The following is a 72089-nucleotide window of genomic DNA, read 5'->3' as shown; positions in this document are numbered from 1 at the left end:
ATTTAGCTTATAAATATAAAACTCAAAACATACCTTCTAATGTTGTGTAAATAAAATGCTGCCCTACTGCACTTAAAGCTTCTTGTACTGGAGGGATTTAGATGCTTATAATTATCTTAATAAAAATATAGTGTGGTGGAATTGATGATATCATATTTTTTCACACAAACACACAAATAGGTTGAAATAAATTATCTACAAATGGCTCTAAGCGAGTATCATCGTATAAACATCTAATGTTCCATAATTTCAATATTACCCATCCAATGTATATAATCATAGCAATAAATACACTTAAATAGTATCCAAATCCACAAACTAAAAGTTGATTTAATAATTTGTTTCAATTTTTCAGTGATGCAAGTATTGGAATATCTTCAATTGGATAAGTAACAAGTACACCAAGCAACTGTCAACATTATATTGCAGCTTCAAAAATATATTTCAATCTTTTGTTATAATTAAATTATTAATATGATATACTATCATATATGAACTATCTATAGATATCCCAACATTTTATTTTTCAATTTTAAACATTATATTGCAATTTAATTTATAGTGCAAAATAAAATAATAATAATATAATATGTATCAAATACTTAAATTAGTATGTATAAGAAAGTAAATGTAGATTTAACAATTATAAATTAGTTTTTATTACCAAACTCAAATAATAATATAAGATTTTTATTTTTATACATGATTTTCTGACTTATTATTTTTTATTTGTTTTGTTTATCATACACTAGTAATTTACATTCAATGTAAATGTTTCAGTTAGAATAATAATAATTATTAAAGAACAAAGAACTAAAATTGTACCACAAAATGTAATTTTAAGAAATCATAATATGTATGATTGATTATTATTTTAATATAATAAAAAGAAAATAATTTGTTCATTGGTTGGTTTAGGAAGCAATTTTACCATATTAGGTTGGTTAAATAAGATAATTTGAATAAAGCAAATTGAATTATGATTTTTAAACAACATTTTTATCTTATGACGTATATAAAACTAAACTAGAATATTTCAATATAGAACATTATATTTATATATATCTGTTTATACAAGCGACACTCTTCGCCGGTCTAAAGTTATGACTTAAGAGTCCAAAATTTTGAATATTTTGTAACTTCATACCTTTCTGGTGTGTTTAAATATTGAACATCACGGAAGTGAACGTTTTGGGTGGCCTACAATAATGTGTCTAGGGTGTTGAGTGTTTCAACTTCTTTACTTTTTATACTTTACATATGTACATCCTATGTAGTGTGCTAACATACCATAAAATGGCATTTGATGTGGTCATACCTTGTGATTTCTATTATGATAATATTATTTTAAATCTTAGTTAACATCAACCTGGGCTCACCAAAACACCAAATTATAATCCTAGAATTTATATGATAAAACTGATAACCAATATGATAATGATTAATTACGTTACTTGTGGGTGTAGCAAACTCTTAAAATATAGCACAAACAATACATTTAAAAAGTCTACATTCCTTCAATATATTAGTTGTTTATTTATACTATAGTGGACTCCCTTTAATTAAATCTTCTAGCAGTCAGTTTTATCCAATTTTAGCATTGTTAAAAATTATCAACCATTATAACCGATAATGTTGTATTTCCGATTGGTACTTATATTAACCATGACATATTGTTTAAACAATTGTTTGTAAGATATTATAGTAATTGAAGCTAATAGTTTATACGAAAAAGATATTACTGTATGTGATATAGTAGGTACATTATGTATTAGATAGTTCCTTTACTGTAAAACTAAACCATTTAATACAAACTAACTATCTATTGATAATAATATTATAATTGTAAATTTTAATTTTTGTTTAATATTATATAGATTTATATAACTATTTTAATTGTACATGGATGAACTTGGTTGGTATGTAATTAAATTAATTTGATTAAAAAAAACCTTGGTACCTTTTTGTGTTTTCAAATTCCAAAAATCAAAGTTTGTTTTCATTCCACATTTAAAATCAGAATTTTATTTTTAATGACATGATTACAAAATTGAAAAAGAGTTACCCAAAATATTTAAATTAGTACTTTCAATAAAACAACATAGGTACTACAAAAATGAAAAAAATAACATGATTGACATTGTTAGCTATATATAAATTAAACCTTCATTTAATTTGTTGTACTATATTACATTTTGTCAAGTAACTTATATATACATTTTTCATACCTACATAATAATTAATTTCAGTTTATCAATTATCAGTCTCAATAGAAAATTGATTTTGTGTACCTAGTAATTATTGGTTACTATTTAGCACTACCTATATGTATTTCACAGTTTTTTTGTTTTTTTGAGTGTCCAGAATTTTTATTTATCGGTTACTGATTACTGAAGGCTGTTTTAACAAATTTTTAATTGCAGTAACTTTCATGGACAAGGTATAGAAATAATTTTTTCATTTTCTTAAACTTTCAGGGTTGGGAGGGAAGGTTACAACTCCACCAGCACCACCATGTCTATAACACTGGTATCTTAATTATTATGTTACGTATAACAATTTAGTGATCAATTAACGACCTCAATTTTTTTTTATCGGAATACATTTTATGTAAATTCACATGAATTTATTTCATATACTTAAAATATCTTTTTTTTATTGTTTTAAGGTATTTTTAAAATGTTTTTTTTTTTTATAAAACACCCAAATATCATCTATAATATAAGATGATGTGTATAAATTATCAGATCTATATATAAACTATATATAGACAGACTAAAGGTTCTTAAACTCCATCTCAATAATATAGGTAAAAATAGCTTTGACGGAAACAATAAAATTGACATTCACATGCTAAATCATAAAAATTACATAAAATATATAATTATTTATTTTGCAATATTTTTTTTTTATTCAGGAAAATAAACAAAATCAACAACTGTTATTATTTTTAAAATAACATTCATAATATATTTGATATAGCCCAGGCTATAAAATATAATAATATTATAATACTAAATATATAATGATAATTAATAGTATATTATAATATTATATGAATAATGAATTATATAGTATCATCTTCATCAAATGATGATGATTGTAGTAGTCCTTCGGCTGGCATATTTTCAGTAGATTTTATGTTTCTTTTTTCGTCTCTATATTAAACAAAACAAAAATAAATTCAACATAAATATATTACTATAATTATAATACAATTTTATATTTGGATTAAAATGTATTATTTAGATATTGATGTATAAAGATGATAGTTATTTATTTATACTATGTCTATAAATATGTACACATAAATTATTTGTGTCCTTGGGCCCAGTCTATATATAAAATAAATTCAAAATATAATATATGCTACTTGTGAAAATTCAAGTTTAATAATTTTTAAAAATTATCACTTATTGGTACTATATACTGATAAGTATGTAAGTATTATGTAGTTTCAAAATTAATGGCTATAATTCTCAACACAGAAACCAGTTCTTATAATGATGTGATTAAGAAATATAAAATATACTCAATGCCATATTATTATGTTTATAAGTTATAACTAATAAATTTATCATATTGAAAGAATAAATAATATCACTTATTTATTTTATTATCATTTAAATGAATTAATAATAAATACCAATGTTTAAGCTATAACACCCAACAAAAATTAAAAAGATTATAAGAAACTAGGTAATTTAGTTAAAACTGATACATTCTCAGTATTTATAACATAACAGAACCTATAAAACTTATATATCTTCCATTATAATACAAGAAAACAAATTTCAAAAATCAATATAAATTATTGACGTTGTATCATAAATATTTAATGTTTAGTGTATAGTGCAAAAAACTACTATATATTATTATATGTATAATAAACATACCTAAGAATTCTAGTAGGTGCTTGGGCAAACCAATTCATTACACTTGCAATGACATCCATCTTGTAGTTTTCTGAATTAGGAAATTTTTTACCAACACAGTCTAAAACAATATTTACACAAATTATGTTTACCTCAATAATATGTTATAATAATAAAAAAATAATAATATGACTTACTTATAATAACTTTGAAAATTTTATAATTTTCTAATTTCTTTTTTTCTTTTTGACCTTTCCAGCTAAAGGCAGATGCAAATTTATCAGTAAATATTGTTTTCAATAAACTATTGGTTACTTTGGAAATTGATTTCCCTTCAGAAGCAAACATAAATGTTGACAACTGTTATTCATACATGTATAAAAAAAACAAACATTATTTAACACAATAATTTAATGCTTATAAAATAAGTTATAGATAGGTAGGTACCAATTTATCACTATATCCAAGGTCATAAAATGTGAGCTTTGATTCGAGAGTCAAAAGCTTTTCCTCGTCATTAATTGGGAATGTTGATAAAACATCATCAGTTTTTTCCTGATTGAATGTATTATTTTGAAGTGTTGAAGCCTCTTTATTTTCAATGAATGAAGTTAATTCCAGTTTTAAGTAATTCATGTTTGATTTGAACTTCATAAAGTCAGCTGTAATTGTTAAAATATTTAATTAATATATTTTCATATCTAACATTATAATACATTGTCATTTAGTGTTAATAAACATACAAATTTATGTAGTTTAAGTAATAATAATTTTTTTTTTTTATTACCAGATAGACGACAAAGTTGATGTCCCAACGATACTAATAGTTGATAGTTTTCATCTTTGTTTGTATTGTTATTTTGAGATTCAAACGAACAATGATGATTATTTTTCTTATTTAATTTGCAGTTTACATTACTTAGAGCTGAGTCATCTAAAATTAAATTAAACAATAATTATAAATAATATTAGAAATAGTCATAAACAACTAGTCCAAAATCTAACTTAGTTTCAAAAAAATGTAAAAACTTTAAAAATATATTAAGATAAGTAAATTATTCTATGTAATGCTTGAATTACAATAAATAATTCACTTATAAAAAATGTTCATTTTATTATAATAAAATACTGCCATAATTTATTTACTAATATAACGTTATATAATATTCTTACAGTTATTATGTATTCCAATATGAGGAGTCTCAAAATCAGTATCAATTAATTGATGATTATCTAATGGTGTACTTGTATTTATTGCAGATAATCCTGTTGATTAAGAAAGTTACATTTATTATTAATTTAAAATGTATTAAACAATTACATTACACAACATTTTATTAAATAAGTAATTAGAATATCAGCTGTAGGTATTTCATTTTACATAATTATCTCATTTTTCTTAAGCAAGTTCATTTGAATTATTAAAATATATTCCCATTATCAACAAAAATAGAATTTGACATTTGTGTTATTTTAATTTCTGAATTTTATGATCACAATAATTTTATTTAAGTCTATTAATTATACATACCTAACTTATTGCTTTGGCGGGGAGTGCTTGTTTTTTCTTTTAGTACAGCGCATTCATCAAAATTATGATTTTCTAAGAAAAACAAAAATGTATCATTTAAACATAAACTATACCTAGAAATAATAATAATAACTCACTACTGAACTAATGTAATCATATTAATACCTTTTTTTTCTTTTGGAAAATTCGGATAGTCTAACTGGGTTGTTGATGATGACTTCTGTTTGATACTGATATGGAAAGCTTCATCAGAATTATCAGAGTCAGATGTTAAATTAGAAAATAAATTTTTAGTATTATGATCTTCATATTTTAATTTTTTTCTCATTCCACGTCCTTTCAATTCAGCATCAGAGTGTAAATTTTTTTTGCTTTTGTTTTTCAACAATTTATACATAAGTTTTATACCATAATCATAATTATCTGTAAATTAATAAATAATCAGTTTAAACAATAATGTAATAAATTTACAATAAATAAATATAGTAAATTAGATACCTATGTTACTCTCAACTATTTCAATTTTAAATTTTTCCCAATCATTTGTATTTGGTTTTGCTTTTTCTCTAGCAAGTGATTTTATTTTAGATAATCGAAATGACATAGGGTACCAACATGTAACATTATCGATTATCCATGCATTTGGAATTAAATCCGGGGTTTTTGCATCTGGAGGTTCATATAAATGTATGAGTGTCCACATTCTAAAATAAAAAACTTAATCAATTATATCTAACATAAATCATGGTATGCTGTTTTAATAATCATTAAAATAAATTAATAAGCACCTGAATAAATAATTAAAATTCTTCATATAAATTGTGATATATAATTAAGATAGAAGGAAAATAATGGATAAAATATAGGAAAAAATTATAAATAATGTTATACCATATAGACAGGTGTATTTATATAGTTGAATATGATGCTAATAATGATTTATATACAATAATGTACAAAATTATAATTTGTTTGGAAATTAATAAAATTAAAAATTAGCTTGTTGTATTATTATGCTGTATGCAATAGGGGGAAAACAACATAAATATTATGTTTATGCTTGAAATACACATATTTTTTACAAATAAATGAAATGGGACACAATTCAGGCTCTGATAATTTTTCAACTTCATAAACACCTATTAATGAGCTACTACAAGGAATTTCAAAAAAGTTTCGTTTGATTAAAAATGTTCTACCAATAATTACAGTACAGTTTAAATCAATAGAATGACATATATTTTCTACCATGACTATGTCTCCACATTCTAGACCACAGCAGTTATTTGGGGATTCAATTTTTAAGCTAAAATTAGGAAAATGTATTTCCTTGTACTGGAGACCCACACATTTAAGAGGTAATGCACCATTATTATAATGAATATGAGATAATAAAGGAAACTGTTGATTCAGAGTTCTCAAGGATGGAAATGACGAACTAATATCACAAAACAGTTCTGCCATTCGGTTTCCAATTTGCTCTAGGGGCTTATTTCTACCTCTAACCATCGACTTAATTTTTTGTAAGTAATTCTCAAATGGAAATGCTGAGATCTTATCCAATGTAAATTCATTTATTTTCGATGAAAAATAATCAGCATCATCAACCAAATGGATCAATCCATGAAAGTTATGTGTAATAAAACTTTCATCATATATTTTAATAAATGATTGAACAAAATGCATTAGTAATTGCCTAGCATAGTTTCGCAAATCTAAATCACCACAACTATTTGGGTTAAGTAAAATGGAAATTGCTACATTTAATGTCATGAAATTATTATATTTGTCTCTGTCTAAAACTCCTCTTGTGGCAACTGGTCCAGTATATAATAAAAATGAACGAAATTCAGTAGCTTTCCAACGAAGAAGATACTTTAAAGCTCTTGGTTTTCCTATAAATTCTTCTGGAAGATTTTGGATTTCCATAAAATCTGATATTTTTTTAATTAACTGCTGTGATAATTTATATGGAAGAGTCCCCTGGTACCACGTTGTTAGCATAGTTCGCATAACTCCCAAATATATTAAATGCATTGGATCTAATATAAATGAATTTACAAAATGAATCTCAGGAATTCTAACTAAAGCAGTATCGCGAAGACGATAATTAGAATCAGCCCAGTTAATAAAATCTTCATGTGTTCTGGCTGTACAATTTAATTCTGTAAATACCCTTTTACGGCTGACTGTAGAACCACGAACATGAAAAATATCCTCCGTGCCCCTTTATACCTAGTAAATCTTTTTTAGCTGGTGCATCACAAACAAAACCAACAATTTTTATAGAAAATAATATACCATTACTGTTTGTTATACCATGCTGCGATAATTCTACTATTTCTGAAATAAATTAATCTAAAAAAATATTCATATCACTTGGTTTTTCTAATCCATAATACAATCCAACTGGCAAAACAATTTTTTTTAAATGAGGTATATTGATTATTGTAACTAAAATTGGAATCACTTGACCAGATGAACTTTTGAACAATGGTAAACCATCAACATTAACTAATAAATTTAGTTCATAAATATCATTAAATGAATAATTATCAACAATTCAAATGAATTTCAAACGATTTAGTTCTTCTGAAAAGAAATGTAACTACCAGGGGAATATACTATTGATATCGCCATGAATAAGTGATAGTGAATGTGTCTTCGATATTTAATGGAAGCGCCAAAAAACTACATATGGTTATAAATTCAAAAGTTAATTTTAATAATATATTTTTTTAGTAACAGTATGAAAATTAGGAACGATCTTAAATAGAGTTTACAGTTAATTTCAAAATCATAGCTATCGACAGAGGACTATTTGCGATTTTAAGAATTATAGTACCAGGATTAAATGCGTAATATGAACTCGTTGGGCAATCTAATGTAGGCATAGTCAATGGTGTGCATCGTCAAATTTTCATCCATAATCTCAATGATTAACTGGTATATATCCCACGTTTTTATTTAACAAATGAACATCACCGCTATTACATTAGATATGTTTATAAAAAAGTTTAAATAATACACTATGGCTGGAACGAATAACAAATAATATACTAATAAGATTCGTCTAAGAATTTTTTACCACATTTTCTATGAAAAAACCATTTGTTGAACAGTATATAACATTTAATGAATTGAAATACCAGAAACACTAGACGTGTAACATGTACTGAGTACGTACTCCTGATGAAGGCGTATTCAGTTCTAAATGGTTTGAAAATTAAATATATATAGTAACATTAATCATATCATCTTAGAATCTACTTTTATTCGCACATTTTATTAAAATAAAAACAAAAATATAGATTATATTTTGGCTGCTAGTAGAACACTTGTATATATTTACGAATTAGTATGTCTGGACACACATGTACAACTTAGGTACTGTCTTGATATTCTGTTCCAGGCAAAGTTATAGCATATAATTTTAAATATACATGATTTTAATACCAACCTTCATTGAAACCAAAATTTTGTTTTTAAAATACACCCTCATGGTATTTCATTTATATAGATTAATAAAATAATTTAGATTAAATTCTAACGAAAAAAGCATAATGTCAAACTGTTATAAGACACATATTTATATATTTTTGCAACATTTTCTTGAATTAATATAATTTTTCCCAACAATATACAGTTTTCATACTGGATTGTCTGTATTTAAGCACGTCAATATAAAACTGTAAAATACGTGATGTGATTCAAGTTATGTACAATAACAATTCAAATGAATTTCAAACGATTTAGTTCGTCTGAAAAGAAATGTAACTACCAGGGGAATATACTATTGATATCGCCGTGAATAAGTGATAGTGAATGTGTCTTCGATATTTAATGGAAGCGCCAAAAAACTACATTTGGTTATAAATTCAAAAGTTAATTTTAATAATATATTTTTGTAGTAACAGTATGAAAATTAGGTACGATCTTAAATAGAGTTTACAGTTAATTTCAAAATCATAGCTATCGACGGAGGACTATTTGAGATTTTAAGAATTATAGTACCAGGATTAAATGCGTAATATGAACTCGGTGGGCAATCTAATGTAGGCATAGTCAATGGTGTGCATCGTCCAATTTTCATTCATAATCTCAATGAGTAACTGGTATATATCCCACGTTTTTATTTAACAAATGAACATCACCGCTATTACATTAGATATGTTTATAAAAAAGTTTAAATAATACACTATGGCTGGAACGAATAACAAATAATATACTAATAAGATTCGTCTAAGAATTTTTTACCACATTTTCTATGAAAAAACCATTTGTTGAACAGTATATAACATTTAATGAATTGAAATACCAGAAACACTAGACGTGTAACATGTACTGAGTACGTACTCCTGATGAAGGCGTATTCAGTTCTAAACGGTTTGAAAATTAAATATATATATTAACATTAATCATATCATCTTAGAATCTACTTTTATTCGCACATTTTATTAAAATAAAAACAAAAATATAGATTATATTTTGGCTGCTAGTAGAACACTTGTATATATTTACGAATTAGTATGTCTGGACACACTTGTACGACTTAGGTACTGTCTTGATATTCTGTTCGAGGCAAAGTTATAGCATGTAATTTTAAATATTTATGATTTTAATACCAACCTTCATTGAAACCAAAATTTTGTTTTTAAAATACACCCTCATGGTATTTCATTTATATAGATTAATAAAATAATTTAGATTAAATTCTAATGAAAAAAGCATAATGTCAAACTGTTATAAGACACATAATTATATATTTTTGCAACATTTTCTTGAATTAATATAATTTTTCCCAACAATATACAGTTTTCATAATGGATTGTCTGTATTTAAGCACGTCAATATAAAACTGTAAAATACGTGATGTGATTCAAGTTATGTACAATAACAATTCAAATGAATTTCAAACGATTTAGTTCGTCTGAAAATAAATGTAACTACCAGGGGAATATACTAATGATATCGCCGTGAATAAGTGATAGTGAATGTGTCTTCGATATTTAATGGAAGCGCCAAAAAACTACATATGGTTATAAATTCAAAAGTTAATTTTAATAATATATTTTTGTAGTAACAGTATGAAAATTAGGTACGATCTTAAATAGAGTTTACAGTTAATTTCATAATCATAGCTATCGAACGGAGGACTATTTGAGATTTTAAGAATTATCGTACCAGGATTAAATGCGTAATATGAACTCGGTGGGCAATCTAATGTAGGCATAGTCAATGGTGTGCATCGTCCAATTTTCATTCATAATCTCAATGATTAACCGGTATATATCCCACGTTTTTATTTAACAAATGAACATCACCGCTATTACATTAGATATGTTTATAAAAAAGTTTAAATAATACACTATGGCTGGAATGAATAACAAATAATATACTAATAAGATTCGTCTAAGAATTTTTTACCACATTTTCTATGAAAAAACCATTTGTTGAACAGTATATAACATTTAATGAATTGAAATACCAGAAACACTAGACGTGTAACATGTACTGAGTAGGTACTCCTGATGAAGGCGTATTCAGTTCTAAATGGTTTGAAAATTAAATATATATATAAACATTAATCATATCATATTAGAATCTACTTTTAATCGCACATTTTATTAAAATAACAAAAAAATATTGCTTATATTTTGGCTGCTAGTAGAACACTTGTATATATTTACGAATTAGTATGTCTGGACACACTTGTACGACTTAGGTACTGTCTTGATATTCTGTTTGAGGCAAAGTTATATCATGTAATTATAAATATACATGGTTTTAATACCAACCTTCATTGAAACCAAAATTGAGTTTTTAAAATACACCCTCATGGTATTCATTTATATAGATTAATAAAATAGTTTAGATTAAATTCTAATGAAAAAAGCATAATGTCAAACTGTTATAAGACACATAATTATATATTTTTGCAACATTTTCTTGAATTGATATAATTTTTCCCAACAATATACAGTTTTAATAATGGATTGTCTGTATTTAAGCACGTCAATATAAAACTGTAAAATTCGTGTTGTGATTCAATTTATGTACAATAACAATTCAAATGAATTTCAAACGATTTAGTTCGTCTGAAAAGAAATGTAACTACCAGGGGAATATACTAATGATATCGCCGTGAATAAGTGATAGTGAATGTGTCTTCGATATTTAATGGAAGCGCCAAAAAACTACATATGGTTATAAATTCAAAAGTTAATTTTAATAATATATTTTTGTAGTAACAGTATGAAAATTAGGTACGATCTTAAATAGAGTTTACAGTTAATCTCAAAATCATAGCTATCGAACGGAGGACTATTTGAGATTTTAAGAATTATCGTACCAGGATTAAATGCGTAATATGAACTCGTTGGGCAATCTAATGTAGCATAGTCAATGGTGTGCATCGTCCAATTTTCATTCATAATCTCAATGATTAACTGGTATATTTCCCACGTTTTTATTTAACAAATGAACATCACCGCAATTACATTAGATATGTTTATAAAAAAGTTTAAATAATACACTATGGCTGGAACGAATTACAAATAATATACTAATAAGATTCGTCTAAGAATTTTTTACCACATTTTCTATGAAAAAAACCATTTGTTGAACACTATATAACATTTAATGAATTGAAATACCAGAAACACTAGACGTGTAACATGTACTGAGTAGGTACTCCTGATGAAGGCGTATTCAGTTCTAAATGGTTTAATATTGAATATATATATAAACATTAATCATATCATTTTTGCAACATTTTCTTGAATTAATATAATTTTTCCCAACAATATACAGTTTTCATAATGGATTGTCTGTATTTAAGCACGTCAATATAAAACTGTAAAATACGTGATGTGATTCAAGTTATGTACAATAACAATTCAAATGAATTTCAAACGATTTAGTTCGTCTGAAAAGAAATGTAACTACCAGGGGAATATACTATTGATATCGCCATGAATAAGTGATAGTGAATGTGTCTTCGATAGTTAATGGAAGCGCCAAAAAACTATATATGGTTATAAATTGAAAAGTTAATATTAATAATATATTTTTGTAGTAACAGTATGAACATTAGGTACGATCTTAAATAGAGTTTACAGTTAATTTCAAAATCATAGCTATCGACGGAGGACTATTTGAGATTTTAAGAATTATCGTACTAGGATTAAATGCGTAATATGAACTCGTTGGGCAATCTAATGTAGGCATAGTCAATGGTGTGCATCGTCCAATTTTCATTCATTATCTCAATGATTAACTGGTATATATCCCACGGTTTTAATTAACAAATGAACATCACCGCTCTTACATTAGATATGTTTATAAAAAAGTTTAAATAATACACAATGGCTGGAACGAATAACAAATAATATACTAATAAGATTCGTCTAAGAATTTTTTACCACATTTTCTATGAAAAAACCATTTGTTGAACAGTATATAACATTTAATGAATTGAAATACCAGAAACACTAGACCTGTAACATGTACTGAGTAGGTACTCCTGATGAAGGCGTATTCAGTTCTAAATGGTTTGAAAATTAAATATATATATTAACATTAATCATATCATATTAGAATCTACTTTTAATCGCACATTTTATTAAAATAAAAACGAAAATATTGCTTATATTTTGGCTGCTGGTAGAACACTTGTATATATTTACGAATTAGTATGTCTGGACACACGTGTACAACTTAGGTAAAGTCTTGATATTCTGTTAGAGACAAAGTTATATCAAGTAATTATAAATATACATGATTTTAATACCAACCTTCATTGAAACCAAAGTTTGTTTTTAAAATACACCCTCATGGTATTCATTTATATAGATTAATAAAATAATTAAGATTAAATTCTAATGAAAAACGCATAATGTCAAACTGTTATAAGACACATAATTATATATTTTTGCAACATTTTCTTGAATTAATATAATTTTTCCCAACAATATACAGTTTTCATAAAGTATTGTCTGTATTTAAGCACGTCAATATAAAACTGTAAAATACGTGATGTGATTCAAGTTATGTACAATAACAATTCAAATGAGTTTCAAACGATTTAGTTCGTTTGAAAAGAAATGTAACTACCAGGGGAATATACTATTGATATCGCCATGAATAAGTGATAGTGAATGTGTCTTCGATATTTAATGGAAGCGCCAAAAGACTACATACGGTTATAAATTCAAAAGTTAATTTTAATAATATATTTTTGTAGTAACAGTATGAAAATTAGGTACGATCTTAAATAGAGTTTACAGTTAATTTCAAAATCATAGCTATCGACGGAGGACTATTTGAGATTTTAAGAATTATCGTACCAGGATTAAATGCGTAATATGAACTCGTTGGGCAATCTAATGTAGCATAGTCAATGGTGTGCATCGTCCAATTTTCATTCATAATCTCAATGATTAACTGGTATATTTCCCACGTTATTATTTAACAAATGAACATCACCGCAATTACATTAGATATGTTTATAAAAAAGTTTAAATAATACACTATGGCTGGAACGAATTACAAATAATATACTAATAAGATTCGTCTAAGAATTTTTTACCACATTTTCTATGAAAAAAACCATTTGTTGAACACTATATAACATTTAATGAATTGAAATACCAGAAACACTAGACGTGTAACATGTACTGAGTAGGTACTACCGATGAAGGCGTATTCAGTTCTAAATGGTTTAATATTGAATATATATATAAACATTAATCATATCATCTTAGAATCTACTTTTAATCGCACATTTTATTAAAATAAAAACGAAAATATTGCTTATATTTTGGCTGCTGGTAGAACACTTGTATATATTTACGAATTAGTATGTCTGGACACACGTGTACAACTTAGGTAAAGTCTTGATATTCTGTTAGAGACAAAGTTATATCAAGTAATTATAAATATACATGATTTTAATACCAACCTTCATTGAAACCAAAGTTTGTTTTTAAAATACACCCTCATGGTATTCATTTATATAGATTAATAAAATAATTTAGATTAAATTCTAATGAAAAAAGCATAATGTCAAACTGTTATAAGACACATAATTATATATTTTTGCAACATTTTCTTGAATTAATATAATTTTTCCCAACAATATACAGTTTTCATAATGTATTGTCTGTATTTAAGCACGTCAATATAAAACTGTAAAATACGTGATGTGATTCAAGTTATGTACAATAACAATTCAAATGAATTTCAAACGATTTAGTTCGTTTGAAAAGAAATGTAACTACCAGGGGAATATACTATTGATATCGCCGTGAATAAGTGATAGTGAATGTGTCTTCGATATTTAATGGAAGCGCCAAAAGACTACATATGGTTATAAATTCAAAAGTTAATTTTAATAATATATTTTTGTAGTAACAGTATGAAAATTAGGTACGATCTTAAATAGAGTTTACAGTTAATTTCAAAATCATAGTTATCGACGGAGGACTATTTGAGATTTTAAGAATTATCGTACCAGGATTAAATGCGTAATATGAACTCGTTGGGCAATCTAATGTAGGCATAGTCAATGGTGTGCATCGTCCAATTTTCATTCATAATCTCAATGATTAACTGGTATATATCCCACGTTTTTATTTAACAAATGAACATCGCCGCTATTACATAAGATATGTTTATAAAAAAGTTTAAATAATACACTATGGCTGGAACGAATAACAAATAATATACTAATAAGATTCGTCTAAGAATTTTTTACCATATTTTTTATGAAAAAACAATTTGTTGAACAGTATATAACATTTAATGAATTGAAATACCAGAAGCACTAGACATGTAACATGTACTGAGTAGGTACTCCTGATGAAGGCGTATTCAGTTCTAAATGGTTTGAAAATTAAATATATATATTAACATTAATCATATCATATTAGAATCTACTTTTAATCGCACATTTTATTAAAATAAAAACAAAAATATTGCTTATATTTTGGCTGCTAGTAGAACACTTGTATATATTTACGAATTAGTATGTCTGGACACACGTCTACAACTTAGGTTCTGTCTTGATATTCTGTTCGAGGCAAAGTTATAGCATGTAATTATAAATATACATGATTTTAATACCAACCTTCATTGAAACCAAAATTTTGTTTTTAAAATACACCCTCATGGTATTCATTTATATAGATTAATAAAATAATTTAGATTAAATTCTAATGAAAAAAGCATAATGTCAAACTGTTATAAGACACATAATTATATATTTTTGCAACATTTTCTTGAATTAATATAATTTTTCCCAACAATATACAGTTTTCATAATGGATTGTCTGTATTTAAGCACGTCAATATAAAACTGTAAAATACGTGATGTGATTCAAGTTATGTACAATAACAATTCAAATGAATTTCAAACGATTTAGTTCGTCTGAAAAGAAATGTAACTACCAGGGGAATATACTATTGATATCGCCATGAATAAGTGATAGTGAATGTGTCTTCGATATTTAATGGAAGCGCCAAAAAACTACATATAGTTATAAATTCAAAAGTTAATTTTAATAATATATTTTTGTAGTAACAGTATGAAAATTAGGTACGATCTTAAATAGAGTTTACAGTTAATTTCAAAATCATAGCTATCGACGGAGGACTATTTGAGATTTTAAGAATTACCGTACCAGGATTAAATGCGTAATATGAACTCGTTGGGCAATCTAATGTAGCATAGTCAATGGTGTGCATCGTCCAATTTTCATTCATAATCTCAATGATTAACTGGTATATTTCCCACGTTTTTATTTAACAAATGAACATCACCGCAATTACATTAGATATGTTTATAAAAAAGTTTAAATAATACACTATGGCTGGAACGAATTACAAATAATATACTAATAAGATTCGTCTAAGAATTTTTTACCACATTTTCTATGAAAAAAACCATTTGTTGAACACTATATAACATTTAATGAATTGAAATACCAGAAACACTAGACGTGTAACATGTACTGAGTAGGTACTACTGATGAAGGCGTATTCAGTTCTAAATGGTTTAATATTGAATATATATATAAACATTAATCATATCATATTAGAATCTACTTTTAATCGCACATTTTATTAAAATAAAAACGAAAATATTGCTTATATTTTGGCTGCTGGTAGAACACTTGTATATATTTACGAATTAGTATGTCTGGACACACGTGTACAACTTAGGTAAAGTCTTGATATTCTGTTAGAGACAAAGTTATATCAAGTAATTATAAATATACATGATTTTAATACCAACCTTCATTGAAACCAAAGTTTGTTTTTAAAATACACCCTCACGGTATTCATTTATATAGATTAATAAAATAATTTAGATTAAATTCTAATGAAAAAAGCATAATGTCAAACTGTTATAAGACACATAATTATATATTTTTGCAACATTTTCTTGAATTAATATAATTTTTCCCAACAATATACAGTTTTCATAATGTATTGTCTGTATTTAAGCACGTCAATATAAAACTGTAAAATACGTGATGTGATTCAAGTTATGTACAATAACAATTCAAATGAATTTCAAACGATTTAGTTCGTTTGAAAAGAAATGTAACTACCAGGGGAATATACTATTGATATCGCCATGAATAAGTGATAGTGAATGTGTCTTCGATATTTAATGGAAGCGCCAAAAGACTACATATGGTTATAAATTCAAAAGTTAATTTTAATAATATATTTTTGTAGTAACAGTATGAAAATTAGGTACGATCTTAAATAGAGTTTACAGTTAATTTCAAAATCATAGCTATCGAACGGAGGACTATTTGAGATTTTAAGAATTATCGTACCAGGATTAAATGCGTAATATGAACTCGGTGGGCAATCTAATGTAGGCATAGTCTATGGTGTGCATCGTCCAATTGTCATTCATAATCTCAATGATTAACCGGTTTATATCCCACGTTTTTATTTAACAAATGAACATCACCGCTATTACATTAGATATGTTTATAAAAAAGTTTAAATAATACACTATGGCTGGAACGAATAACAAATAATATACTAATAAGATTCGTCTAAGAATTTTTTACCGCATTTTCTATGAAAAAACCATTTGTTGAACACTATATAACATTTAATGAATTGAAATACCAGAAACACTAGACGTGTAACATGTACTGAGTAGGTACTACTGATGAAGGCGTATTCAGTTCTAAATGGTTTAATATTGAATATATATATAAACATTAATCATATCATATTAGAATCTACTTTTAATCGCACATTTTATTAAAATAAAAACAAAAATATTGCTTATATTTTGGCTGCTAGTAGAACACTTGTATATATTTACGAATTAGTATGTCTGGACACACGTCTACAACATAGGTTCTGTCTTGATATTCTGTTCGAGGCAAAGTTATAGCATGTAATTATAAATATACATGATTTTAATACCAACCTTCATTGAAACCAAAATTTTGTTTTTAAAATACACCCTCATGGTATTCATTTATATAGATTAATAAAATAATTTAGATTAAATTCTAATGAAAAAAGCATAATGTCAAACTGTTATAAGACACATAATTATATATTTTTGCAACATTTTCTTGAATTAATATAATTTTTCCCAACAATATACAGTTTTCATAATGTATTGTCTGTATTTAAGCACGTCAATATAAAACTGTAAAATTCGTGTTGTGATTCAATTTATGTACAATAACAATTCAAATGAATTTCAAACGATTTAGTTCGTCTGAAAAGAAATGTAACTACCAGGGGAATATACTAATGATATCGCCGTGAATAAGTGACAGTGAATGTGTCTTCGATATTTAATGGAAGCGCCAAAAAACTACATATGGTTATAAATTCAAAAGTTAATTTTAATAATATATTTTTGTAGTAACAGTATGAAAATTAGGTACGATCTTAAATAGAGTTTACAGTTAATTTCAAAATCATAGCTATCGAACGGAGGACTATTTGAGATTTTAAGAATTATCGTACCAGGATTAAATGCGTAATATGAACTCGGTGGGCAATCTAATGTAGGCATAGTCTATGGTGTGCATCGTCCAATTGTCATTCATAATCTCAATGATTAACCGGTTTATATCCCACGTTTTTATTTAACAAATGAACATCACCGCTATTACATTAGATATGTTTATAAAAAAGTTTAAATAATACACTATGGCTGGAACGAATAACAAATAATATACTAATAAGATTCGTCTAAGAATTTTTTACCGCATTTTCTATGAAAAAACCATTTGTTGAACAGTATATAACATTTAATGAATTGAAATACCAGAAACACTAGACGTGTAACATGTACTGAGTAGGTACTCCTGATGAAGGCGTATTCAGTTCTAAATGGTTTTAAAATTAAATATATATATAAACATTAATCATATCATATTAGAATCTACTTTTAATCGCACATTTTATTTAAATAAAAACAAAAATATTGCTTATATTTTGGCTGCTAGTAGACCACTTGTATATATTTACGAATTAATATGTCTGGACACACGTGTACAACTTAGGTTCTGTCTTGATATTCTGTTCGAGGCAAAATTATAGCATGTAATTATAAATATACATGATTTTAATACCAACCTTCATTGAAACCAAAATTTTGTTTTTAAAATACACCCTCATGGTATTCATTTATATAGATTAATAAAATAATTTAGATTAAATTCTAATGAAAAAAGCATAATGTCAAACTGTTATAAGACACATAATTATATATTTTTGCAACATTTTCTTGAATTAATATAATTTTTCCCAACAATATACAGTTTTCATAATGGATTGTCTGTATTTAAGCACGTCAATATAAAACTGTAAAATACGTGATGTGATTCAAGTTATGTACAATAACAATTCAAATGAATTTCAAACGATTTAGTTCGTCTGAAAAGAAATGTAACTACCAGGGGAATATACTATTGATATCGCCATGAATAAGTGATAGTGAATGTGTCTTCGATATTTAATGGAAGCGCCAAAAAACTACATATAGTTATAAATTCAAAAGTTAATTTTAATAATATATTTTTGTAGTAACAGTATGAAAATTAGGTACGATCTTAAATAGAGTTTACAGTTAATTTCAAAATCATAGCTATCGACGGAGGACTATTTGAGATTTTAAGAATTACCGTACCAGGATTAAATGCGTAATATGAACTCGTTGGGCAATCTAATGTAGCATAGTCAATGGTGTGCATCGTCCAATTTTCATTCATAATCTCAATGATTAACTGGTATATTTCCCACGTTTTTATTTAACAAATGAACATCACCGCAATTACATTAGATATGTTTATAAAAAAGTTTAAATAATACAATATGGCTGGAACGAATTACAAATAATATACTAATAAGATTCGTCTAAGAATTTTTTACCAAATTTTCTATGAAAAAAACCATTTGTTGAACACTATATAACATTTAATGAATTGAAATACCAGAAACACTAGACGTGTAACATGTACTGAGTAGGTACTACTGATGAAGGCGTATTCAGTTCTAAATGGTTTAATATTGAATATATATATAAACATTAATCATATCATATTAGAATCTACTTTTAATCGCACATTTTATTAAAATAAAAACAAAAATATTGCTTATATTTTGGCTGCTAGTAGAACACTTGTATATATTTACGAATTAGTATGTCTGGACACACGTCTACAACTTAGGTTCTGTCTTGATATTCTGTTCGAGGCAAAGTTATAGCATGTAATTATAAATATACATGATTTTAATACCAACCTTCATTGAAACCAAAATTTTGTTTTTAAAATACACCCTCATGGTATTCATTTATATAGATTAATAAAATAATTTAGATTAAATTCTAATGAAAAAAGCATAATGTCAAACTGTTATAAGACACATAATTATATATTTTTGCAACATTTTCTTGAATTAATATAATTTTTCCCAACAATATACAGTTTTCATAATGTATTGTCTGTATTTAAGCACGTCAATATAAAACTGTAAAATACGTGATGTGATTCAAGTTATGTACAATAACAATTCAAATGAATTTCAAACGATTTAGTTCGTTTGAAAAGAAATGTAACTACCAGGGGAATATACTATTGATATCGCCATGAATAAGTGATAGTGAATGTGTCTTCGATATTTAATGGAAGCGCCAAAAGACTACATATGGTTATAAATTCAAAAGTTAATTTTAATAATATATTTTTGTAGTAACAGTATGAAAATTAGGTACGATCTTAAATAGAGTTTACAGTTAATTTCAAAATCATAGTTATCGACGGAGGACTATTTGAGATTTTAAGAATTATCGTACCAGGATTAAATGCGTAATATGAACTCGTTGGGCAATCTAATGTAGGCATAGTCAATGGTGTGCATCGTCCAATTTTCATTCATAATCTCAATGATTAACTGGTATATATCCCACGTTTTTATTTAACAAATGAACATCGCCGCTATTACATAAGATATGTTTATAAAAAAGTTTAAATAATACACTATGGCTGGAACGAATAACAAATAATATACTAATAAGATTCGTCTAAGAATTTTTTACCATATTTTTTATGAAAAAACAATTTGTTGAACAGTATATAACATTTAATGAATTGAAATACCAGAAGCACTAGACGTGTAACATGTACTGAGTAGGTACTCCTGATGAAGGCGTATTCAGTTCTAAATGGTTTGAAAATTAAATATATATATTAACATTAATCATATCATATTAGAATCTACTTTTAATCGCACATTTTATTAAAATAAAAACAAAAATATTGCTTATATTTTGGCTGCTAGTAGAACACTTGTATATATTTACGAATTAGTATGTCTGGACACACGTCTACAACTTAGGTTCTGTCTTGATATTCTGTTCGAGGCAAAGTTATAGCATGTAATTATAAATATACATGATTTTAATACCAACCTTCATTGAAACCAAAATTTTGTTTTTAAAATACACCCTCATGGTATTCATTTATATAGATTAATAAAATAATTTAGATTAAATTCTAATGAAAAAAGCATAATGTCAAACTGTTATAAGACACATAATTATATATTTTTGCAACATTTTCTTGAATTAATATAATTTTTCCCAACAATATACAGTTTTCATAATGGATTGTCTGTATTTAAGCACGTCAATATAAAACTGTAAAATACGTGATGTGATTCAAGTTATGTACAATAACAATTCAAATGAATTTCAAACGATTTAGTTCGTCTGAAAAGAAATGTAACTACCAGGGGAATATACTATTGATATCGCCATGAATAAGTGATAGTGAATGTGTCTTCGATATTTAATGGAAGCGCCAAAAAACTACATATAGTTATAAATTCAAAAGTTAATTTTAATAATATATTTTTGTAGTAACAGTATGTAAATTAGGTACGATCTTAAATAGAGTTTACAGTTAATTTCAAAATCATAGCTATCGACGGAGGACTATTTGAGATTTTAAGAATTACCGTACCAGGATTAAATGCGTAATATGAACTCGTTGGGCAATCTAATGTAGCATAGTCAATGGTGTGCATCGTCCAATTTTCATTCATTATCTCAATGATTAACCGGTATATATCCCACGGTTTTAATTAACAAATGAACATCACCGCTCTTACATTAGATATGTTTATAAAAAAGTTTAAATAATACACTATGGCTGGAACGAATAACAAATAATATACTAATAAGATTCGTCTAAGAATTTTTTACCACATTTTCTATGAAAAAACCATTTGTTGAACAGTATATAACATTTAATGAATTGAAATACCAGAAACACTAGACCTGTAACATGTACTGAGTAGGTACTCCTGATGAAGGCGTATTCAGTTCTAAATGGTTTGAAAATTAAATATATATATTAACATTAATCATATCATCTTAGAATCTACTTTTAATCGCACATTTTATTTAAATAAAAACAAAAATATTGCATATATTTTGGCTGCTAGTAGAACACTTGTATATATTTACGAATTAGTATGTCTGGACACACGTCTACAACTTAGGTTCTGTCTTGATATTCTGTTCGAGGCAAAGTTATAGCATGTAATTATAAATATACATGATTTTAATACCAACCTTCATTGAAACCAAAATTTTGTTTTTAAAATACACCCTCATGGTATTCATTTATATAGATTAATAAAATAATTTAGATTAAATTCTAATGAAAAAAGCATAATGTCAAACTGTTATAAGACACATAATTATATATTTTTGCAACATTTTCTTGAATTAATAGAATTTTTCCCAACAATATACAGTTTTCATAATGGATTGTCTGTATTTAAGCACGTCAATATAAAACTGTAAAATACGTGATGTGATTCAAGTTATGTACAATAACAATTCAAATGAATTTCAAACGATGTAGTTCGTCTGAAAAGAAATGTAACTACCAGGGGAATATACTATTGATATCGCCATGAATAAGTGATAGTGAATGTGTCTTCGATATTTAATGGAAGCGCCAAAAAACTACATATAGTTATAAATTCAAAAGTTAATTTTAATAATATATTTTTGTAGTAACAGTATGAAAATTAGGTACGATCTTAAATAGAGTTTACAGTTAATTTCAAAATCATAGCTATCGACGGAGGACTATTTGAGATTTTAAGAATTACCGTACCAGGATTAAATGCGTAATATGAACTCGTTGGGCAATCTAATGTAGCATAGTCAATGGTGTGCATCGTCCAATTTTCATTCATAATCTCAATGATTAACTGGTATATTTCCCACGTTTTTATTTAACAAATGAACATCACCGCAATTACATTAGATATGTTTATAAAAAAGTTTAAATAATACACTATGGCTGGAACGAATTACAAATAATATACTAATAAGATTCGTCTAAGAATTTTTTACCACATTTTCTATGAAAAAAACCATTTGTTGAACACTATATAACATTTAATGAATTGAAATACCAGAAACACTAGACGTGTAACATGTACTGAGTAGGTACTACTGATGAAGGCGTATTCAGTTCTAAATGGTTTGAAAATTAAATATATATATTAACATTAATCATATCATATTAGAATCTACTTTTAATCGCACATTTTATTAAAATAAAAACGAAAATATTGCTTATATTTTGGCTGCTAGTAGACCACTTGTATATATTAACGAATTAATATGTCTGGACACACGTGTACAACTTAGGTTCTGTCTTGATATTCTGTTCGAGGCAAAGTTATATCAAGTAATTATAAATATACATGATTTTAATACCAACCTTCATTGAAACCAAAGTTTGTTTTTAAAATACACCCTCATGGTATTCATTTATATAGATTAATAAAATAATTTAGATTAAATTCTAATGAAAAAAGCATAATGTCAAACTGTTATAAGACACATAATTATATATTTTTGCAACATTTTCTTGAATTAATATAATTTTCCCAACAATATACAGTTTTCATAATGTATTGTCTGTATTTAAGCACGTCAATATAAAACTGTAAAATACGTGATGTGATTCAAGTTATGTACAATAACAATTCAAATGAATTTCAAACGATTTAGTTCGTTTGAAAAGAAATGTAACTACCAGGGGAATATACTATTGATATCGCCATGAATAAGTGATAGTGAATGTGTCTTCGATATTTAATGGAAGCGCCAAAAGACTACATATGGTTATAAATTCAAAAGTTAATTTTAATAATATATTTTTGTAGTAACAGTATGAAAATTAGGTACGATCTTAAATAGAGTTTACAGTTAATTTCAAAATCATAGTTATCGACGGAGGACTATTTGAGATTTTAAGAATTATCGTACCAGGATTAAATGCGTAATATGAACTCGTTGGGCAATCTAATGTAGGCATAGTCAATGGTGTGCATCGTCCAATTTTCATTCATAATCTCAATGATTAACTGGTATATATCCCACGTTTTTATTTAACAAATGAACATCGCCGCTATTACATAAGATATGTTTATAAAAAAGTTTAAATAATACACTATGGCTGGAACGAATAACAAATAATATACTAATAAGATTCGTCTAAGAATTTTTTACCATATTTTTTATGAAAAAACAATTTGTTGAACAGTATATAACATTTAATGAATTGAAATACCAGAAGCACTAGACGTGTAACATGTACTGAGTAGGTACTCCTGATGAAGGCGTATTCAGTTCTAAATGGTTTGAAAATTAAATATATATATTAACATTAATCATATCATATTAGAATCTACTTTTAATCGCACATTTTATTAAAATAAAAACAAAAATATTGCTTATATTTTGGCTGCTAGTAGAACACTTGTATATATTTACGAATTAGTATGTCTGGACACACGTCTACAACTTAGGTTCTGTCTTGATATTCTGTTCGAGGCAAAGTTATAGCATGTAATTATAAATATACATGATTTTAATACCAACCTTCATTGAAACCAAAATTTTGTTTTTAAAATACACCCTCATGGTATTCATTTATATAGATTAATAAAATAATTTAGATTAAATTCTAATGAAAAAAGCATAATGTCAAACTGTTATAAGACACATAATTATATATTTTTGCAACATTTTCTTGAATTAATATAATTTTTCCCAACAATATACAGTTTTCATAATGGATTGTCTGTATTTAAGCACGTCAATATAAATTGTAAAATACGTGATGTGATTCAAGTTATGTACAATAACAATTCAAATGAATTTCAAACGATTTAGTTCGTCTGAAAAGAAATGTAACTACCAGGGGAATATACTATTTATATCGCCATGAATAAGTGATAGTGAATGTGTCTTCGATATTTAATGGAAGCGCCAAAAAACTACATATAGTTATAAATTCAAAAGTTAATTTTAATAATATATTTTTGTAGTAACAGTATGAAAATTAGGTACGATCTTAAATAGAGTTTACAGTTAATTTCAAAATCATAGTTATCGACGGAGGACTATTTGAGATTTTAAGAATTATCGTACCAGGATTAAATGCGTAATATGAACTCGTTGGGCAATCTAATGTAGTTATAGTCAATGGTGTGCATCGTCCAATTTTCATTCATAATCTCAATGATTAACTGGTATATATCCCACGTTTTTATTTAACAAATGAACATCACCGCTATTACATTAGATATGTTTATAAAAAAGTTTAAATAATACACTATGGCTGGAACGAATTACAAATAATATACCAATAAGATTCGTCTAAGAATTTTTTACCACATTTTCTATGAAAAAACCATTTGTTGAACAGTATATAACTTTTAATGAATTGAAATACCAGAAACACTAGACGTGTAACATGTACTGAGTAGGTACTCCTGATGAAGGCGTATTCAGTTCTAAATGGTTTGAAAATCAAATATATATATTAACATTAATCATATCATCTTAGAATCTACTTTAAATCGCACATTTTATTTTAATAAAAACAAAAATATTGCTTATATTTTGGCTGCTAGTAGACCACTTGTATATATTAACGAATTAATATGTCTGGACACACGTGTACAACTTAGGTAATGTCTTGATATTCTGTTCGACGCAAAGTTATATCATGTAATTATAAATATACATGGTTTTAATACCAACCTTCATTGAAACCAAAATTGTGTTTTTAAAATACACCCTCATGGTATTCATTTATATAGATTAATAAAATAATTTATATTAAATTCTAATGAAAAAAGCATAAGGTCAAACTGTTATAAGACACACAATTATATATTTTTGCAACATTTTTTGAATTAATATAATTTTTCCCAACAATATACAGTTTTCATAATGTATTGTCTGTATTTAAGCACGTCAATATAAAACTGTAAAATACGTGATGTGATTCAAGTTATGTACAATAACAATTCAAATGAATTTCAAACGATTTAGTTCGTCTGAAAAGAAATGTAACTACCAGGGGAATATACTATTGATATCGCCATGAATAAGTGATAGTGAATGTGTCTTCGATAGTTAATGGAAGCGCCAAAAAACTATATATGGTTATAAATTGAAAAGTTAATATTAATAATATATTTTTGTAGTAACAGTATGAACATTAGGTACGATCTTAAATAGGGTTTACAGTTAATTTCAAAATCATAGCTATCGACGGAGGACTATTTGAGATTTTAAGAATTATCGTACTAGGATTAAATGCGTAATATGAACTCGTTGGGCAATCTAATGTAGGCATAGTCAATGGTGTGCATCGTCCAATTTTCATTCATTATCTCAATGATTAACTGGTATATATCCCACGGTTTTTATTAACAAATGAACATCACCGCTCTTACATTAGATATGTTTATAAAAAAGTTTAAATAATACACTATGGCTGGAACGAATAACAAATAATATACTAATAAGATTCGTCTAAGAATTTTTTACCACATTTTCTATGAAAAAACCATTTGTTGAACAGTATATAACATTTAATGAATTGAAATACCAGAAACACTAGACCTGTAACATGTACTGAGTAGGTACTCCTGATGAAGGCGTATTCAGTTCTAAATGGTTTGAAAATTAAATATATATATTAACATTAATCATATCATCTTAGAATCTACTTTTAATCGTACATTTTATTTAAATAAAAACAAAAATATTGCTTATATTTTGGCTGCTAGTAGACCACTTGTATATATTTACGAATTAATATGTCTGGACACACGTGTACAACTTAGGTTCTGTCTTGATATTCTGTTCGAGGCAAAATTATAGCATGTAATTATAAATATACATGATTTTAATACCAACCTTCATTGAAACCAAAATTTTGTTTTTAAAATACACCCTCATGGTATTCATTTATATAGATTAATAAAATAATTTAGATTAAATTCTAATGAAAAAAGCATAATGTCAAACTGTTATAAGACACATAATTATATATTTTTGCAACATTTTCTTGAATTAATATAATTTTTCCCAACAATATACAGTTTTCATAATGGATTGTCTGTATTTAAGCACGTCAATATAAAACTGTAAAATACGTGATGTGATTCAAGTTATGTACAATAACAATTCAAATGAATTTCAAACGATTTAGTTCGTCTGAAAAGAAATGTAACTACCAGGGGAATATACTATTGATATCGCCATGAATAAGTGATAGTGAATGTGTCTTCGATATTTAATGGAAGCGCCAAAAAACTACATATAGTTATAAATTCAAAAGTTAATTTTAATAATATATTTTTGTAGTAACAGTATGTAAATTAGGTACGATCTTAAATAGAGTTTACAGTTAATTTCAAAATCATAGCTATCGACGGAGGACTATTTGAGATTTTAAGAATTACCGTACCAGGATTAAATGCGTAATATGAACTCGTTGGGCAATCTAATGTAGCATAGTCAATGGTGTGCATCGTCCAATTTTCATTCATTATCTCAATGATTAACTGGTATATATCCCACGGTTTTAATTAACAAATGAACATCACCGCTCTTACATTAGATATGTTTATAAAAAAGTTTAAATAATACACTATGGCTGGAACGATTAACAAATAATATACTAATAAGATTCGTCTAAGAATTTTTTACCACATTTTCTATGAAAAAACCATTTGTTGAACAGTATATAACATTTAATGAATTGAAATACCAGAAACACTAGACCTGTAACATGTACTGAGTAGGTACTCCTGATGAAGGCGTATTCAGTTCTAAATGGTTTGAAAATTAAATATATATATTAACATTAATCATATCATCTTAGAATCTACTTTTAATCGTACATTTTATTTAAATAAAAACAAAAATATTGCTTATATTTTGGCTGCTAGTAGACCACTTGTATATATTTACGATTTAATATGTCTGGACACACGTGTACAACTTAGGTTCTGTCTTGATATTCTGTTCGAGGCAAAGTTATAGCATGTAATTATAAATATACATGATTTTAATACCAACCTTCATTGAAACCAAAATTTTGTTTTTAAAATACACCCTCATGGTATTCATTTATATAGATTAATAAAATAATTTAGATTAAATTCTAATGAAAAAAGCATAATGTCAAACTGTTATAAGACACATAATTATATATTTTTGCAACATTTTCTTGAATTAATAGAATTTTTCCCAACAATATACAGTTTTCATAATGGATTGTCTGTATTTAAGCACGTCAATATAAAACTGTAAAATACGTGATGTGATTCAAGTTATGTACAATAACAATTCAAATGAATTTCAAACGATTTAGTTCGTCTGAAAAGAAATGTAACTACCAGGGGAATATACTATTGATATCGCCATGAATAAGTGATAGTGAATGTGTCTTCGATATTTAATGGAAGCGCCAAAAAACTACATATAGTTATAAATTCAAAAGTTAATTTTAATAATATATTTTTGTAGTAACAGTATGAAAATTAGGTACGATCTTAAATAGAGTTTACAGTTAATTTCAAAATCATAGCTATCGACGGAGGACTATTTGAGATTTTAAGAATTACCGTACCAGGATTAAATGCGTAATATGAACTCGTTGGGCAATCTAATGTAGCATAGTCAATGGTGTGCATCGTCCAATTTTCATTCATAATCTCAATGATTAACTGGTATATTTCCCACGTTTTTATTTAACAAATGAACATCACCACAATTACATTAGATATGTTTATAAAAAAGTTTAAATAATACACTATGGCTGGAACGAATTACAAATAATATACTAATAAGATTCGTCTAAGAATTTTTTACCACATTTTCTATGAAAAAAACCATTTGTTGAACACTATATAACATTTAATGAATTGAAATACCAGAAACACTAGACGTGTAACATGTACTGAGTAGGTACTACTGATGAAGGCGTATTCAGTTCTAAATGGTTTGAAAATTAAATATATATATTAACATTAATCATATCATATTAGAATCTACTTTTAATCGCACATTTTATTAAAATAAAAACGAAAATATTGCTTATATTTTGGCTGCTAGTAGACCACTTGTATATATTAACGAATTAATATGTCTGGACACACGTGTACAACTTAGGTTCTGTCTTGATATTCTGTTAGAGACAAAGTTATATCAAGTAATTATAAATATACATGATTTTAATACCAACCTTCATTGAAACCAAAGTTTGTTTTTAAAATACACCCTCGTGGTATTCATTTATATAGATTAATAAAATAATTTAGATTAAATTCTAATGAAAAAAGCATAATGTCAAACTGTTATGAGACACATAATTATATATTTTTGCAACATGTTCTTGAATTAATATAATTTTTCCCAACAATATACAGTTTTCATAATGGATTGTCTGTATTTAAGCACGTCAATATAAATTGTAAAATACGTGATGTGATTCAAGTTATGTACAATAACAATTCAAATGAATTTCAAACGATTTAGTTCGTCTGAAAAGAAATGTAACTACCAGGGGAATATACTATTGATATCGCCATGAATAAGTGATAGTGAATGTGTCTTCGATATTTAATGGAAGCGCCAAAAGACTATATATGGTTATAAATTCAAAAGTTAATTTTAATAATATATTTTTGTAGTAACAGTATGAAAATTAGGTACGATCTTAAATAGAGTTTACAGTTAATTTCAAAATCATAGCTATCGACGGAGGACTATTTGAGATTTTAAGAATTACCGTACCAGGATTAAATGCGTAATATGAACTCGTTGGGCAATCTAATGTAGCATAGTCAATGGTGTGCATCGTCCAATTTTCATTCATAATCTCAATGATTAACTGGTATATTTCCCACGTTTTTATTTAACAAATGAACATCACCGCAATTACATTAGATATGTTTATAAAAAAGTTTAAATAATACACTATGGCTGGAACGAATTACAAATAATATACTAATAAGATTCGTCTAAGAATTTTTTACCACATTTTCTATGAAAAAAACCATTTGTTGAATACTATATAACATTTAATGAATTGAAATACCAGAAACACTAGACGTGTAACATGTACTGAGTAGGTACTACTGATGAAGGCGTATTCAGTTCTAAATGGTTTAATATTGAATATATATATAAACATTAATCATATCATATTAGAATCTACTTTTAATCGCACATTTTATTAAAATAAAAACGAAAATATTGCTTATATTTTGGCTGCTGGTAGAACACTTGTATATATTTACGAATTAGTATGTCTGGACACACGTGTACAACTTAGGTAAAGTCTTGATATTCTGTTAGAGACAAAGTTATATCAAGTAATTATAAATATACATGATTTTAATACCAACCTTCATTGAAACCAAAGTTTGTTTTTAAAATACACCCTCATGGTATTCATTTATATAGATTAATAAAATAATTTAGATTAAATTCTAATGAAAAAAGCATAATGTCAAACTGTTATAAGACACATAATTATATATTTTTGCAACATTTTCTTGAATTAATATAATTTTTCCCAACAATATACAGTTTTCATAATGTATTGTCTGTATTTAAGCACGTCAATATAAAACTGTAAAATACGTGATGTGATTCAAGTTATGTACAATAACAATTCAAATGAATTTCAAACGATTTAGTTCGTCTGAAAAGAAATGTAACTACCAGGGGAATATACTATTGATATCGCCATGAATAAGTGATAGTGAATGTGTCTTCGATATTTAATGGAAGCGCCAAAAGACTATATATGGTTATAAATTCAAAAGTTAATTTTAATAATATATTTTTGTAGTAACAGTATGAAAATTAGGTACGATCTTAAATAGAGTTTACAGTTAATTTCAAAATCATAGTTATCGACGGAGGACTATTTGAGATTTTAAGAATTATCGTACCAGGATTAAATGCGTAATATGAACTCGTTGGGCAATCTAATGTAGCATAGTCAATGGTGTGCATCGTCCAATTTTCATTCATAATCTCAATGATTAACTGGTATATTTCCCACGTTTTTATTTAACAAATGAACATCACCGCAATTACATTAGATATGTTTATAAAAAAGTTTAAATAATACACTATGGCTGGAACGAATTACAAATAATATACTAATAAGATTCGACTAAGAATTTTTTACCACATTTTCTATGAAAAAACCATTTGTTGAACACTATATAACATTTAATGAATTGAAATACCAGAAACACTAGACGTGTAACATGTACTGAGTAGGTACTCCTGATGAAGGCGTATTCAGTTCTAAATGGTTTGAAAATTAAATATATATATTAACATTAATCATATCATCTTAGAATCTACTTTAAATCGCACATTTTATTTAAATAAAAACAAAAATATTGCTTATATTTTGGCTGCTAGTAGACCACTTGTATATATTAACGAATTAATATGTCTGGACACACGTGTACAACTTAGGTTCTGTCTTGATATTCTGTTCGAGGCAAAATTATAGCATGTAATTATAAATATACATGATTTTAATACCAACCTTCATTGAAACCAAAATTTTGTTTTTAAAATACACCCTCATGGTATTCATTTATATAGATTAATAAAATAATTTAGATTAAATTCTAATGAAAAAGCATAATGTCAAACTGTTATGAGACACATAATTATATATTTTTGCAACATGTTCTTGAATTAATATAATTTTTCCCAACAATATACAGTTTTCATAATGGATTGTCTGTATTTAAGCACGTCAATATAAATTGTAAAATACGTGATGTGATTCAAGTTATGTACAATAACAATTCAAATGAATTTCAAACGATTTAGTTCGTCTGAAAAGAAATGTAACTACCAGGGGAATATACTATTGATATCGCCATGAATAAGTGATAGTGAATGTGTCTTCGATATTTAATGGAAGCGCCAAAAGACTATATATGGTTATAAATTCAAAAGTTAATTTTAATAATATATTTTTGTAGTAACAGTATGAAAATTAGGTACGATCTTAAATAGAGTTTACAGTTAATTTCAAAATCATAGCTATCGACGGAGGACTATTTGAGATTTTAAGAATTACCGTACCAGGATTAAATGCGTAATATGAACTCGTTGGGCAATCTAATGTAGCATAGTCAATGGTGTGCATCGTCCAATTTTCATTCATAATCTCAATGATTAACTGGTATATTTCCCACGTTTTTATTTAACAAATGAACATCGCCGCTATTACATAAGATATGTTTATAAAAAAGTTTAAATAATACACTATGGCTGGAACGAATAACAAATAATATACTAATAAGATTCGTCTAAGAATTTTTTACCATATTTTTTATGAAAAAACAATTTGTTGAACAGTATATAACATTTAATGAATTGAAATACCAGAAGCACTAGACGTGTAACATGTACTGAGTAGGTACTCCTGATGAAGGCGTATTCAGTTCTAAATGGTTTGAAAATTAAATATATATATTAACATTAATCATATCATATTAGAATCTACTTTTAATCGCACATTTTATTAAAATAAAAACAAAAATATTGCTTATATTTTGGCTGCTAGTAGAACACTTGTATATATTTACGAATTAGTATGTCTGGACACACGTCTACAACTTAGGTTCTGTCTTGATATTCTGTTCGAGGCAAAGTTATAGCATGTAATTATAAATATACATGATTTTAATACCAACCTTCATTGAAACCAAAATTTTGTTTTTAAAATACACCCTCATGCTATTAATTTATATAGATTAATAAAATAATTTAGATTAAATTCTAATGAAAAAAGCATAATGTCAAACTGTTATAAGACACATAATTATATATTTTTGCAACATTTTCTTGAATTAATATAATTTTTCCCAACAATATACAGTTTTCATAATGGATTGTCTGTATTTAAGCACGTCAATATAAATTGTAAAATACGTGATGTGATTCAAGTTATGTACAATAACAATTCAAATGAATTTCAAACGATTTAGTTCGTCTGAAAAGAAATGTAACTACCAGGGGAATATACTATTGATATCGCCATGAATAAGTGATAGTGAATGTGTCTTCGATATTTAATGGAAGCGCCAAAAAACTACATATATTTATAAATTCAAAAGTTAATTTTAATAATATATTTTTGTAGTAACAGTATGAAAATTAGGTACGATCTTAAATAGAGTTTACAGTTAATTTCAAAATCATAGTTATCGACGGAGGACTATTTGAGATTTTAAGAATTATCGTACCAGGATTAAATGCGTAATATGAACTCGTTGGGCAATCTAATGTAGGCATAGTCAATGGTGTGCATCGTCCAATTTTCATTCATAATCTCAATGATTAACTGGTATATATCCCACGTTTTTATTTAACAAATGAACATCACCGCTATTACATTAGATATGTTTATAAAAAAGTTTAAATAATACACTATGGCTGGAACGAATTACAAATAATATACCAATAAGATTCGTCTAAGAATTTTTTACCACATTTTCTATGAAAAAACCATTTGTTGAACAGTATATAACTTTTAATGAATTGAAATACCAGAAACACTAGACGTGTAACATGTACTGAGTAGGTACTCCTGATGAAGGCGTATTCAGTTCTAAATGGTTTGAAAATTAAATATATATATTAACATTAATCATATCATCTTAGAATCTACTTTAAATCGCACATTTTATTTAAATAAAAACAAAAATATTGCTTATATTTTGGCTGCTAGTAGACCACTTGTATATATTAACGAATTAATATGTCTGGACACACGTGTACAACTTAGGTTCTGTCTTGATATTCTGTTCGAGGCAAAGTTATAGCATGTAATTATAAATATACATGATTTTAATACCAACCTTCATTGAAACCAAAATTTTGTTTTTAAAATACACCCTCATGGAATTCATTTATATAGATTAATAAAATAATTTAGATTAAATTCTAATGAAAAAAGCATAATGTCAAACTGTTATGAGACACATAATTATATATTTTTGCAACATTTTCTTGAATTAATATAATTTTTCCCAACAATATACAGTTTTCATAATGTATTGTCTGTATTTAAGCACGTCAATATAAAACTGTAAAATACGTGATGTGATTCAAGTTATGTACAATAACAATTCAAATGAATTTCAAACGATTTAGTTCGTCTGAAAAGAAATGTAACTACCAGGGGAATATACTATTGATATCGCCATGAATAAGTGATAGTGAATGTGTCTTCGATATTTAATGGAAGCGCCAAAAAACTACATATAGTTATAAATTCAAAAGTTAATTTTAATAATATATTTTTGTAGTAACAGTAAGAAAATTAGGTACGATCTTAAATAGAGTTTACAGTTAATTTCAAAATCATAGCTATCGACGGAGGACTATTTGAGATTTTAAGAATTATCGTACCAGGATTAAATGCGTAATATGAACTCGGTGGAAAATCATATTGAAAGGAGCAGATCACTGCTGTTAAGTTTAAAATATATAGATAAGGTTTAAAATTAATTTTAAAATAATAAAAATATATAATTTTTAACCACACTTTTTCCACATAGAATACATAAATAAAATGTCACACTTGACTGTGTTGTCTATTTAGCAGTTATTATCATGTGTAGTTAACTTTAATAATGTTGAATGAATTGACCTATTAGCAAATTTAGGTAACTAAGTATGGTAGTGTGTCTCCTTAAACATTAAATATTTGACTCATAATTGTATAATCTTAAATATTAAAACTAAAATTTTAAAAGGATACAACAATATAGTACATTCATTAATAAGTTCAACGATGAGTTCTTTCTATACCTAAATCATAACTTATAAATCAAATTGCTTTAATAGTAAATGGTGATGATGAGACTAATTACAGATAGATATTTTTTTAATGTATACATATAATATACCTATAAGCAAATATAATGAACAAGTATTTACATGTTTCTATGCTTAGGAGTATTATTTATTGACTGATTTCATCAACTGGAGAGAATATATGATTTATAAGCGCATAATTATTATGTTATTTTATATTCTTGTTATCAAGCATATCAGTTTAAATCTGCCAAAAATTAACATTTATTCTATAGTTGAAACTCAATTAAAAATTACACATTTTTTAAACCATAAAGGGATACTTTTATTGTTATAACTTACATTATACTTATATTAAATGGGATCTAAAAAACATTAAAATCTCAATAAGGAAAATGTCGAAACTCTTAATAATTCATACTAACAAGGAAGAAGAATGTTTTACATTTTATATTTTATATTTATTCATAGTTACAATACTACAACATTGAACATAATACACAATAATAAAATATAGATTTGCAAAACAAACCTTTATCCACTGATTGATTTTATGCAATTAAGTATCCAACCATTGATTTCTTAAGTTTGTTATGGTTTATAGACAAAAAAAGAAAAAAAAATGTGCATTAAAAATTAAATACATATTCATATTACATACTTACATCCATATTTTCAATGTGCCCAGAATATTTTCAATATCTTATTCTATGGATTTGATTTTTTACATTTGTTATTGAAAAATGTTTTAATATTCATCTTAACTTAGTAAATACTTTATAATCGGTACTATTATTTAATAATTCACATTTAATTCAGTAAAATCACAAACTAGACCTCACTTAAGTTTACTTTTTAATTAGTGAAATTATTGAAAACTTGGTATACTTTAAGGCTTTGAGTCTTTGAACGAATATAGTGTTTTACTATTTTTCGTTTGTCATACCATTCTCAGCATAGGTATAAAATATTTTGAAATAATTTCATAAATGGTTTATGTTTTTCTGTAGGAATATTATGAGCTGAATCCCACAACCACCACTAAAAAGCTTGTTAATTGATTCAATTGCTTAAAAGTGTTAGGAGCATATTCATTACATTTTTAACGTTAAATATTATTTTATCAACTTAAAACATGAAAATGATTTTTGGTGCTATTTGAGTCAGTATAAACACACAAAATCAGTGTATAAGGTGATATCTCCAAGAAATATATAATTTAAATCTGAACTACCTACTATAAATTCATTAATCATAAATAACTAATTAGGATAGCCTTTAAGATATCTTTTAATTTGAATACAGATATATTATATAATACATTTTAAATTCAAAGTAATTTTATGCAAAATGTGTAGTTTATATTTTTCTAACTTGAATATGTCAGTTTCAACTAGAATTATTCTACTTCTCAAAAAATAAACAATGTATATAAAATAAGTGAATATAATATTGAATTTGGTGACAGGGATCATTTAAATATAGTTTTAAATTTATTTATGCAATATGATATTCCTATATTCATTTTTATCATTTATTATGGTTGTTACGATAAGTATGTGAAGTATAATAGAAATTCTTGTTTTTTGTAAACCTTATATATCAATTGCACTCTTCTCAAACTTTGTTCTTTCGTAGTTAAAATTATTATTTATTTATTTGATTAAATTTTAATTGATTGATTGATTTAAAAAGGATATTTTAATCTAATTATTTTAAATTTGAACCTCCCCTCTTAGAAACTAACCGTTGTCCGCTCTGCAAATCAAGGCTTTTGGAGACATTAATTTATTACTTTATTTAAATAATATGATTCTTAAAAGGTAATAAATATAAATATTATTATTATTTATAAGTCTCCTCTTACAAATAGTTATATGCATAATGTATTGAATTGTACACTGTCAAATTGACAACCAACATGGTAAATAACGCGCTTTACAATAGTTTCTTTAATAAATTGTTAAATCGAATAAAAATTTCAAAATATTTTGATTATTTTTGAACGATTTATAAACTTTTTAAATTTTCAAAGTTTTTAATTTTTTTCTCTAAGCATTGATAAAAAAATTGCATTTATATCTAAGATTTACAAATATGATACAAGGCCATGACTTTTTTACATAAACAATTTTAGTTCAAAATTGGACAAAAATGATAAAATTTAACAAAATTCACAAATTATTTTGTAATATAAATGAACAAAAAGTTATATAGACAAAGATTGAAAATTTCAACAAACCTTCTATAATTATTTCATTTTTTAAGTAATGATCTAAAAATAGATATTTTAAGTCTATTGTAGGTAGTTATTATATAGTATAAACAAATCAATTCTTTAATATTATGACAATTTTTATCCCCCCCCCCCTCAATCACAACATAAATAATCCTTGTATCCTGATCTCATTGACACGGGTAGTACTAGTGTGTTACTGATCTCATTCTTAATAAGTATAATAATAAAAAAACAACACAACTCAGTTCATCATAGTAAGTTTATTTTTAATTTAACAATCCATATTGATTACCTACTGGATTGGATAATCTTTAGGAAAATCAGCTAATACACGTCCAACTGTAAAAACAAAAATAATTATTGAAGCAACTATTATTTTGTGTGTTTCGTGGATTTAAGATTCAAAAGTTGAAGTATATCTAACGGATTCTAATCCAGCATAATACTTAAATTAAGTAACTTAATGATATTTGAGTTAAAAGAGTGCATAGAGAAAATAAAGCATAGTAGAAGGCCATAATTTCAGATTAAAAAATGAAATTAATTAGGTTATTGCAAATATTCCTTTGAATCATTAATATGTTATATAATTTATTTAGATACTTGTTAGGAATTAGAATAACATCTAACAATTTCAATATTATCTACTCTATGTGTTTTAAATTGCACTCTTTTATCTTTAAATCTCACCAGTAAAGTATTTTAAGCAGATACTTACTTAGGGGATAATAGTATAAAGAATAATTAATGAGACTTGATTTTCCGTCTGAATCTGTAGATTCTGCAGTAGTCACTGCAAATTGGGAATTAGATCTGCAATTTACAAAAATTAATTTATTTCTGAATAAATAATACATTGATTGGTAATTTTCCATTGAGAACAGTTTGGTTGGGTGTTTTGACCAAACATTATTAGCCTGTTTGGGTGATTGAAACTGGTTTTACCTGGTGACTTTACTATGGACGTTCTTAAAAATTGTGTTTGTTTTTGAATATTTCTACCCCGGATCTATATCACAAGTAGAATTATCTATTTTATGTTTTAATATCAGTAATTCTAGCCATAATACTGAACTTCGAAAACATTATGTTTTTAAAATGTAATAAAAAATTATTTAATAAATAAAAAATAAAAATGATTATAAACCTGCTATGTGTCTATTGGCTATAATACCTACATTGCTTAAAAACCAAAAGTATATGAAAAGTATTGCGAATACTTTAATAAAAAATTTGAGTAGTGTTCGAACTATGATACAATTTGAGTATTTGAATAGTATTTAAATACATAAAAAATAAATATATTTGCAGAGTATTTACCGAAATACTTTTTAAATGTATTCTTTACAGGTCTGGACTTAGATATATATTTAGAAGGTTAGGTTAGGTTTGGAAATTTTAGAATAAATGAAAAATTACATACATCTGTGGTTCAGGAGCGCAATAATATTGTTTTAGGTATTTTCGTTTGCATGGAACTGAACAACATTCATCCACTATCCCTCTTGTTTTTCTGGTTTGTTGACTACCTGAAAATCAATATAAATAATTAGACAAAAATTTAATAAACCTATAATCATAATAAAATATTATATAATTGTTTATTGTATAAGTAAGTAATTCATACATTAAAATTCTTTATTTTACAGTAAATTTTATTATATTGTAATGTAAAGTAGGTAAAATGTATGTTTTAGGTGATTATAAAAAAAAAAAAAAAACTATTACAAATTAAGGTTAATTTTCTACCTATAAAAGATGTTTTTTAACTTGCACAAATTTCAAACATGTCAATAATATTATCATACATTTTTTTAAGTTTTAGTGCCTTTTTAAAATTACTGACACTCTTTACTTCCTTAACTATCCACCATAGTAAAAATAGTCGCTCATGTAGGACCTTTAGTAAATCAATGGCAGTAGTTTGGGTAAAGAGCTGGATAATAATGTGATTATAGCGTAGTATTATAATAGTATGATTAAATAGTAGGTAATATTACTTGTATAATTCTAATATATATTCAAATCATTTTGATAGTTAAAATTTGAGATAAAAAAAAATTGAAATTACAATAAAAGATGGACTTTTTAAATCACCCATTAAAATAAATAAATATTTCATTTCTAAAGCCTATAAATAAATCATGTAGGTATATATTAATAAGTAAACAACTTATTTGTCTTCGTACTTATTACTCTGCCCTTTTCAATAAAATAACAAAAAGTATTTCAAAAAAGTTTCTAAAGCTAATTCAATCATTATGAAATTAAACTTCCTGAGCGTCGTATAAAGTACTTGGGTAAAGGTATTCAAATATTTTTTAAAGGGTACTAGAACAAAATATTTTGAACATTCTCTTGAAGTATCTGTATTCAAAATCAAATACTAATTTTCCATTATTTGTTTAAGTTTACTTATACATTTTCCATTTTAGTTTTAATTTTTTTTTAATTGAGTAAAAAAATTAGACTGGATTCAGATTTTATTTTACAGTGAATGATACTCTGTTGAAATCCTAATACTTGAACAAAAGTATCAAGTGTATGTTTTGATAGTTACACCAAATGATATTGTGCAAAATTATCTCTCAAATTAACGTAATACATGAAAATCAGGTTTGTGTAATTAACTATTAGGTTAGAACAATAAAAATTTACTTTTACAATATTACCTCATAATATAATATGAATGTTAAAAAAAGCAATATTTTACAGTTTCGAGTTAATAATAACTAAGATGGGGTTTATAGCCGAGATTCGTCCAATGAATAATACTAGTTATCATTGATAATTATATACTATAGAGTAATTATATTTACCTTTATCTTCATTATAACGCCCATTGCAAATTATTGACATTTCAATAGCCAATTTTCCACCACAGAATTGCACTGGTTTTTCCCAGTAGGTTTTGTTGTTGATAATAGGCAACCCCAAAACTGCATTAGCACAAACTAACATTATTGTAATAAAAAATAAAACCTTCATGATTATCTGAAACATTCAACATATACTGTGGAATATATACCTATTATAAACAAAACAAAAAAATGAATTAAATTGCTTATTCAATAAAAAAAAAATAATATTAGTATGTATTGCTCTTGTTCATTATTTAATCAATATTTTTAATGAAGATCAATTGATATACTATTATATTATACTTTTAACACAATTTAAATACAGTTCTAAAAATTGATGTATGTAGCAATAGTGGTGTACACAGATATTTTCAATGAGATGGGTTATGTAAATCATTCATGTGTATATTGTATATGTCACATCCACATAGTAAAATCACTTGTTTCATGAAATGGAATATCCAAAATAGTGAAAATCGTCCAGATAGTGAATACATTTGACGAAAACACATTATATGGACATTACCTATATGGCTATATATGTACTTTGTGTTAGTATTATATTTGAATCAAGATTGCTATGTTATTTAGCAATAAATAATTAAATAATATTATATTACTATAATTGTATTTTATTTTATTGTATTGTATTGTATTATATGATATATAATATAATTATTCATTGCTTAATAACATAACAATCTTGTTTTATCTGTAATAATTACACTAAGTATACAATATAGGTATTGTTTATATAATGGGTTAGTTTTACATTAATAAATGCCACGGATAATTTAACTTAAAGAGCAGTTTGTTTATGGCGAATAATAGTAACATACCTTTATCGAGAAGATTCACTGTGTAGACTATATTTGATGGCTCGCTTTATCTGGTAGAAGAGTAACAAATTAGTTGTATAAACACTGTAGCTTAGGTAATTAAATTGTGATGCTTCAAGGTATAGCGCAGAATACGTAATGCGAGCAAGGTATGGCCCTACTTATGTATATCAGGACTCTAGGTAGAGAAGGTGTAGTATAAGTGGGGATTAAATGATCACACTCACGTGACAACGGTCCCTTAGGTGTAGGAGCGCATCAGAGTTCCTATTGTTACCTATTGTTCATTTCTACTGCTGAAATAAAATTCCACGTGTTTATTTAACATATAGGTACTTACGTATACCTACGAATATTAATATCACATATGTCCACGCCATATAAGATTTTTTTCGGCAGATACCTACCTGGAAGATAATCATATAGAATAGGCACAACGAGTGTAGTGAAATCGATAATAAGTGTAAATTTATAAAAGTCCAATCATTAAGGTTAAGGACGTCGTCTTCGCATTCGCTGTCTCTGTCTTTAAAACGTTGTAAATTGTACACCCCCTGTAATTTGTTTAAATCTGTTATTCGGTAGCCGGTAGGTAGTTAAATGGATAATGCATTAAGCTAAGAATTTAGGGTTTTCACTGATCAAATTATGATTCACCCGTTCAGTATGTCGGCGGCTTAATGTTTTTTTCAACTTACACAATTTGGACCTAAAATTCCTAGATGACTAGATCATTTCGTTACTAAATGTTTGCTATAGACTGGTGTATGGACAAGTCCAGGATCAGTAAATTTCGTATCTGACACTAACTGAAACACAATATTTCTACCCGGAAAGTGGCGAGAGCTGATGATCTCTGTGAAGATACTAACATTGTTTTTTCTAAAAATCGGAGATTAGTTAGTTAATGCATTCCAGCACTCAGTGGTAATAACTAATTAGTCTCCCTCTCCCAATGCTTTCCGAAAAAATTCGTACTTACATATATTATGGGTGCTATTTACCCGATGACAGGTTAGACAGGTTTTACTCACTATACAGTAAGTTAAAATACTGTTTCATGAATTATATATAAATGGTTCTGAAACATTTCACAGTGTAACTCATCTTAGAAAATGTATAAAGTTAAGGTTGGAAAATACTTACATAGCGACCAGTTGTTTCCATAAAGGAACGGGGGCGCACTGGTTTCAACTTGTTTCGCCTCCTAAAGCCCTATACTGTGCTCCGGTTCGTCCTTTGCTTGAATATGGTTCAGTCCTCTGAGGCCCCTCCACTGTTAGTATTCATAAAAAATTCCTCTGCATCGCGGCTTATAGATTTAATATCCCTACTCTCCTTATGACTCCTCTGTTAAACGTGCCCTGAATATTTCCTCACTATAGCTTACCATCGTCGTAAGTAATTATGTAGACAACTAAAATTATAACTAAAACTACAATTACAGTTAAAATTAACTATCAATGAAGCTACTTTATTTTAGTTTTTAACAACTGCTAATTCTAATATTAATTGTTTTTTAACTACAAGTCTACAACTACCACTATCTCTATTAGGTACCACAACTACTATGACATTTGATGATATGCTACTGTTATGTGAAAATCATATTGAAAAAAGCAGATCACTGCTGTTAAGTTTAAAATATATAGATAAGGTTTAAAATTAATTTTAAAATAATAAAAATATATAATTTTTAACCACACTTTTTCCACATAGAATACATAAATAAAATGTCACACTTGACTGTGTTGTCTATTTAGCAGTTATTATCATGTGTAGTTAACTTTAATAATGTTGAATGAATTGACCTATTAGCAAATTTAGGTAACTAAGTATGGTAGTGTGTCTCCTTAAACATTAAATATTTGACTCATAATTGTATAATCTTAAATATTAAAACTAAAATTTTAAAAGGATACAACAATATAGTACATTCATTAATAAGTTCAACGATGAGTTCTTTCTATACCTAAATCATAACTTATAAATCAAATTGCTTTAATAGTAAATGGTGATGATGAGACTAATTACAGATAGATATTTTTTTAATGTATACATATAATATACCTATAAGCAAATATAATGAACAAGTATTTACATGTTTCTATGCTTAGGAGTATTATTTATTGACTGATTTCATCAACTGGAGAGAATATATGATTTATAAGCGCATAATTATTATGTTATTTTATATTCTTGTTATCAAGCATATCAGTTTAAATCTGCCAAAAATTAACATTTATTCTATAGTTGAAACTCAATTAAAAATTACACATTTTTTAAACCATAAAGGGATACTTTTATTGTTATAACTTACATTATACTTATATTAAATGGGATCTAAAAAACATTAAAATCTCAATAAGGAAAATGTCGAAACTCTTAATAATTCATACTAACAAGGAAGAAGAATGTTTTACATTTTATATTTTATATTTATTCATAGTTACAATACTACAACATTGAACATAATACACAATAATAAAATATAGATTTGCAAAACAAACCTTTATCCACTGATTGATTTTATGCAATTAAGTATCCAACCATTGATTTCTTAAGTTTGTTATGGTTTATAGACAAAAAAAGAAAAAAAAATGTGCATTAAAAATTAAATACATATTCATATTACATACTTACATCCATATTTTCAATGTGCCCAGAATATTTTCAATATCTTATTCTATGGATTTGATTTTTTACATTTGTTATTGAAAAATGTTTTAATATTCATCTTAACTTAGTAAATACTTTATAATCGGTACTATTATTTAATAATTCACATTTAATTCAGTAAAATCACAAACTAGACCTCACTTAAGTTTACTTTTTAATTAGTGAAATTATTGAAAACTTGGTATACTTTAAGGCTTTGAGTCTTTGAACGAATATAGTGTTTTACTATTTTTCGTTTGTCATACCATTCTCAGCATAGGTATAAAATATTTTGAAATAATTTCATAAATGGTTTATGTTTTTCTGTAGGAATATTATGAGCTGAATCCCACAACCACCACTAAAAAGCTTGTTAATTGATTCAATTGCTTAAAAGTGTTAGGAGCATATTCATTACATTTTTAACGTTAAATATTATTTTATCAACTTAAAACATGAAAATGATTTTTGGTGCTATTTGAGTCAGTATAAACACACAAAATCAGTGTATAAGGTGATATCTCCAAGAAATATATAATTTAAATCTGAACTACCTACTATAAATTCATTAATCATAAATAACTAATTAGGATAGCCTTTAAGATATCTTTTAATTTGAATACAGATATATTATATAATACATTTTAAATTCAAAGTAATTTTATGCAAAATGTGTAGTTTATATTTTTCTAACTTGAATATGTCAGTTTCAACTAGAATTATTCTACTTCTCAAAAAATAAACAATGTATATAAAATAAGTGAATATAATATTGAATTTGGTGACAGGGATCATTTAAATATAGTTTTAAATTTATTTATGCAATATGATATTCCTATATTCATTTTTATCATTTATTATGGTTGTTACGATAAGTATGTGAAGTATAATAGAAATTCTTGTTTTTTGTAAACCTTATATATCAATTGCACTCTTCTCAAACTTTGTTCTTTCGTAGTTAAAATTATTATTTATTTATTTGATTAAATTTTAATTGATTGATTGATTTAAAAAGGATATTTTAATCTAATTATTTTAAATTTGAACCTCCCCTCTTAGAAACTAACCGTTGTCCGCTCTGCAAATCAAGGCTTTTGGAGACATTAATTTATTACTTTATTTAAATAATATGATTCTTAAAAGGTAATAAATATAAATATTATTATTATTTATAAGTCTCCTCTTACAAATAGTTATATGCATAATGTATTGAATTGTACACTGTCAAATTGACAACCAACATGGTAAATAACGCGCTTTACAATAGTTTCTTTAATAAATTGTTAAATCGAATAAAAATTTCAAAATATTTTGATTATTTTTGAACGATTTATAAACTTTTTAAATTTTCAAAGTTTTTAATTTTTTTCTCTAAGCATTGATAAAAAAATTGCATTTATATCTAAGATTTACAAATATGATACAAGGCCATGACTTTTTTACATAAACAATTTTAGTTCAAAATTGGACAAAAATGATAAAATTTAACAAAATTCACAAATTATTTTGTAATATAAATGAACAAAAAGTTATATAGACAAAGATTGAAAATTTCAACAAACCTTCTATAATTATTTCATTTTTTAAGTAATGATCTAAAAATAGATATTTTAAGTCTATTGTAGGTAGTTATTATATAGTATAAACAAATCAATTCTTTAATATTATGACAATTTTTATCCCCCCCCCCCTCAATCACAACATAAATAATCCTTGTATCCTGATCTCATTGACACGGGTAGTACTAGTGTGTTACTGATCTCATTCTTAATAAGTATAATAATAAAAAAACAACACAACTCAGTTCATCATAGTAAGTTTATTTTTAATTTAACAATCCATATTGATTACCTACTGGATTGGATAATCTTTTGGAAAATCAGCTAATACACGTCCAACTGTAAAAACAAAAATAATTATTGAAGCAACTTTTATTTTGTGTGTTTCGTGGATTTAAGATTCAAAAGTTGAAGTATATCTAACGGATTCTAATCCAGCATAATACTTAAATTAAGTAACTTAATGATATTTGAGTTAAAAGAGTGCATAGAGAAAATAAAGCATAGTAGAAGGCCATAATTTCAGATTAAAAAATGAAATTAATTAGGTTATTGCAAATATTCCTTTGAATCATTAATATGTTATATAATTTATTTAGTTACTTGTTAGGAATTAGAATAACATCTAACAATTTCAATATTATCTACTCTATGTGTTTTAAATTGCACTCTTTTATCTTTAAATCTCACCAGTAAAGTATTTTAAGCAGATACTTACTTAGGGGATAATAGTATAAAGAATAATTAATGAGACTTGATTTTCCGTCTGAATCTGTAGATTCTGCAGTAGTCACTGCAAATTGGGAATTAGATCTGCAATTTACAAAAATTAATTTATTTCTGAATAAATAATACATTGATTGGTAATTTTCCATTGAGAACAGTTTGGTTGGGTGTTTTGACCAAACATTATTAGCCTGTTTGGGTGATTGAAACTGGTTTTACCTGGTGACTTTACTATGGACGTTCTTAAAAATTGTGTTTGTTTTTGAATATTTCTACCCCGGATCTACATCACAAGTAGAATTATCTATTTTATGTTTTAATATCAGTAATTCTAGCCATAATACTGAACTTCGAAAACATTATGTTTTTAAAATGTAATAAAAAATTATTTAATAAATAAAAAATAAAAATGATTATAAACCTGCTATGTGTCTATTGGCTATAATACCTACATTGCTTAAAAACCAAAAGTATATGAAAAGTATTGCGAATACTTTAATAAAAAATTTGAGTAGTGTTCGAACTATGATACAATTTGAGTATTTGAATAGTATTTAAATACTTAAAAAATAAATATATTTGCAGAGTATTTACCGAAATACTTTTTAAATGTATTCTTTACAGGTCTGGACTTAGATATATATTTAGATAAGGTTTATTTACCAATATCTGTGATATGGATCATATGTTCGAATATTATGTACAATATTAGTTGTTACTGTAATATCAATATGTTTTTACAGTTAAGTGTTTATTATTTACTATTTATTATGTATTTTTTAAGTGACTTTATTTAAATCAAATACTTAATTAACAAAGTACATGACTAACATGTAATAAGTATTTTCATTTTTTTACGTTTGAACCTATTAGTAGTTATTGTTTATTCACTAAATAATGTAATTTTTTGTGAAATATAAAAAATTAATAGTTTAATAACTCGCTTATAATTTTACCTGTGTTTAAATATTTTGATTAAACGATCTATGCCTGTAGTGAGTGGTTAGCCAAGTCTCAAATAATTGGATAAATATCAGGCTACTTAAAATGAGTTTGAACAATTTTAACGTGCCAGATAAATTGAGCCATGACTATAATATATTTAATTTTTAAATAACCACAATAGGTATGAAAAGTATAAAATATGAAAATAAAAATATTTCACAACTTGAATTTGCTATAAACAAATAAAAAATATTACCTTGTACAATGTACATATAATATAAATAAATAAATATAAATATATTATAATATATTATATTTTTATGTATAACTTTGTAAATTCAAACATAAAGAAGCACATTTTCAATCATGCCTGTTAAATCTGGACAATCCTAAGCCTGTAAGAGTGAGAAGGAAAAAGTTTTTATGGGGAAACTTCATACGCCATATTAAACATAGGACGGACTCATCACTCATGATACTTTTTCTAAACGGAATTCTTTTAAAACGTTTGATAATTTTATCAAGAAGTTAGTTTTATTGAATAATCGATTTATATTTCCAATTTAAGATTACTAATCATAACCATTAAGCATCATTAAAATTTTAGAATAAATGAAAAATTACATACATCTGTGGTTCAGGAGCGCAATAATATTGTTTTAGGTATTTTCGTTTGCATGGAACTGAACAACATTCATCCACTATCCCTCTTGTTTTTCTGGTTTGTTGACTACCTGAAAATCAATATAAATAATTAGACAAAAATTTAATAAACCTATAATCATAATAAAATATTATATAATTGTTTATTGTATAAGTAAGTAATTCATACATTAAAATTCTTTATTTTACAGTAAATTTTATTATATTGTAATGTAAAGTAGGTAAAATGTATGTTTTAGGTGATAATAAAAATTTTTGATTTGAAAGATGGTTTTTGGCAAATAAAATCAAAACTGATACATTTTATTATTATATATATATAGGTAATATATATATATATATATATATATATATATATATTATTATATAATATTATATATTATTATCATTATTATACTTATTATTCTGTAGTTATTATCTTATATAAATTTAATTGTGTCATTGTATTAATTATTTAAATTATATATTATTGTATTATGTTAAACTGTTGTATAGGGCCCAGCCCGTTAACAAATAAATAAAATAAAAAATTAGATTTAGAGAGTTCTAAATTATGCACGTTTAGTATTTTTTGTTTCAATAGACTTCCCTTTAGAATAAATAATGCAGCTGAAATATGTCAAAAATGGAATATGAAAGTGTTCGGAAGTATTGAAATGTATTCATATAATATCTTGATGATATTTTAGTTTTTGGTAACACTGAGACTCAACATGATTGTGCATTAAAACAGGTTTTAGATTTGGCTATGAAAAATAATATTAAATTTAATAAAAACGCAATTTAATATAAGGTGATAAAGTTAATTACCTTGGACATACATTTTAAAATGAAACCAGATAGTGATCGTATTAAATCTATTTTCGAATATTAGGTACCAAAAACTATAAAAGATTTGCAAAGGTTTTTAGGTATGGTTAATTACGTCGGAAATTTTATTCCTAATCTGGCAATGTTGACTAAGCCACTAAGAGATCTTCTTACAAAGAATAATGAGTTTGTGTGGACATCAATACATAATGAGTGTGTAAATAAACTTAAAACATTAATTGCTAGTCCCTCCGTACTTAGAAACTATGATAACACAAAATACGTGATCATACAGGCAGATAGTAGTAAATTTGCCAATGGATGTGTTTTGTTACAAGAAGGCAGACCAGTCTGTTTTAAATCGAAAAGCTTATCTGAAACCGAAATTAACTACAGACAGGTTGATAAGGAATTTCTGTCAGTCTTATTTGCGTGCAAGGTATTTCATCATTATATTTATAGTAGACGCGTGACAGTCAGTGCCGTAGAAACCGCGGTGCGAGCGGTTCAATGCACCGGGGCCCCATGTTTCAATTTCTAATATGGGGCCCATACTTAAATAAAATAATATAAGAATTAAGAACCTATAATAAATAATAATTCATAATGTTTTAAATAGGATCATAACAATATAATATTAGTAATATAAATATTTAATGATAATGCTGTTAGTACTTTGTTATTGTTGTCGGTTAACAGTATAGATGTGTGTTGCGATTTGATAAATGTCAATATTTGATTTCTTGTTATCTTTGCAACTAAAAATAGAATTATTGGGAAAATGATTTTGTGCATTATTATCGGCTCGATACTGGACACGGGTTAGATTTATCAGGAATTCTAGAAAATTATGTTTTATTAAACAACTTTTGTGTATCATTATACATCGATGGTTTGATTTTGATACCATATTAATAAATAATAATATTGTTCATTCGCATAGACGCATACCTAGTTGTTATTTGTTTGCACGTTTGTCAATTTTTACATTTTGCTTAAAATAATTATTTTAATCATTTAATTATGTCATCCGTTAATAAAAAACATCTTAGTGGTAATGAAAAACGAAAAAAACGAAGAGAAAATCAAGAAAAACTATCGAAATTGCCAAAAATAAATAACTTTTTTTGTTCAACTTTTTCGACAGATTTAAAAAAAGGTAAGTACTATTAAGTAATATAGAAACAGTTAGATGGGACATGGGTATATAATAAGTTAATAAGTTACATCTTAGATAGATTATTAAGGTTAATAAGTGGGCATCTTTGTTATTATTTTTAACTTGTGAGAAATGGATATTTAACCTTTGGGTGTTCAGTTGGGAGCAATTATTAAAATAAAAGTAAAGTAAATAAAATAATTCGGGTTTACGGAAAAGAACTTTATTTAAATATTTAATAGTTTACGTGCCTTTAATCGGCGTTCGTCGGTGGCCGCACTATAACAACTGACTATCGGTACGACAAATATCTCCGAACGACGATCGCCTTATCTGACACGATAATTGCCGTGGACTTTCGGCATAGATATGGCGTTACAATAATACTCGTAATATATATATATATATACACAAAAAAAAATTACCACACTTTTTTCTTAATAATCGTGTGTTTGTCCCTATGAAGTTACAGAATAAAATTTTATTTAAACTACACGAAATTCATCTTGGAATTTGTAAGACTGAAATGAGGGCACGCTCCTTGTTTTATTGGAAAGGTTTAGATAAAGATATCGAGAAATATGTTGCTAATTTTGCAGTATGTAGGTAATAAGTTTAGAAATGAGAATATTAAAGACCCTATGGGCTATGATATGTCAAGAAGTTTCTAATCTACCTTATGAGAAAGTTAGGTGTGATATTTTGGATCATGATTCATGGGAAAGATATTTACCTAGTATAAGTTGAATACTATTCTGGTTGGCTTAAGTTTAATTATTTATCTTCTAAAACCTCAAATAATATAATTAAAATACTAAAAGTTATTTTTTCGATACGTTGGATTCCAAAGCAACTTGTGGCAGATAATATTTATTTATTTATTTATTTTTTTTTTTTATTAATCAGAAAAAATAATACTTAACAAGATACATATTAAATAAAACATTAATTGATTTATCTTTCTCCTGTAAGCTTACGCTTCTGTTGGAGAAAGAGAGTTATAAAGTGGTAGAATTAATTACATAATATCATTTAAAAATAAATTTAACATTAAAAAATAAGAAATAATTATCAGAAACAAGTACACATAAAGGTAAAATATTACAACTAGGTAAAAATAAACATAAGAAGACATTTAACAATTACATTTATCATATTATTATTTTTTTTTTATATAGCATAATAATTTGTAACACTAGTACAAGTATTAAAGTTTTTCCATGTTAGTAAATAACCAATCAGAAACCAATTTTTTCGCATACTTAGGTGTTATACAAATTGTATTTTTTAATTCATTATTCATGGAGTTGAAGATAGTAGGACTTTGATAGTCCAGAAATCTTTGACCATATGAGGTATTTGTATATGCTACAGGAGCATTATATGCTCTGTTTATTCTCTTATCTTCTACTCTTTTTAAATTAAACCAAGTGTTTATATTTTTAATTACCCATAATATTGCTAATTTCTGGTAAATTAATTTAAAAGGCAAAACGTTTAGCTCTTTATAGTTATGTACAGTTGACCCTACTAAATCTATTTTACCCAGACATACTCTTATTATTTTATTTTGCTGTAGTTGTAGCGGTTTTATTACATTCGCAGTTGCACCACCCCAAATCTTTACACCATATTGGAGAACAGCTTGATAAAAGGATATATATACTATTCTGATGAGGTGCTTAGGTAAAATTGACTGGAGTTTATAAAAATGATTCAATGAAATACGCAGGCGTTTAAGTAAATAATTAATGTGCAGATCCCATCTCAGGTGTTTATCAATAGTTATACCTAAATATCTGATACTTTGAACTCATTGAATTTTTTTACACGTATTTGTGTCAGCACACTTTTTAGCATTTTCACAAAAGTGAATTTTTAAATCACTTATAGGGATTTGAGTACTATTTATAGTGAACGTCATGTAAAAGGTCTTACTAGTATTCAATGACAATTTCCTATTTGTTAGACTACGCACAACTCTATTTGGCCCATTTGTTGCTTTGTCGTGAACAGATTTCCATGTCGTATGCTATTTAATTCTAATGAATTTCAGAATTTTGCGACTGATTGGGAATTTGTTATAACTACGTCAAGCCTTAGATACCCAAAAATTAAACGGACTTGCGGAGAAAGGTTTAAGTATTGCGAAATCAATACTAAAAATATCGGATGAAGGTAAAGTTGATAAACAATTAATGTTGTTAGAATATCGAAACAGTGCTATCATAGGCTCTAAGTTTTCCCCAGCACAACTTTTAATGAGTCGCACTTTAAGATCGAAAATTCCAATCTTAAACAATGCTCTACAGCCTATGGTTAGTAAATGATTTTAAATTAGTACGTGAAAATAAAAATATGAAAACAAAACTATATTATGTTTAGAGATTTATTCTAAAACTTGGAAGCCAGCTAAAATCATCAATAAAACAATACGCCCAGATCATATGTTTTTAGTGATAACACGGGTAATAATAAACTACGAAATATTGTACATTTACGGCCTGCCGGTAAACAGATCAGGTATAATTTGAACAAAGATAATGTTGTTTCGAAGCCTAGTTGGATATGTAAGCGACGTGTTGTATTTTCAACTAAGCTTAATTTATAATTTGTATCATTATGTATTATTTCACTTTTGTAAACTCAATCTATAGGTAATCTGTTTTGTTTATATATAAAAAGGGAGATGTTACATAGCTATAATAGCTATGATACCTACCTGCTATCTACAATAACGGTTATGCAATTATGATGTATTAACGCATGTACTGCTATCGGTACTTTATACACAATAAAATCGGTATGCTTCTAGCACTCGAGTTTAGAACATGTATTTTTCACCTACACTCCTTATGAGATGCAACACATCATGCTAACAGTGTCGCATTGTACACTATTTTAGTCCGTGGGCCAATGCATTGGTCGGCAACTATGGACAGGGATGTTCCAGATATAATTATGGAGCTGGAACAGGAACTCTCTCTGATTACACCTCGAGAAGACAGCGGACAACGATTGTAACGGAACCATTGAATGATATAATAGTTGCGTTCCGGAAAAATGGGTAGGTAAATAATAGCTGATCAATATTGAATATTTATAGAATTAGAACCGTGGGAAATCACTAAATTCAATTTAAAATTGTTTAATGTAGGACAATTTTTTTCATTCACATTATATACCATAGTCGCATAGTTTCAGTTTCATAGCCTGAATTTTTAAATGGGGAGGGGGAGAACTGCAGTCTAGATAAACCAAAAATAAAAATAAAAAAATACCACCATTATGACAATTGGCAGTTTATACTTGTTATATGTATACATAACAGTTTAATAGTTAAATAAACATAGCATAGTTTAATAAACCATACTGTAATCAGTGTAATCATGTAATCAACAGAATTTAATATAATAATAACTATAATAAATACTAAATAGCATATATTATTTAATTCGTAACAAACTTAAAAATTTCAGTAAATGCAACTATGCATCTAATGAAAACTTATACAATAAAAAATAATAAACAAGACTTTTACAAACAACAATAGCCAATAATAACAAAAATAATCATTTGAAGGAATATTTATATTGACTCTTCTCCAACTTAATTAAATCTTTGTTCTTTTTTACTGACTAAGAAAATTCAAAACAGTCTTCTTTATAATTAAAATAAATTAATTGTTCAGATTTTATGAGAGCTGTTGAACACTTATTTCTCTCAAAAATCCATAACAGAAAATACTCTTTCAGTAAATGCACTACTTAAGGGTAGTATTAATAAAAATAAACCTAACCGATAATAATAATGTAAATATACTATATCAACCATATTATTACACAATCAGTGGTTTGCACCTTATGAATTTTAAATCCAGTCAATCCATGGGGGGTCCAGGCCCGAAAACCCTCCCCTTGGGTACGCCCCTGTCATAGAGTCTATGATAATCTTCTATCACGTCGATAATAATATCATATTGACATATTGTGATAATAATATAAAGAACATTCAACATTTCAATGTCTATTTTTGTAAAATGTAGGAATTTAGGATTGTTCTACAAAAAGTGTAAAGCTTTGTAGGACGCGTAGGACAAATCTAAGTTCTAACAAATGTAGGACAGTCCTGCCCAATGTAGGACGGTTGGCAACCCTAGTAAATTCCATTGTCTAAATGTTATTTAGTGTATACTTATGTAGATAACAACAACACTAAAAAAAATGTGGTTAATGTTTTATTATATTAGGTGTCATTAATATAATGTCGTTAGTATGTCCAAGGTTGACAGACGTATTAAAATAGGTATGTGATTTACGAACTTTGGTAATTAATGACGAAATATTTTGATTGAAAACATACTGAGCTAATTAAACCCATATGAGTAACTACCACTTAAAATAGTTAAGCTCTATAGTATATCTAATTTTTATATTAGTGGGATTAGTTACAATATTTATGTATTACACATAAAAACAAAATTGTACATAATCAGAAACATGCACAATTATTTATTATCCATAGAACTATCAAAATTCAATCATTATTTGATTAAGTGAGTTAGTGATAGTGAGTTCCTCTATTTATTTAAAATTTTATTTAATTAGTAGCTACTTATACAAATAATAATGTTTTAAAAATATAAAAATATACCAGACAGATAGCCTATAAAAAGATTATTATCATGTATTATACTAAAAAGTAGATAATATTCAGTGTACTTCTGTAATTAAATAGATAGAAGTATAAAATGATGAAACCAATAATTACAAACATATTTAGGTGTAGAAAATCAGACACAATTAAAACATAGTAGGTACCTGGTATAAGAAATATTTTACTACCAACATTCCTAAACAATTACATCACAACAAATATACAAAAATGACACATCACCGCAGTAAGCTATTAACATTCTTCACTGTCTACGTTCTAAATTATGACCATGTTTGGGCATAAAGAAACAACACAATATGGGAAAGACTACACAACACCATTACAATTTGACGCAATCGAAAATAATTTCCAAAAAAAAAAAAAATAATAATGTCATATAATTTATCCTCCGTAATGTATGACTATATTATATTATAAAGCACTCCCAAAATGCATATCCCACTCGTTTCCAACAAATAACTTTTATTTAAGCAATGAAAATATCATAGATAAAAAAATTGTACAAAGAGAATTATAATATATTATATGAGCAATAAAATATTTAAAAAATGTTTTTAAAAACATAAAAAAAAATAATAAAAAAAGGTTTTTAAAACATATATAGCAATGTTTTGATGGCCGCTTTTCCATATAAAAAAAATGTTTAATTAACATTTTTAAATAAACAAAAAAGGTTTTTAATATATTTTTTAAAAACTTTCTAAATGTTTTTTAAACATATGCAGTTTAAAAATGCAGTGTTTTCAGCTTATTATAGGTAGGTACATATGTTAATTTTTTTTATACACACCCTATGTATATAGAATTGCAAGAAATTGTTTACTAAAAAAAAAAAAAATTATTAATTTATAATTCAATATTATGAAAGACACAAAAAAAATTAATTTTAAATAAAATGATAAAGAACCTTTATGGTTATAAGCATAATATCAATATGTATGCAATTAATACAAAATAAAATAATAATATATATACTTAATAAAATATATATAATGTATACATAATGTATACATAAGTACTATTATTATACTATAATAGGGTATACTTTAGTACTACTAAAAGAAAATAACAACTTTTAAGTATAATTATATAATAAAAACTGCAATAACTAAACTTGGATGTAACAAATAACAATATAAGTATATAATAAAATTTGTACCTATAATGTATACATAGGTATAATTATTTATATAAAAAAAACAATTTTTAAGTATGAAATAAAAATAATAATAACTGAACTTGGATGTAACGAATAGGTAACAATTAAACAATTGTAAATAAGACTATACATTAAAAAATGCTGGTTAGGTCAGATAGGCTGGTCAGATGTGGCAAGATCATCATCTAATATTGCTGCAGTAGTCTAAAGATAATTTAATGGCATTTCTATAATTAATAAATACAATCATATTAAAAAATGTATATTTAATTTAAATCTTATAATAATGTAAATAAAATAACTGAAAATGTATACCTTTTAATTCTGGTTTCGCTCTGAGCCATCCATGGGCTTATGATTTCTATAATACCAGCTTTTGTAGTGGTAGGAAATTTTTGTTATATTGCACCTAATAAAAAAGTATTAAACAATATAATATGACATAAAATAATGTACCTAATACAAAATATGAGATATACACATTTAATTTGGAAACAAGCTTCTCTACAATTTTGAACATTACATTATAAAAGTGTGTGATTTACTACGAGATTTATGAAACATTAATAACTCTATTCAAAATTATTCTTTATTACTGTTAGGGTCGTTCTTACAATATACGGTATTGTCAGTTAAATCAGTTAATGCTAACAGACTGATAACAGATTTTATTACCGGCAGAATTCCGGAGGTTATAAGAGTCCGACAACTTTAACTGGATATTGTAAGAATCAGCCTTAGAAAATTAACAATGTTGTGTGTAATTCAAGGATGTGAAACTTCTTAACAAATATTAAAATTGTAAATAATAAAATATAGTTGATATGAATATTGCCTACTTATTATAACTTTGTGAATTGGACTTGCTTCAAGACTTTTTTTTTTGCCCCTTCCAACTATAATCTGCTATAAATTCATCCAAAAACATTATTCTCATTGTCGATGTTGTCATTTTAGATAAACTCTTTATCCCACCATTGGTAAATGCAATTGTGCGAAAATTAGGAGTATTCGTGGTACGTACAACCAGGAAGTTGCGAAAATAAACAAATCTATGAGAACAGGATCTGGGACAAGTGATATATATATATAAGCCTAAATTACAATGGTTCTCATATGCCGACAGTTTTTTAAGAAAAAATATTGATCTAAATATGCAGACTGAATCAAACTTGGTGAGTTGATTATTTTATTAATTTGATTTGTGTACTTCATAGATAGGGAGAGTATTGTACCTTGGTCTTATAATTAATATCAGACAAAAAATTAGTATTAAGGTCTGAAAAAATTACATTCTTTCCAAAGTGGTATAAGAATGTACCTTGGACAAAATCATTAATTCTTAGGTTTAAAAAATTGAAAATAGGTTTAAAAATTTGTATCATCTACCTAAGTTTAAGTGGTTATATATTATCTATAATATACAAACTGGATTGGTTAGGTAATTCATAATATGTTTATTTTATTACATTATTCAAATATTTATACATTAATTATATTGATTAGGTATTAATATTATTATTTATTATATTAATTATATTAACTATACATTAATGATTATTCAACTTAAACTAATAATACTTTATTGAATCATATTGTACTGCCAGGGAACAGCCCCATCTCCCATAAAAAAATCAGCAAGTCCATCTCGCTTAAGACGAGCTCCTTGAATAAAGTTTCTCTCTTGTGTGGCGCATAATGGTAATAAGTTCTCAGAACTTTGACCAGTTCTCCAATCTCCAAATGATATGAATATTGCCTACTTATTATAACTTTGTGAATTGGACTTGCTTCAAGACTTTTTTTTTTGCCCCTTCCAACTATAATCTGCTATAAATTCATCCAAAAACATTATTCTCATTGTCGATGTTGTCATTTTCGATAAACTCTTTATCCCACCATTGATAAATGCAATTGTGGACACCTATTAAGTTAATTGTACATTATTAATACATGGTCTAAAACATATTTTAAAATACAGAAAATATAATTTTATTAAAGGATATCACAAATTCACAACACTAACTTTTTTTTTTTTTTTGATTTTAAGTTTATTTGTGTATTATTGTAGCTAAAATAATTACAATGTTTTAGTAAAAATCCAAAGTTGAAAAAATTATTATTTATCAAGATAATGAGTTGATAGATTCAGAGATTTTGGCGCTATATATAGAGCCTATGGGTGACACAGATGAACACAAATTTTTTTAATAACTTACAATAGTATTTAATAATTTTGTTCTTCATAACCCTAAATATATCTATGTGCTTAAAATATTATATATATTGTTTTGTATACATATTATATAAGTACTTGTTTTTAGTATAGTGATGTTCTTTAATATAGGTAGGAATAATGAAATTATATTACTTAGGAGAGAATTTTTATTTAGGAACTATTTATATATATATATATGTATTGTTTCAATTTATAAATTGGTTTCTAGTAATAATATAAACTAACCTTGGCTTATTAATTTAAAAGAATTTAGGTATGTACTATAATATTAAATCAAAATGTGTTATATAATTTAACTAACACATAAAATATTATTATGCATTAGTTAAAACTTTCATAAATAAAAAAAAAAAATATTAATTTAACTACTAGCTACTTTAAACATTTCATAATTACCAGTTTATGGAAATGTTCAATATCTTCAAGTTTTTTTTCTAACATTTTAAGACCATCTTCACTTTTTATTGGAAATACTACATTGTCCATTTCATAATTAGATACTACTACAGGTTTTTTATCATCGGTTGTATCCTTATTATCAATGAGATGATGTTTAATATAAGAAACAGTATTTCTTAATTTCATAATATTGGCTTCAATAATGGTACAATTAAAATTAATAACTTTAAAAATAATCAGTAAATAATTTAAGATTTTTAACTCACCAGAAATGAAACACAGGTCTGATGAAGAGCATCAGTGTTCGTTCTTACTATAACGTGTACCTATTAAAGGACATACAGACTTAGAAATCTTATCACTATCGACTGGAGTACTCATAATTGCACTAGAAATTGAGGTTGAAGTAGAAGGTGACAATGTTGATATTGAATTATATGTCCTCTTTGTAGCAGATTTCAACAATATAGGTGGAGGAGTAGGAAACTGACGATCAATGTTGGTTGGTCGTAAACTGGCTTGTGGTTCTAGGATTTCAGTAGAACTGGTCAGAGGATGTAGATCATTTTTATCCAGAGCAATATCCTCATTGCTACTACTAATTTCAAAAAGTAGCCTTGAAGAAGTTGTTTTATTTCGGCAACCTTTACCTCTCATTTCAAAATCTGACTCTAAATTTGACTCACTTTATTTTTTATTTGCTTTTATCATCATTTTGTATCCTCTTTCATAATCACCTATATAAGAATAAATAAATTTTGATATAGGTATTTTTTTCAAATATTATATGATATAGGTTAATAATAACTTGTTGGGGCATAAAAATAGCACTATAAAAAGTAGCCAATGATAATTTTGTAATTAATTGCACATTGCAGTAATAAGAAAACAATTTAATTGGTTATTAACACAATAAATTTATATTTTTTTTCTATTTTATTCTCGGCCTCAATTCATAAGCAAACATAAACAACCTTAAACTTAAAATAATATATATGTATATATGTAACTGAATACATAATCATTAAATTTACATCATTCAGCATTTAAGTTTTAAATTAAATTAACAAATATTTTACATGCTTTAGAAGTAATATTCTCCATCTTATTGTTCAGAAATCTAACACTTATAACCTAATATTAAAAGTACAAAATAAACTTATCCTAATAAATAATCTTTACATTTACAATAGGTATTTAACATAGATGAATTAAGGTAAGACAATATATGACTAATTTTTGTATGGGAAATATATATATATTTTAAGCAAATTTCTGAAACTGGCCACATTTTTAAGATGGATAAATGTTGAACAACATAAATTCCAAGTGATGAGCTATTACACGGCACTGAATAGTAATCTTCTTGTGATATAAATTTTTTACCAATGACAACTTCAGTTTTTAGTGACTTTGAATAAGCAAAGTTGTGCACCATTATAATATCACCATTTTTTGACCCACAGCAATTATCAGGTTTTGTTATTCTTAATTGAAAGTGTTGAAACATATGAATCTTGTATTGTGGTCCACAACAATTTGCTAGTAGAGGACCATCACAGTGAATATTTGATATTTTTGATAATGATGATTGCCGAGGAGTTTCAAAATAGTTTTCCAATAAAAAACATTCACCTAATAATCGATTACAAATTTGTTCAGCTGGTTTATTATATCCTCGCACCATTGATTAATTTTTTGCAAATAATTTCCAAATTGAAATGCAGATATTGTTTCTAAAGTAAAATTTGATGTTATTCCTGAATAGTGATCAGAGTCATCTACTATATGAATTAAACCGTGGAAATTATGAGTGATAAAGTCTTTATTATACAGATGAATAAAGTCTTCAACAAAATACCGTAGTAATGATCTGGCATAATTACACATCCACTATCTTTACACATTTTAGGTGATAATAATATAGTCACTGCAAAATTAAAAGTTGAAAAGTTCTCATATTTTTTACTAGTAAAAACAGATTTTAAGACAACTGGTCCTAAATATAGCAAAAATGTTCGAAATTCAGTAGCTTTCAAAACGAAGTAAATGTTTCAGTTCTCTTGGCTTCCTATTAATTTCAATAGGTACACATGAACGATATTCAACTAATAATGATTATAATCTAAGACAGAGTTGGATAGACAATTTGTGAGGAACATTTCCTGTACTCCATGTTAAAATCATAGTACGAGTTACTCCTAAATAAACAAGGTGCATTATATCTAAAACAAACGAGTTGTTAAAATGCAGTCATGGGATTTTTGTAAGTAACGTTTCAGTTTTTCTAAATTCTGTATCTGACCAATTATAAAAAGTTATACCCACTAAAAGACTTTATACCAAGAATGTCTGCCTTTGCAGGGGCATCACAACAGACAGCAACAACTTTTACTGGAATTGTTTTTCCACTTTGATGTAAAATACCATTCTCTGATAAATAATTGACTTCATTAACAAATTCTTCTAGGTAACAATCCATATCATGAGGTTTACCTTTACCAAAATATAAACCAATTGAGAACACTTTATTTTGTAGTTAATTTATATCTAAAATATATCCCAAATAAAATTGGTATCACTTGTATGTTTGAACTTTTAAAAATTGGAATACCATCTATATTAATTATTAGTTTGAAACTATGAATTAAATCTTGAAAAGTTCCAGAAATAATTCTTTTAAGTTGTTTTTCAAGTCCTATATGGATATATTTTCCAGGAAAAACTATTTTTGAACAAAATTTAGTCTTGGATATTTTCAATAATGTCCTAGAATCTCTTGGTAAAGCAGAGGTTAAAGCAGGACTCTTTGAATTTCAGAATCATCAACAAGGAGGGGGGAATAGTTAACTTTGGGAACTCCTGGCCTATAGCCTATAACGTACCTTTTTCACCACATACAAGTGTGTGGTTTTATCAATCCCCTCCTCTTCACTACTTTCTCAATCTATAATAACTTTATATATTTAGGTGAGAGCTGCGTCAGGACTCAGAACTACACCATACTGCGAATGATCACAATTCATTTTGACTGCAGTGTTCGTCCAATATTATTGTTACTCTTCTAGTCTTCTACCAGATAAATCTAACTATCTACTATATCCTACACGGACATTGTACCTCTAATAAGGTATGTTATACTTATTAAGTACTATCAACAGACTACTTATTGGTCTTATTGTTAGGTAATTTCAATGGTAAAATTTAATATAAAATTAATCAAGATACATATTGAATAAATATTTTTATTTATTGAGTTATATAGTTAAATATCTTATATTGTTGTATGTAAATATTTTTCACAAACAAAACATATAATATATTTATTTAGAAATAAAGATTTACATTCAATTAGTATGTACCTACTTATGTAAATTCTGATGGAAAATTACAGTTAAATTAGTTTTCAATTTTTAAATAACGTTAAATAATTTTATGTGCAGACTAACCTAACCTAACTTAAAATAAATAGAATGCAGTAGAAATATATTTCTTATATTCGTAGAATAAATTAACCTACCAACGGCCTAAAAATTATACAAGTATGAATAATAGGTACCTATCAACATAGGCTTTCATATATTGATACTTAGCATGATATTTTTTGTTACTTACCTATTAGTTGGTTTATTATTAATTAAAAAAAACTAGGTTTCAACAATTTAAATTTATATAACAAAAATCGTTCGATAATTTCATAAAAATTGCATAAGATATGCTATATTTGTGTGATAAAAAAATATTATTTTTAGTATTTAATTTATCAATAATATTAATTTATAAATGAATTTAACAATAATCAAGATCAAAAACGTATTAGTTTTATTCTGCAGGTTTTTAACATATTATAGTCACATCGTATAATGTTGTGTATTATTTCAGAAAATCATGAAGTTCAATTTGATTATTTTGGTACTGAGCTTGTGCGTTGACTTAATTCTTGGATCTATCGCTAATAATAGTTCGTACTGGGAAGCTCCGTTCAGGTTTTGTGGATCAAATCTCGCAGTTGAGCTCTCAATCATCTGCAAAGGCCGCTACAACGAAGACCCACGTGAATATAATTTTCTATAGTACCTTATTCTTAATTATAATAGTATCGTCTATTGGTCGAAATTAACCTATAAAGTTTATATTAATTGTAAAATCAACGAACTCTAGAATACAAAATTAGATACCTATCACACACACACAGTTAATTATCGGGGTTTGTGTTTCTTCTCATTTTTTATAAGTATGAAAAAATAAAACGAAAATTTCATAACTTAGTTAGATCATTTAAAATCTTTCTCAAAGACTGCGATGCCCCCCTCCCCCGCGGTTAAGGTTTCTAGCCACAGGAGTCATGATGGTGGTATAAGTCGTATCGATGATATCGATTATATCAATCCAATTCACTATCGAACAAATAGCGAATTAAATAATATCGTAAAACTAAGAATATAGTAAATATTATACATTTTGTTTTCAAAATCTATCGATTAATCGAAATAATCGATTATTTTGACACTATCGACTATCGAGTGTATCTTACTAAGATACGGAGAAATTTTGATTTATCATTATGGTCATAGCGTGCTGATGTAGATTTGACGAAATAAACATTATGTTTTCTCGTAATGCTCTAATATAATACATTAAGAACTAAAAAGCAAACTTTTTTTTAAATTTTTTAACATTTTAGGGGTTCTAATCTTCCCTTTCCTTGCTACTCCTTGTATATTTTAGTTTGTAATTAAAACAATTTAAAATTGAATAAAATGTAAAAGAAATATGGTAAATGGTAATCTGATGATCATGTTAACTTATTATAAGCATATTCTATTTAGTTAGATTTATTGAAAAATGTTTGTCTTTGCTAATGATTTACCTTTGTTTTCAGGAAGTCACTCGTTCAAATCTAAAAGGGCTATCGCTAATGAGTGTTGTAAAATAACTCCGTGCACCAGGAAATATTTGAAAGATCATTATTGCCTTCCTGAATCGAAATGGTATGTAATAACATAAATAAAATATCTAAAATTGTAAACTTAAATTAACCATTCAACAAAATTTATATAAAAATAAACTTACGATAAATTCATAAACAAAGTTACAAACTTAACAGGTTAACTGCTACGTTATTTTTCAGTACATTGCCAAAAGCGCTACGTGTACCATTTTTGGTACACTTGTTGTTTTGCCAATATGTTTTTGCGTGCCTACTATGGTACACTTAAATACGATTTTAACACAGGAAAATATTTCGTAGCCCGCCAGACAAACAAATTTTCGACTAGCCCATTAATATCTTATAAATTAATTTGTTTAGGTAAAATTAGAATACGAATGGCAAATCAACCATGTACCAGAGATGGTACACATGGCGGTTAACCTGTTAATAATAAAAAATGTTCTAACTTAATTTTATAGAAATGTATCTATATAAGATTCTACTACATTTCAAATTACTTATGTAATTTTTTCAGTAACTAATTAATATGTATAAATTCCAGGGCTACAATTGCAACTACAACTTTAACTTCAACTTCTACTTCAACTACAACTACAACTCCAAAACCAAAACCGGGATTTACGTTTAAAATCCGAAAAACGGATTACACTAATATTTTATTTTATTATTTTGATCTACGTAAGTACCTACATACTTTAAATCGGAGTGTCCGAATTGGTTCTGAAATGCCCGAATTGGTTCCCGGGTTCTTTCAAAGGGTATATCCGAATTAGTTCCCGAGTTGTTAAAATTTTGGCTTAATAAATAATATATAACAAACATTTAAAAAAAATTAAAATCTTAATTTAAAAATATAAAATAAATACCTAATAATAAATATATGCGGTATATCGTTTTTTTTAATTCGTTTATTTTCTTTATAGTTATTATTTTCTATTATTGAGGTAAAAACTTATAACAAACATTTAAAAAAAATTTTAATCTACTGATTTCGTTATTTTTATATGTTCGGATGTGCGGAATAAAAGCAACTGTTGAATTTTCTGTGAAATGATTCACAGCAATTAGTAGTTCGTTCTATACTACTGGTATATTCAGCCCACATTGTTGGTGGAAGTGAGCTATCTTTTTCAATATAATTTTTAAAATATAATCGAAGAATTCACCAATTTTTTCATTTAAAATATTAATTATAATATTAAATATTTCATTTATATTATATTGTATTTTGCTTTTTCGTAAGTCTGTATCGGGAAGCAATTCGGACGTGTGCCGCCTACCTAGAATATCGGGAACCAATTCGGATGCAGCCTTAAAGGGCTCATGAGTGGCTTGTAAGGGTCTTGGAGTGCATTTGAATTCCTTGGAATTTGTTGAAATAGAACTAGATACTTAGACGTTATTGTGATTTCTTACAAAACTATTTATAAACAGTTCAATATAGTTTATTTTTAATAGTAAAAATAATTTAATTTTTTAAAATGACAATATTCTTATATCTTGACACCTTGTCCTAGAATTTAGGACACCTAACTACATTTTTACTTGTTCCATTTTAACTCAAATACCATTAAGTATGCTCTCGGATTCAACAAAATAAATTTTGACCTTTTTCGTTCAAATTCAAGTTTAGTTATGATACATTGAGTATATAGTTAGAATGAAAAATTTAGCTTATAAATATAAAACTCAAAACATACCTTCTAATGTTGTGTAAATAAAATGCTGCCCTACTGCACTTAAAGCTTCTTGTACTGGAGGGATTTAGATGCTTATAATTACCTTAATAAAAATATAGTGTGGTGGAATTGATGATATCATATTTTTTCACACAAACACACAAATAGGTTGAAATAAATTATCTACAAATGGCTCTAAGCGAGTATCATCGTATAAACATCTAATGTTCCATAATTTCAATATTACCCATCCAATGTATATAATCATAGCAATAAATACACTTAAATAGTATCCAAATCCACAAACTAAAAGTTGATTTAATAATTTGTCTCAATTTTTCAGTGATGCAAGTATTGGAATATCTTCAATTGGATAAGTAACAAGTACACCAAGCAACTGTCAACATTATATTGCAGCTTCAAAAATATATTTCAATCTTTTGTTATAATTAAATTATTAATATGATATACTATCATATATGAACTATCTATAGATATCCCAACATTTTATTTTTCAATTTTAAACATTATATTGCAATTTAATTTATAGTGCAAAATAAAATAATAATAATATAATATGTATCAAATATTTAAATTAGTATGTATAAGAAAGTAAATATAGATTTAACAATTATAAATTAGTTTTTATTACCCAACTCAAATAATAATATAAGATTTATATTTTTATACATGATTTTCTGACTTATTATTTTTTATTTGTTTTGTTTATCATACACTAGTGATTTACATTCGATGTAATTGTTTGAGTTAGAATAATAATTATTATTAAAGAACAAAGAACTAAAATTGTACCACAAAATGTAATTTTAAGAAATCATAATATGTTTGATTGATTATTATTTTAATATAATAAAAATAAAATAATTTGTTCATTGGTTGGTTTAGGAAGCAATTTTACCATATTAGGTTGGTTAAATAAGATAATTTGAATAAAGCAAATTGAATTATGATTTTTAAACAACATTTTTATCTTATGACGTATATAAAACTAAACTAGAATATTTCAATATAGAACATTATATTTATATATATCTGTTTATACAAGCGACACTCTTCGCCGGTCTAAAGTTATGACTTAAGAGTCCAAAATTTTGAATATTTTGTAACTTCATACCTTGCTGGTGTGTTTAAATATTGAACATCACGGAAGTGAACGTTTTGGGTGGCCTACAATAATGTGTCTAGGGTGTTGAGTGTTTCAACTTCTTTACTTTTTATACTTTACATATGTACATCTTATGTAGTATGCTAACATACCATAAAATGGCATTTGATGTGGTCATACCTTGTGATTTCTATTATGATAATATTATTTTAAATCTTACTTCTTAGTTAACATCAACCTTGGCTCACCAAGACACCAAATTATAATCATAGAATTTATATGATAAAACTGATAACCAATATGATAATGATTAATGACGTTACTTGTGGGTGTAGCATACTCTTAAAATATAGCAAAACAATACATTTAAAAAGTCTACATTCCTTCAATAGATTAGTTGTTTATTTATACTATAGTGGACTCCCTTTAATTAAATCTTCTAGCAGTCAGTTTTATTCAATTTTAGCATTGTTAAAAATTATCAACCATTATAACCGATAATATTGTATTTCCGATTGGTACTTATATTGACCATGACATCTTGTTTAAACAATTGTTTATAAGATATTAAAGTAATTGAAGCTAATAGTTTATACGAAAAAGATATTACTGTATGTGATATAGTAGGTACATTATGTATTAGGTAGTTCCTTTACTGTAAAACTGAACCATTTAATACAAACTAACTATCTATTGTTAATAATATTATAATTGTAAATTTTAATTTTTGTTTAATATTATATAGATTTATATAACTATTTTAATTGTACATGGATGAACTTGGTTGGTATGTAATTAAATTAATTTGATTAAAAAAAACCTTGGTACCTTTTTATGTTTTCAAATTCCAAAAATCAAAGTTTGTTTTCATTCCACATTTAAAATCAGAATTTTATTTTTAATGACATGATTACAAAATTGAAAAAGAGTTACCCAAAATATTTAAATTAGTACTTTCAATAAAACAACATAGGTACTACAAAAATGAAAAAATAACATGATTGGCATTGTTAGCTATATATAAATTAAACCTTCATTTAATTTGTTGCACTATATTACATTTTGTCAAGTAACTTATATATACATTTTTCATACCTACATAAGTAGTATAGATGTACCATTCCTGGCGCACTTTTATTTTTATCAGTAAAAGATCACAAAGAAAACAATGTGTAAAAAGATCAGACAATTGAAATGCAATAATTATTAAAATATTTTTCATAGAACTTATGATATTAATAATTGAAAATTGAAATGCAATAATTATTAAAATATTTTTCATAGAACTTATGATATTAATAATTGAAAATTTAAATGCAATATTTCCCCAAAAATATTTTTCACAAAAAATATGAAATTAATAATTAAAAATTGAATTGCAATAATTATTAAAATATTTTTTTTTTTTACAAAACTTATATTATTAATAATTAAAATTGAAATATAATAATTATTAAAAAGAAATTGAATACCTTAGTTAAAGGAATTGAAATGTATAATAAAACAATGGATACAACTATCAAAGATTTTAATAAATTACAAGAAAATGAAATGCAAAATGAAATAGAAAAATCAATATTAAATAATAAAATATTAGTTAAGTTTTGTAAATATGAATACTATATTACTAATAATAAAAATATTAAAATCATGAAATATAATCTAAATGCAATCCCTATTAAAGGAAATATTATAATCGTCGATAATGGACACAATATTTCTGGAAATGGAAAGCCTTATGCTTCTAAAATACTAGAATCACCAACTTGGCTCGAAATTTGTAAGATAGCCAATGATATGATAATTACAACAGGTACTTTTTTATTCAAATATCTTCATGATATTTGTGTTTTTCAAGATTTAGGAAATATTAAAATTTGTTGTCTTGGCATGGGAGGTACAGATTCCGATCACAAATTGCTTAGAATATAACTAAATAATCATCATTTTTTAATAGAAATATTTCTATTAAAAATATCTTAATAAATTATATTTAAATAAATTTTTTATAATTGTCAATAAATTCTAAACATAAATGTCCACATATAGGTGGATCATCATAGTTTTGAAACTTGTCATTGTTATACCACAGATTATCATCACCTAAATAATTTAAAATTTCAGGAGGAGGAGTACTCGAAAATGAATCAAAATATATTTTATAATTTTTTATTTTTTTCCATGCAACCCAATGAGAACCATTTTGAGTAGAATTATTTAAATTAAATATCCCACATTCATTTAACCAAGGTTTTTCAGGTAATTCATTTATCATGAAACAACCTCTAAAATTTTTTATATTATTTCCAAATTTTATTATATCAAAATTACTTAACGGTTCGATATTTATATTTTTAACTTTACTCCAAAAAGTTGTATAACAACCTGGATAATTTTTAATGTTTTTTCTAAATGTTGATATATCGAAATTAATCATTTTTTCGATTTTTTTTTTTTATTTGTCTTCAATCCAGAACCTTTATTTTTTTCCATTTCTTTATTGTGACGAATTATTTCCTCTTCTATTTTTTTCTTATGTTTAGTATCTTTATAACTATCATACAATGCAATTAAAGCTGGAGTAGCTACTGCTGCAGCTTCTAGAAAAGGTAAAATTAATGGTAAAAATCCACCTTTAATTTGCTTCGGTGTAATCTCCAACCTTACTCCAGAATTTTTTTTCTTGGCATTTTTTAATTTATCTATTTGATTTTGATCTAAATAATATTTATTTTCTCCTTTATATATTTTATCACTAGCAATATGAATTGTTGCATTAGAATTTTTTTTATGAGCTTCAGCCAATTTTTTTTTATGGTTTTCAGTTAATTTAAAATGCATTTTATTATACAAAATATTAAATTTTATTCAAATATTAAATTCATTCCTAAATATCTTTTTGTTTTCATTACATTTGCAGTTGTCAAAGCAGCAATTTTTTCATTCAAAGAACTATCAGAAGCATAAAATCTTTCCATTGCTTTTTTTTGTAAATTTTTATCAGCGATATGTCTTGTTTTAGTATCTTTATGATCTTTATAAAAATAATCATGTTCTCTTGCATATTCGTCTAACTTGTTAATCGGGGGAATATTTTTATCTAAATTTGTAAATGGTCCTAGATAATTATATCCAGGCCAATGTATCGGAGGTAATTTTGAACAATTTAAAAAATCATTAAAAAACCCTGAACCTTTTATAATATCCTTTGGTAAATGTGAAATATACGACATTAAGTATTCTACACCTTTAACGGGAATATCAATTATCTTTTCTATTTTTTTAATACAAAAATTAAGAATTTCAAGTTTTTCATCATGATAAGTGTTTTTTCCCGATCTTTCTGCAGATGATATAACATGTAGTCTGTCAATTAATTGTTTAATATTATATTCTAACTTATTTGTTGTTTCTTTTGGTAAATTTAACAAAGATTGTAGTAAATATTCAACACCTTTTTTGGGAGTATCAATCAGTGTTTCCATGTTTCGTTTAAACAAATGAACAATACCAAGTTTTTCATTATGAAAACCATAATTTCCCGCTATTTCTTCTGCTAATATAAAATATAGTCTGTCAATTATTTTTATTATATTATCGATATAAATAAATTCAATAGGATTATTTGTATATTTTATTAAACCTTCTCCTTTGGGTAAACTTTGTGATTCTTTCAGTGTTAGTGATTTATCTTTTTTTGATGTTTTTGGTTTACTTTCTTTAGTTTTTGTTGATGTTAGTTTAATTTTTTCCCAAATAGGTTTAATCATTTCATTATATTTAGCACTTCCACTTGATTTAGGTTTTCCTGTGTTAATATCATTATTTTGGTATATTGAATCTGTTTCAATTAATATTTTTTCATAATTTTCAAAATCTTCTTTTGTATAAAATTCTGATTTTGTAACATCTGTATGAGTTAATAATCTCCACATACCTGGGGTTAGTATATGTTTTTTTCCATTTAAAATTATATCATCAAAGTCAAATATTATAGGGTATTTTCCGATCATGAATTCATCAGTTTTACTTATATAATATATTCCAAATGGATTAACACCTTTAGCTTCATTTGGTAAAGTTGGTAAATATTTTTGCGCATTTTCACCTAATATTATTATATTTTTAGGCATAGGAGATTTATTTGTTGTTATTAGTGGAGAACTTTTAGGTGTTTTCATATTATCTTGATCTTCTGTTAATCGTAATAATTCTGGATTACGAGGTTTATAAGGAGTAGGTATTATCATCTTTTGAATATCATTATCGGTTTTAATAGCAACCTCTTTAACATCATTAACAGATGATTCAACATTTGATAAGGCTTTTAATATTGGTTCATAATATTTTACTTTTTCTTCTGATGTATATTTATCGTTTAAAACTGTTTTTCTATAGTTATTTTGTAAATTTTTTTAAGATTAATTATTTTTTGGATATTTTTTGGTGTATATTCAACGTGCCCGAGAATAGGGGACGCGTTATTGTTGTCACCTTCGTCTTCATCTTCATCTTTTTTTATAAAATTTAAATTTTTTTCGGATTGTTCTAAATCTGATTTTTTAAAAGTTTTTTGTAAATTTTGTCTAAGATGAATTAATTGTTTCATTTTGTCTGTTTCGTTTTCTAAGTTATTTCCTACCTTGGAATTGTTTTGATCTTCAAATGTTAAATTTTTTTAAATTTTTTTTTTTAATTCATTTTGAATTTGTTTGATATCCATTTATTAAATAAAAAAAAAATTTTATCGTTCATCAATACTTAAAATATCATTACCTTTATTGTCATAGATAACATTTTTTATTATGTCTATTGTTATGAAACCATATGTTTTTATTTTATTTTTTTTATCATATGTTTTACAATAAGTTCTAAAAATGTCTTTAAATTTGTCTAATGGTATAATTTTACTAATAAAATCGGACCATATTTTTTTAATATAATAATTTGATTGATTAAAAACAATTAAAACAGTTAAATTATTTCTTATTGTTTTTATATCTACTGAAGTATAACTTTGTGTTAAATAAATAACACTAATATTCTTTGATCTCGATCTTATAAAATATTCCATTATCAACTTTTGATCTTCTAAAAGAAAATCATCAATAACCACTACACTATTAGGTTCACAATCATCAACAGATATTATATCACCATCAGAAAAATGAATGTTTATAGAAGATATTTCATCAAATATTTTTTTTAATTTTTTATAAACTGGCTGATCAATATTTTTTGTAAAAATATATAGATTTTTATATGGAATCCAATAACTTATAATCATATTATACAACAAAGTTGTTTTACCACAGCCAGATGCTCCTACCACTAAAACTCGTGAAGGTATTTCAAATAAAGATTTTTCTTTACTATCATCTTCAATATATTTTTTTACCATTAATTTATCCATTTATATAAAAAAAAATATATATATTTGCTATTATAAATAATAATGTATAATATTTTTAAAAAATACGATCAATATATTGAAAGATCTCAATATAAAACTTTTTTACCTTTGAATATTTCACAACTTAATACACCTAATAAAACTACAATTTTTAGAATAGATAATATGGATGATTTTCTGAGCATTAAAGATGCAAAGTTTTATATTTATGGTAGATATTTGCAAAAAGATGGAAAAGATTATCCTAAAGATTCAAAAATACAACTAATTGATAATTTTCCTGCATTTTTATTTACTATAATTGAAGTTAAAAAACATGGTAAAGTCTTGGATGAAATCGAAAATCCAGGAGTTGCTAGTACAATTAAAGGTGTGTTAGATTTTTCTGTGGATCCAAACGGACCAATTATAAACTCAGGATTTTCAAGTAAATATAAAGGTGGAGGTCGTTTTAATGTAATGGGTAAGTTATCACAATTCGGATTAGGATGGTTTAAAGACCAAATATATCCTGTTTTCCAAGGTGATATGGAAATAAGTTTTACGAGAAATACAGATGATGATGCGTTAATAAAAAAAGTTGTTACAGGTACAGAAGATGGAAAAATTATTATTGATGAATTTACAATTAAAATTCCAATTTTAGAATACAATCCTATGTATAAAGTTTTATTGTTAAATGATTTAAAAACAATTTCTCAAGAAAAAAAATATATTTTTAATTTTAAATCATGGCAATGTATCGAAGAAAGAAATATATCAGGAAAAACTATAAAAATCGATTTAACAACTCAATATCGAAGTCTTAATAGTCCTT

The 72089-nt window shown here is 26.0% G+C and overlaps 4 protein-coding genes and 4 pseudogenes across 4 annotated transcripts in view; 2 read left to right on the top strand and 6 right to left on the bottom strand.

Moving 5' to 3' along the window:
- Window positions 1-556, top strand: part of LOC149061547 (uncharacterized) — a 4414-nt gene extending 3858 nt beyond the window's left edge. The window contains exon 5 of the mRNA XM_089216947.1: window positions 356-556. Coding sequence (XP_089073073.1) covers window positions 356-393 — 38 coding nt within the window. The 3' untranslated portion in view covers window positions 394-556. The remainder of the gene's footprint in view (window positions 1-355) is intronic.
- The window catches only part of LOC149061545 (uncharacterized), a 14308-nt pseudogene extending 8199 nt beyond the window's left edge, over window positions 1-6109 (bottom strand).
- Window positions 3068-5803, bottom strand: LOC149061546 (uncharacterized). Its single transcript, XM_089220949.1, has 8 exons — window positions 5572-5803; window positions 5407-5478; window positions 5049-5141; window positions 4663-4809; window positions 4323-4537; window positions 4073-4235; window positions 3897-3996; window positions 3068-3158 (listed from the first exon to the last, which is right to left on the bottom strand). The coding sequence occupies exons 1-8, from the start codon at window positions 5801-5803 to the stop codon at window positions 3068-3070; spliced, it is 1113 nt and encodes a 370-aa protein (XP_089077075.1).
- Window positions 6110-6417: 308 nt separating the features above from the next.
- LOC149061544 (uncharacterized) lies at window positions 6418-7969 on the bottom strand (annotated as a pseudogene).
- Window positions 7970-37698: 29729 nt separating this feature from the next.
- On the bottom strand, window positions 37699-42594 carry LOC149061543 (insulin-like growth factor 2). The gene is made up of 5 exons (XM_089215021.1): window positions 41107-42594; window positions 40226-40400; window positions 38830-38935; window positions 38125-38219; window positions 37699-37745 (listed from the first exon to the last, which is right to left on the bottom strand). The coding sequence occupies exons 2-5, from the start codon at window positions 40392-40394 to the stop codon at window positions 37699-37701; spliced, it is 417 nt and encodes a 138-aa protein (XP_089071147.1). The 5' UTR covers window positions 40395-40400; window positions 41107-42594.
- Window positions 42595-55612: 13018 nt separating this feature from the next.
- On the bottom strand, window positions 55613-59204 carry LOC149061542 (uncharacterized; annotated as a pseudogene).
- Window positions 59205-59297: 93 nt separating this feature from the next.
- Window positions 59298-61126, bottom strand: LOC149061541 (uncharacterized; annotated as a pseudogene).
- Window positions 61127-62851: 1725 nt separating this feature from the next.
- LOC149061540 (uncharacterized) lies at window positions 62852-65275 on the top strand. The gene is made up of 3 exons (XM_089216504.1): window positions 62852-63091; window positions 63596-63732; window positions 65077-65275. The coding sequence occupies exons 1-3, from the start codon at window positions 62946-62948 to the stop codon at window positions 65112-65114; spliced, it is 321 nt and encodes a 106-aa protein (XP_089072630.1). The 5' UTR covers window positions 62852-62945; the 3' UTR covers window positions 65115-65275.
- The last annotated feature ends 6814 nt before the right edge of the window (window positions 65276-72089 follow it).

The sequence above is a fragment of the Diuraphis noxia genome, unplaced genomic scaffold (genome assembly GCF_037042655.1).
Source record: "Diuraphis noxia isolate RWA-SAM2 unplaced genomic scaffold, SU_Dnox_SAM2 contig0001, whole genome shotgun sequence".
Lineage (NCBI taxonomy): Eukaryota > Metazoa > Arthropoda > Insecta > Hemiptera > Aphididae > Diuraphis > Diuraphis noxia.
Note: the sequence above shows the minus strand (reverse complement) of the source record. Positions and strands in the feature narration are given on the sequence as shown.

What these genes read in the sequence shown, in the direction of transcription:
- LOC149061546 (XM_089220949.1), bottom strand. Translation starts at nt 5,803, where the DNA reads ATGTATAAATTGTTGAAAAACAAAAGCAAAAAAAATTTACACTCTGAT. An exon ending in TCAACTTTGTCGTCTATCTG is followed by an intron (nt 4,538 to 4,662) that starts GTAATAAAAAAA and finishes TAACAATTACAG; the next exon opens with CTGACTTTATGAAGTTCAAA. An exon ending in TTGGATATAGTGATAAATTG is followed by an intron (nt 4,236 to 4,322) that starts GTACCTACCTAT and finishes TATGAATAACAG; the next exon opens with TTGTCAACATTTATGTTTGC.
- LOC149061540 (XM_089216504.1), top strand. Translation starts at nt 62,946, where the DNA reads ATGTTTGTCTTTGCTAATGATTTACCTTTGTTTTCAGGAAGTCACTCG. An exon ending in TGCCTTCCTGAATCGAAATG is followed by an intron (nt 63,092 to 63,595) that starts GTATGTAATAAC and finishes TATAAATTCCAG; the next exon opens with GGCTACAATTGCAACTACAA. An exon ending in ATTTTATTATTTTGATCTAC is followed by an intron (nt 63,733 to 65,076) that starts GTAAGTACCTAC and finishes TCAATTTTTCAG; the next exon opens with TGATGCAAGTATTGGAATAT.
- LOC149061543 (XM_089215021.1), bottom strand. Translation starts at nt 40,394, where the DNA reads ATGAAGGTTTTATTTTTTATTACAATAATGTTAGTTTGTGCTAATGCA. An exon ending in GCGTTATAATGAAGATAAAG is followed by an intron (nt 38,936 to 40,225) that starts GTAAATATAATT and finishes ATTGATTTTCAG; the next exon opens with GTAGTCAACAAACCAGAAAA. An exon ending in TTTATACTATTATCCCCTAA is followed by an intron (nt 37,746 to 38,124) that starts GTAAGTATCTGC and finishes TTGTTTTTACAG; the next exon opens with TTGGACGTGTATTAGCTGAT.